General features: G+C 39.6%; 1 protein-coding gene across 1 annotated transcript; it reads right to left on the bottom strand.

The window, feature by feature from the left end:
* Positions 1 to 23288: 23288 nt before the first annotated feature.
* On the bottom strand, positions 23289 to 33794 carry LOC139838857 (uncharacterized). The gene is made up of 3 exons (XM_071828873.1): positions 33649 to 33794; positions 23740 to 23818; positions 23289 to 23644 (listed from the first exon to the last, which is right to left on the bottom strand). Exons 1-3 carry the CDS (start codon positions 33792 to 33794, stop codon positions 23309 to 23311), a joined length of 561 nt encoding a protein of 186 aa, XP_071684974.1. The 3' UTR covers positions 23289 to 23308.
* Positions 33795 to 72089: the final 38295 nt, after the last annotated feature.

Raw genomic sequence — 72089 nt, 5'->3', positions numbered from 1 at the left:
CCTAGTATCGTAGTACTACTACTGCATCTTCTCCAAAAAAAACCTCTTCTGTCTCTTTCTCCCGTTCACCCCTCTCTCCCTTGCATTGGATTACCGACTCCAATGAAGCAGAAGCGTAAGGTTGAGGAGATTCCTGATTGCTACCACCAGTCCATGGGGTGGGGCAACCTCCACTACCCACTGGTGGAGAACATAGCCGAGCGGGCGGATATCCTCAAGACGGTCGCCTCGCTCGAGGCATGATCGGCATGCGGCATGCCATCCGCGGAGCGCATAAGGTTCCGTTCGGTTTACCGAGCCTGCTCCACTGCGACCCCGAGACATGGCCAGACGACCGCGACAATACTGTAAGAGTATTTATTTATCTAGTCATCTCGTTTCAGCTTGTGTTTTTTCAATCAACTTTTCTTATTGCCAAACATCATGCATGAATTTAGACTCAACATCATCACCTGATTTGGGAGTACTGTAAGGTTTGCTGCCTTCACTATGCACATGTACTCTTCGGAATTGCTTTATTTATCCATTACATCTGTGCTTCGATTCTGCACAATCCGCTCTTCATTCTCGTCGAATACCTTGCATGCATAGACAATTTTGAAACAAATCCTATTTGCGGGGCATTCACGCGTTGTCGATGCCATTAGACAAGCCAACGGTTCCAAAGCATTTATCCATACCAAGGAGGAACTGGATGGACATGGACCCATGCACCGGGTGGGTTGTAACGGCGATCGGGTGGCATTTGTCCAGCAGGACGGGCACTTGACGATCCGCAACATATACATATCAGATACTATTATACCTCTTCCATCTCTGCAAGATGCAGGAATTTCTTTGGGCCCTACTAGTGAATGGTGGCATGGCAGCCCACCATTCCTGTTCAAATACAAAATAGATAAAAGTTTGGAACTGCTCAAAGTACGGATCGTCAAGAGGCCGTACAAAGATGATCTAGCAGGGCCATGGCATTACGAGGTAATCATTGTATTTGACGAATTGATCGCTATCCTACAAGCGCCCCTAGAAAAGGAGTGGAATATCCTGAGAAACCCTGAATTCTTTGATAGAAACAGCTATGTCGATGCCATGGGCATTCCTGGATATGGTACAAGTTCACACCTACATCGTGTATACGCAGTTACATATCCGTATGGAGATGTTCTGGTTTGGGAACCATATACCTGTGGTGAGTCTTTGTTTTATGTCTTTACTAGTAAATGGCATGCTGCACATGTTGGACCAATTACGATTCGCAATACTGATGTATAAAAGTTGCGTTCTAAATGTTGTTCAAACTTTCAATACAACTAATAATTTGGTTATACCATCAAAATAAGTGTGAGCATACAGTTTATAAATATGAACAAAAATTTGGAACCTTTCTTAATCACTATCAAGTGGGACGTGTGATATCGGTGTGAGACTGCTCTGATTTTTCTTCATAATGGAAACATGACGGTTCTAGAAACACGTGGACACTGGTGTGGTATTTTTTTCACGCGAATACCTCTAATCCCAACCGTTAGATTTTGGACACCAACAGTTGGAATTGCTGCTACATGTCTTGTTAAAAACTGGTGCCTTATAGTAGTAGAAAATAGAAGATAGAAGAGAAGAGATAATTTTCAGTGTAGTTCCTACTTGCTGCATTGTGGTTAATCTTTGTGCATTGCAGGGACACATGCAGCCCCGCGTCTCATTGAGGCCCCTGTCATTGAAGATGAAGAAGCAGAAGTGGCTGCAATTTTCGCTCAAATCGAGGGAGATGCTGTCATGGAAGATGATGAAGCAAATGTGGCTCAAGGCGACGGAGGTGCCGATGAAGATAATGATGCTGATGAAGAAGAATTAGAAGAAGAAGAATTAGAAGAAGACGAATTCGATGATGAAGAATTAGATGATGAAGAATTAGATGATGATGGTGATAATCATAATTATGAAGATGAAGATGTATTTCTTGGATTTTCTGACCAGCGCACTTGGTTCCTGGCACCAATGAGAGCAGAGTCCATTACTGGTGAATCTGATCTCGCGTGGATTCAGGTTAAAGGTTATCGGCCCATCCTCGGTCCTCCAATATTACATATGGGTAACAAGCTGAGGTCTTATCCTTTGGTACGGTGCTACGTTTTCTTGAGATCTGCCCATACCTTGGACCCTGTAGAAGAGGCAAGGTGGGAAAGATTGAACAATTTGAAGGGGCGTTCTTTATTTCTTGGACTCAATCACCCAATTTTCATGCTACCCCCGCCAATCGATGCAGAGGCTGCAGAACCAGATTTCCAATTGTTCAAACCTGACTGTGTCTTTGCTACCCACACTACAAGAAAAGTTGCCATGGCCGACGAGGTTGAAGTCGCGCCGTGGTTGCTGGTGTACCATGGCCGACGATTTTGGGTCCCTCCGTGGTGCATGTCAAAACTTTTTTTTTCTCGTTTTTGAGGCCACCTAGCCCGACGAAAGCGGCCAAAACGTCGCGTATGGTGGCCCGGGACGTGGTGCATCGCGAATTCTCGGGTTCGCCGGCCGAGTCAACGCAAATCCGCACCGCCGAGGGATGTAGGGCCCAGATGGCAGCCTCTCTGGCTTTGTTTTTTTTCTCGATCGCGCCATCTCGTTCAACGTTCTCCGATCGAGCCGTTTACGATGCAGGATCATGGGTCCCGCATGTCATCCTCTATGAACCAAAATTCTTTCTATTCTTGGATTTTTTTGACCCCCTGATTTCTGGCTACTTCCTTTTTCTTTTGATCCCTTGCCGCCTTGGAAACGTTGAGAGCGCTGCAGCTAAATGGGACCCGCATGTCATCCTCTATGAGCAATCAACTTTCTTTTCTTGAAGTTTTTTTTGGCACCTCATATTTGGTCACTTGCCTTTTTTTTGATCCCCTGCCGCCTCTCAAACGGTGATACCGCTGCTGCTAAATGGGACCCGCATGTCATCCTCTATGTACTATAAAACTTTCTTTTCTTGGATTTTTTTTGGCACCTCATATTTGGTCACTTGCCTTTTTCTTTCGATCCCCTGCCGCCTCTCAAACGGTGATACCGCTGATGCTAAATGGGACCCGCATGTCATCCTCTATGTACTATAAAAATTTCTTTTCTTGGATTTTTTTTGGCACCTCATATTTGGTCACTTGCCTTTTTCTTTCGATCCCCTGCCGCCTCTCAAACGGTGATACCGCTGCTGCTAAATGGGACCCGCATGTCATCCTCTATGGACTATAAAACTTTCTTTTCTTGAATTATTTTTGGCTCCTGATATTTGGTCACTTGCCTTTTTCTTTCGATCCCCTGCCGCCTCTCAAACGGTGAGACCGCTGCAGCTAAATGGGACCCGCATGTCATCCTCTATGGACTATAAAACTTTCTTTTCTTGAATTATTTTTGGCTCCTGATATTTGGTCACTTGCCTTTTTCTTTCGATCTCATGCCACGTTTGAAACGTTGAGGAACCTGCTGGCTCATGGGACCCGCATGTCATCCTCTATGTACAATCAACTTTCTTTTTCTTTTGATCTCAAGCCGCATTTGAAACGTTGAGACCGCTGCTGCTAAATGGGACCCGCATGTCATCCTCTACGTACAATAAAGTTTCTTTTCTTGGATTATCTTTGGCTCCTGATATTTTGTCACTTGCCTTTTTCTTTCGATCTCATGCCGCCTTTGAAACGTTGAGTAAGCTGCTGGCTCATGGGTCCCGCATGTCATCCTCTACGAACAATAAAAGTTTCCTTTCTTGGAGTTATTTTTTACCCCTAATTTCTGGCTATTTGCCTTTTTCTTTTGATCTCCTGCCCCCTCTGAAACGATGAGGACGCTGTTGGCAGGTCGGTCCCACATGTCATCCTCTATGAACAATAAAATTTTCCTTTGATGGATTTATTTTGAACCCCTAATTAATTTCTGGATATTTCCCCTGCCGCCTTGGAATCGTTGAGGATGCTGCTGCCTCATGGGTCTCGCATGTCATCCTCTCAGAACGGTAAATGTTTATTTTCTTGGATTTTGTTGACCAAACGATTTTTGGCTTATTTTTTCTTTCGATCACCTGCAGCCTTTAAAATGTTGAGGATGCTGCTGGCTAACTGGTCGCACATGTCACCCTATATGATCAATAAACGCTGATGATGCTGCTGCCTCATGGGTCCCGCATGTCATCCTCTCAGAACGAAAATGTTTCTTTTCTTGGATTTTTTACCAACAGATTTTTGGTATATTTTTTCTTTCCATCCCCTGCCGCCTTTAAAACGTTTACGACGCTGTTGGCTCATGGGTCCCCGATGTCAGCCTCCCCGTACAAGAAACATATGATATCTTGATTATTTTGCAGACAATAAACAATGTATTGCACTCTGAGCTATTTCAAACGGATAATTAAATCTTTATTTTTACATAAACAAACTTATATGTTGAATCTCCTTGTTTTTTTGTCTTTGCGAAGCATAGGACTTTCCTGTTTTTTTAGAAAATTCGGAACTTTCCTGTTTTGGAGTGGGCTGAAATTGTACGAGTCAAAAGGCCAAGCGGGGATAGTTCGACGGCCCCCATGTCCAGATCCAGCCCAATGGCAAGCTATCTACTTTGATTTTTTTCACCCCCTGATTTCTGCCTACTTCATTTTTCTTTTGGTTCTGTACGCCTTGGAAACGTTGAGACCGCTGCAAAATGGGACCCGCATGTCATCCTCTACGTACAATAAAATTTCTTTTCTTGGATTATTTTTGGCTCGATATTTGGTCACTTGCCTTTTTCTTTCGATCCCGTGCAGCCTCTCAAACGGTGATACCGCCATCGCTAATTGGGACCCGCATGTCATCCTCTATGTACAATCAAGTTTCTTTTCTTGAATTATTTTTGGCTCGATATTTGGTCACTTGCCTTTTTCTTTCGATCTCATGCCACGTTTGAAACGTTGAGGAACCTCTTTGGCTCATGGGACCCGCATGTCATCCTCTATGTACTATAAAAGTTCATTTTCTTTGTTTTTTTTCACCCTCTGATTTTTGGCTATTTCCTTTTTCTTTTGATCCCCTGCCGCCTTGGAAACGTTGAGTAAGCTGCTAGCTCATGGGACCCGCATGTCATCCTCTATGTCCATCAACTTTTTTTTCTTGGATTTTTTTGACCCCCTAATTTCTGGCTACTTTCTTTTTCTTTTGATCTCAAGCCGCATTTGAAACGTTGGGACCGCTGCTGCAAAATGGGACCCGCATGTCATCCTCTATGTAAATAAAGTTTCTTTTCTTGGATTATCTTGGGCTCCTGATATTTTGTCACTTGCCTTTTTCTTTCGATCTCATGCCGCCTTTGAAACGTTAAGTAAGCTGCTGGCTCATGGGTCCCGCATGTCATCCTCTACGAACTATAAAAGTTTCCTTTCTTGGAGTTATTTTTTACCCCTAATTTTTGGCTATTTGCCTTTTTCTTTTGATCTCCTGCGCCCTTTGAAACGATGAGGACGCTGTTGGCAGGTTGGTCCCACATGTCATCCTCTATGAACAATAAAACTTTCCTTTGATGGATTTATTTTGAACCCCTAATTAATTTCTGGCTATTTCCTTTTTTTTTCTTTGATCCCCTGCCGCCTTGGAAACGTTGAGGATGCTGCTGCCTCATCGGTCCCGCATGTCATCCTCTCAGAACGATAAATGTTTTCTTTTCTTGGATTTTTTTACCAACTGATATTTGGTATTTTTTTATTTTCGATCCCCTGCCACCTTTGAAACGTTGACGACGCTGCTGGCTCATGGGTCCCTGATGTCAGCCTCCCCGTACAAGAAACATGTGATATCTTGATTATTTTGCAAACAATAAACAGTATATTTCGCTCTGAGCTATTGCAAACGGATAAATTAAATCTTTATTTTTACAACTTATATCTTGAATCTCCTTGTTTTTTGTTTTGGCGAAGCATAGGACTTTCCTATTTTTTTTTTGAGAAAAATCCAAACTTTCATGTTCTGGAGCGGGCTGAAATTGTACGAGTCAAAAGGCCCAGAAGGATATTTCGAAGGCCCAGATGTCCAGATGCAGCCCAATTGAAATCTTTCTTTTCTTGGATTTTTTTCACCCCCTGATTTCTGGCTACTTCATTTTTCTTTTGGTCCTGTGCCGCCTTGGAAACGTTGAGACCGCTGCTGCAAAATGGGACCCGCATGTCATCCTCTATGTACAATAAAGTTTCTTTTCTTGGATTATTTTTGGCTCCTGATATTTGGTCACTTGCCTTTTTCTTTCGATCTCATGCCACGTTTGAAACGTTGAGGAATCTGCTGACTCATGGGACCCGCATGTCATCCTCTATGTACAATAAAAGTTTGATTTCTTGGATTTTTTTCACCCTCTGATTTTTGGCTATTTCCTTTTTCTTTTGATCCCCTGCCGCCTTTGAAACGTTTAGTAAGCTGCTGGCTCATAGGTCCCACATGTCAGCCTGTATGAACGATAAAGCTTTCCTTTCTTGGAGTTTTTTTTGACCCCCTAATTTCTGGCTACTTTCATTTTCTTTTGATCTCAAGCCGCATTTGAAACGTTGGGACCACTGCCGCACAATGGGACCCGCATGTCATCCTCTATGTACTACAAAAGTTTATTTTCTAGGGGTTTTTTTTTCACTCTCTGATTTTTGGCTATTTCCTTTTTCTTTTGATCCCCTGCCGCCTTGGAAACGTTGAGTAAGCTGCTAACTCGTGGGACACGCATGTCATCCTCTATGTACAATCAATTTTCTTATCTTGGAGTTTTTTTTACCCCCTAATTTCTGGCTACTTTCTTTTTCTTTTGATCTCAAGCCGCATTTGAAACGTTGGGACAGCATGTCATCCTCTATGTACAATAAAAGTTTCTTTTCTTGGATTATTTTTCACCCTCTGATTTTTGGTCACTTGCCTTTTTCTTTCGATATCATGCCGCCCTTGAAAATGTTGAGGAACCTGCTGGCCCATGGGACCCGCATGTCATCCTCTATGTACTACAAAAGTTTCTTTTCTTGGATTTTTTTCACCCTCTGATCTTTGGCTATTTCCTTTTTCTTTTCATCCCCTGCCGCCTTGGAAACGTTAGTAAGCTGCTGCTTTGGTGTGACCCTCATGTCATACTCTATTTAAAATAAAGTCTCTTTTCTTGGATTTTTTTTACCCCCTTATTTTTGGTCACTTGCCTTTTTCTTTCGATCTCATGCAGCCTCTGAAACGTTGAGGAAGCTGCTGGCTCATGGGACCCACATGTCATCCTCGATACTATAAAAGTTTCTTTTCTTGGATTTTTTTACCCTCTTATTTTTGGCTGTTTCCTTTTTCTTTTGATCCCCTGCCGCCTTGAAAACGTTGATTAAGCTGCTGACACAAGGGGCCCGCATGTCATCCTCTATGTACAATCAACTTGCAAGATCTTGGGGCGGAAGAGCTTGTATAAGTGGGACCCATATGTCATCCTCTATGTACAATAAAAGTTTCTTTTTCTTGGATTATTTTTTGCTCCTGGTATTTGGTCTCTTTCCTTTTTCTTTCGATCTCATGCCGCCTCTGAAACGTTGAGTAAGGTGCTGGGTCATGGGACCCGCATGCCATCCTCTATATACAATCAACTTTCTTTTCTGGGAGTTTTTTTTTACCCCTAATTTCTGGCTACTCTTTTTCTTTTGATCTCAAGCCGCATTTGAAACGTTGACACCGCCATGCAAAATGGGACCCGCATGTCATCTTTTATGTACAATAAAGTTTCTTTTCTTGGATTATTTTTGGCTCCTGATATTTGGTCACTTGTCTTTTTCTTTCGATCTCATGCCCCCTTTGAAACGTTGAGGAAGCTGCTAGCGCATGGGTCCCGCATGTCATACTCTATGAACAATAAAAGTTTCCTTCCTTGGAGTTATTTTGACCGTCCGCTAATTTCTGGCTACTTCCTTTTTCTTTTGATCCCCTGCCGCCTTGGAAACGTTGAGTAAGCTGCTGACACAAGGGGCCCGCATGTCATCCTCTATGTACAATCAACTTGCAAGATCTTTGAGCGAAAGAGCTTGTATAAGTGGGACCCATATGTCATCCTCTATGTACAATAAAAGTTTCTTTTCTTGGATTATTTTTTGCTCCTGATATTTGGTCACTTTCCTTTTTCTTTCTATCTCATGCCGCCACTGAAACGTTGAGTAAGGTGCTGGCTCATGGACTTGTACAATAAAGTTTCATTTCTTAGATTTTTTTTTACCCACCGATTTTTGCTAACTTGCCTTTTTCTTTTCGATCATATGCCGCCTTTGAAATTGAGGTCGCCGCTGGCTCATGGGTCCCACATGTCAGCCTCTATGAACAATAAACCTTTCCTTTGTTGGATTTATTTTTTACCCCTAATTTCTGGCTATTTGCCTTTTTCTTTTGATCTCCTGCGGCCTTTGAAACGATGAGGACGCTGCTGGCAGGTCGGTCCCACATGTCATCCTCTATTAAGAATAAAAGTTTCCTTTTTGGATTTATTTTTTACCCCTAATTTCTGGCTATTTGCCTTTTTCTTCGATCCTGCCGACTTCGAAATGATGAGGATGCGGTGACGAGATCGGTCCCACATGTCGGCCTCTATGAACTATATATGTTTCCTTTGTAGGATTTATTTTTTACCCCTATTTTCGGGCTACTTGCCTTTTTCTTTGAAACGTTGAGGACGCTCTTGTCTCATGGGTCCCACATGGCATCCTCTACGAACGATAAACCTTCATTTCTTGTTAACGACAGGTTTATCGGTATTATTTTCATGAGACTAATACAAGCTCTTTGGCTCCAAGATCTTGCAAGTTGATAGATTAAATCAAGGAATTATTAGGATATGTTTTAAATTTCAAATCCACTTTATGAATTTTTAAAAATACTGTTATCCATGTGGGTATGGAGCGATCAAGGATTTTCATATTGGGCATAAGCAGTTTCAAAAATTGGAACCCTATAATTCAAAATAAATAAAAACAACTTTTATGTAGAATCTCCGTGTATTTTTATTTGCCAATCATAGGATCTGTGTTTCATTAGAAAAGGGCCGAAATTGCATGAGCGAAAGGGCCATTTGTAGTTATTGGGCTTCGACAGTAGGATCAAGTAGACCGATAACAATTACCATGTAGATGTTCCTTGGCAACCCAAAAGTGAAATATTGGGCCCAACAGGGAAGGTTGAACAGTACTTTTTCTATTGGGAAGGTGGTACATGGGGTTATCCCGACAAAAAAAAATGGAACATGGGTTGCGAAGGTTGCCCATTTGTGCCTAATATGTTTGTCGGCAGGAGCTTTACCTTCCGCCGCCGCCGCTCGCTTCCGCCGCCGCCGCCATGCCTCGTCGCGGGTCGAGCTACCGGTACGGCGGCGTCTCGAGCTCGGGGTACCGCAGCGTCCGCGCGCGCCCCAAATTAAGGTACTTCCTCCTCGGGACGGCACCTACGATAGGCTCGGCTGGCCTTGGGGCATTTACCCCTAGCCTCTTCCATGCTCAAGTTTTTGAAATGTTTACGCTCTGTTCAACATTGGATCAAATTTGTCAACATGACCATTCTTATGGAGTAGCAACGAGTTGAATCTCTCAAAACTCTTTAAGTTCTGCAATATAACGACTAATTGGTACTACCTTATACAAAATGATTACATATCCTTATTTTGGAAGCAAGCAATCACACACTTATAGTTTGCTAGTCAGCTGCACGTAACGTTAAAAATCGGCAATTATAATGAATAAACCTGTAATTTTCACTTAAAATGCATTAAGGAGCATCAAATTTGACAAATCAAACCATGTCGTGCGAAAATTGACATGTCTTTCTCATGCGAAATGTAAAATTATCCTAACTTTGTGCGTTTATACGGGTTAAGTTTTGCACGTATTATTTTTTGTAACTTTTACGACTACCTTCAAAGCTCCAATCCTTCTTCATCATCTTTGTTGTACCGCACCGATGCAAGTGAATGCGAGCTGCTCGCCGAGACGCGACTTCGTGTCCGATATGTGTACTATGCCTTCTCCATCTAGTGCTAGTTACGCCTACGTGCTAATTAATTCAGCACAAACCTCTGTCATTGCAGCTGTGACTCGCCTCGACCATTGGAGCCCAATCACAAGAGCGAGCTCAGTCTCAACCAGAGAGGCATGTGTCTCATGGTTAGCTATCTACAACTTGCTGTCTTACTAAAACCATGCCTATCATAGAGATCACCTCATTGGTGTAGCAATGGCTGCAAGTAGCTGCTAGCATGAGCGAAGGGGATAAGGAAGAAAAGATTAAAAAATGGGTTGGGGCCAACAAGCGGAAAGCTATCTACTAGCTTTATGGATGTTTACGGAATTGGGTAGAAAATAGTAGATGACACTGTAGCAGCGAATCCCAGAGACCAAGGCCGTTGGATGATGTCTAATGAACGGCAGAACAAAATCGGCGAAATTAGCTTGAATTTTGATAATAAATCTTGGGCATTTTCCCTCGAACATGATTTATCAACTTTGGGTAGTCTCTGGACTAGTCTCCCTCGTCCACCAATTATTATCATACTACTGCGGAAAGTTGAGGGCAGTCCCTAGTCCCGAGCACTTCGCCCACTTCCCCTGGCCTCATCCCAGAGATCTCACACCAACCACCTCACCGTCGACTAGCCGCCAGTCTACAGCCCTCCGAAGAATCCCCAATGGCGGCGACGCCCCTACTAGAGCGCTCCTCACGCGAGCGCATCATCGAGTCCGGCCCACATGTCTTCCGTGCTCGCCGTGTGTCGGCAAGCACGACCGACTTCTCCGTCGGCGAGCCGCCGGCCGTGGGCGAGGGCGAGGCGTCCCCGTACACTATGATAAAGGCACATCTTCTTCTCGAGGACGTACGAGCTCGGGAGGATGGCCGGCCCCCTCCACCTGCCCCACCGGATGAGGACGATATCACCACTACACCTGCGAAGAGGTGGTGCTGGATCTTGGCTTGCCTCCGAGGGAGCTGCGTAGTGGGGGCAATGTCGTGCGAACTATGCGCGAGATTCTTGCCCGTGTATGGCTGCTCAAGAACCTGAACCTCACGGAGGAGGAGTGGGACATCATCATGCCTTACGATGTTATGCACACGATGTGGCAGCGGGCGTGTCGTCGGCTCGGTGGCCTCCACTTCGACCTCACCCTTAGGGTGGACCACCGGCTCATCGTCAACTTGCCGGCGGCTGCAGACGATTGGGTCCTAGTTGCGCCGGAGGATGGCCACCGCAGCATATGCATGCTTTGGGGCTGTCGCAGCGCACAACGGTGCGTCTCCGGGGATGCAAACACCCGTTCCATAGGAAGTGCATCTTCTCCTGGTTTGTAACGAACGCCGGCTGCCCTATCTGCCGCGATAAAGTGCTGACCCATCTTATTTTCGATTTGTAGCATAGTATGAATAAAACCCCTGTATGATAGGGATGCCATGCCAACTTGAATCCTATGTCAAGAGAAATTCTATTTGATTGTGGTTATAAGATATTCTGCATTAGTTTGATCAAGTATTATCATTCTATTTTCCTATGGGATATGACCCTATGAATCAAACAACATGGGATTACTTCCACACAATTAAGTTTGACCAACTTTTAGTAGGACAACAAACATAAATAATTAGTCATCATGGGATTACAATCCAACAGATAATTGTCTTCAGGACTCATACATTTTCCAAATAGAAAAATCAAAACAAATCATGGTTCTTCATCTCACAGCATGATACAGAGACAAGAGTCTAATCATCATCATCATCATCATCATCATCACCTCCGTCTTCATTCTGATATTCGTGCATGGTCTCATCCTGCTCGTCGTGTCCATTCTCCTCCTGAGATTCACCAGGTAGCTTCAGTTTATCCATCTCTTTGTCGACTATGCTAACCTCAACAGTGAAATCTACTTCTCCATCATGTGCAGGGATACCTGTATCCAACGAGGTTTCATCAATGTCAGCAACTTTAGTTTGCATACAACCAGCGAAATCATCTTGTTGGGCACCAATTATTGGATCCGCATTCTCATCCAAATCATATATGTTCCTTGCCACAAACTTTTGCACATCTTGCCATCCTTTTCTAGATCTGTCTTCCAAGAAAAGTACCTTGGCCGCTTGAGGTACCAAAATATAAGGATCATCCTTGTACCTCGAGCGATAGTATTAACTCGATATGAAATACCCATCATTTACGGCACCTTTGCCCTTGTTTGGATCTTGGTTGTACCAATAACACTTAAATAGAACCACAGATCGGACGGTAACCTTATCACTATAGAACAACTGAATAACCTCTTCTATGTGACCATAATGGTCAAATGACTCTGATCTCTTCTTTCTGGTTGTCAAGTGATCTCCACTGGTTGTGATGCCACTATTTCGTGTCTTCAAATGTTGTTCACGCTCATAGGAGCTGTAATGGACACCATTGGCATTGCAAGCTGCAGCTACCAACACCCTCTTATCTGGACCACGTGATAGGACAAGGAGATCCGCACTAACGGCGCTCGGATTCTCGCATAGAGTTTCGAGAACTACGATTACAAAATAGACAAGAGGTCATCTCATGTGAAAACACATAGACAAGTCAGAGTGCAATTGAACATCTTACATATTTCTCAAACCAGTCCTGAAACCCACTCCCACGTGCCGATAGCTTTCCATTCGTTTCCATGTACAACCTGCAAAACATAGCCAAGTCAGCTGAATATATTTCATTTTGATACAAGTTCATAGTATATGCGAGAACCGAGTATTTCGTGTGCATAGTACTCACTTAACATATTCATCAGCCTCTCGTAGCATTATTCAGCACATACCAAGATAGCTGTTCAAATTCACACTCCTCTAAAGTTTTTACGCTCCTCTTTCCTATTAGCTCAACAACATGATTAAAAACAGATCCTCCAACTTCCAAAATTCTGACCCCGGTTGAATCTGGTCTCAATATCAGGAATATATCTTGATGCAAATGTATATGCTTCAGCAGCAATATACGCCACTTTGCAATGCAAGCCTCGGTCTAGCTTTGTTCCTAATCTGTATTCTTGAAAGTGCACGATCGACGTTCTATAGGGTACATCCATCCATACTTTATCTGGGACCTCTTAAAAGTGCCTCATCGGGTAGATGAACAGCCAAATGCACCATCACATCAAAGAAGGCTGGAGGATATATCAGCTCCAGCTTGCACAGGATTACTTGCTATGTCCACCTTAAGACGTTCTACAACAGCTACGCTTAGAGTTTTACTACATATTTCCCTAAAGAACCTTCCCAACTCTGCAATCACGTTGTACATATTTGGCTTCACTAAATCTTTAATGCCAATAGCTAAAAGCCTTTGCAGCAGGATATGACAATCGTGAGTTTTCAACCCTTGGAGCTTGTTTCCTTCAGCATTGAGACAATTTGCAATGTTGGAAGCAAATCCGAACGGGAACATCACACCTCGGAGGTACTCACAAAATAATCTCCTTTTAGGCATCGGCAATGTGAATTCCGCGCCTCGAAATTTATAATGTTTTTCCTTGCCTTTGTTCACTTTGTCATTACGATCCAGTTGCAAGTGCCTGTTAACATTCAATGTTGCACAATCAATCCTAGCATTTGAGCTATCTTTTGTCTTGGATGGAATGTTGAGTAATGTGCCGACAATGCTGTCACATATATTCTTCTCCATGTGCATGATATCAATATTATGCCGAAGCTTCTTACCAGCCCAATACGGCAAGTCCCAAAGAGTGGTCCTGCGCTTATAAAATATTCTCGGTCTATCATTTTCCATTTCCTTCCTCTTGGTACATGCTGCTATTTCACCTCCCATCTTCCTTTTGGTAGCTGCTAGACTCAGTTCATCTCCTCTCTTCTTCCTTTTTCTATCTGCTACTACTGCTGCTGCATCTTCTGTATCCTTCTCTGCTGTACCTGCTGTGGCGGCTGGTGGTTTTCCTGGTTTAACATTTCTGACCGCTTCTAGGTGCGCCTCCAACTCGTGACTCTTAAATTGCTGTGGTTTAGTCTTTTTACAGACCTGATCACCAATAAATTGCAATTTTTTTCTATTTTTTCGGAAACTGTGATCTAATGGAAGGAAACGGCGATGGCCCATATAGCATATCTTGTTTATTATCCTCACTTTGCCCGGTGATCGGTATCACGGTGAACACATGCATTATAACCTGATGTTACTCTCGCGACATAGTGCCCAAAGCTGGATAATCATGGGTGCAATACGATGCAAAGACACGTAATAGAAAATTTTGTTCTTTAGGTTGACACACATCCCGTGTAGGGACACCCTCCCATAATGTTTGCAAGTCTCTAATAAGAGGCTGCATGAACACATCAAAATCCTTCCCGGGAGATTTGGGACTGGGATGAGTAAGGCCATCATACAAGTTCGACTGATCGGTGCATGTCCAGGGAGCCTGGTTGTAAGGTGTAACTAGTACGGCCACATGCTATACGAGTTGCTCATGTTGCCAAATGGGTTGAATCCATACGTAGCAAGGCCAAGTCTCGGGTTCCTTGGATCTGCGGCAAAATCTGGATGATCCAGGTCGAATTGCTTCCATTCATCGCCATCGCCAGGATGCCTCGGTAAATCAGGGTCGGGCGTGAGAATCTCTTTGTGCCATCTTGTTTCAGAGATGTTTGTTACGAAGCAAACAACCTCTGCAATCTTTGTACAAGTGGAAAGTATCTCGAGAACCTTCCAAGGAATCTTTTTCTTACCACCAGCTCCATCATGTTTCCATCTTGATTCCTTACATATTGGACATTCATCGAGGTCATTATACTCCATCCAAAACAGTGCACAGTTATTTTTGCAAAAATTAATCTTCTCATATCCAAGTCCCAGTACCTTGATGTCTTGCTTCACCTCATAAAAGGATTTTGGCGAGTCCAGCCCCGGGGAGTGCATCGTTGTATGTCTTCGCAATCGCATTGAACGCTTTATTGGTAATCCCCTGGTATGACTTGTCATGAAGTAATTTCACAATTAATTCGAATCTTGACACAACAGAACCAGGGGGCCACTAAGCACTTAGCATCTTCTATCGAGTCATGGAAAAGAGGCTTTTTGTGATAACCATGGGGCTGTTGGCTTGCATATGGATACGAGATCCGTAACAAATTAGCAGTAGCCTCATCCTGGACGAGATCTTGGGCTGATAACCATCAGAATAAAGAGGATCAATAATGTCGGGCTGATCATAGTGTTCACCATGGTTAATCCACGATATATGTCCGGTCCATCCCATAAACGAATAAATGATGCGAGACTACATGTTGAGGCTTGGACCCAATATTCAAACATACGCGGCATGGACAAATCACTTCCTTTGTCTTGTCGCCGTCAGTAAAATCACTAACGTGCTTCATGAAGTCTTCAATACCACTCAAATATGTTGGTGTGTTTAATGAGTGAAATAATATCCAAGTTAAATCCATCCGTTGAGGAGATAGATGGTCGAGAGAAGCGATAAGCTATTTCAACAAACAGGTCACCTACGAATGTAAGCAAACATACCTGAGCAAACAGGTCGAATATAAAACTATAAATGCTACATTATTTGAGCCGATTTCAGCAAACGAACGAGTGCAAAACTACGGCTACCTAGCGAACAGATTTTTTTAGGCTGACCCTTTGGGTTTCCCCACTTTGTATTTTTTTATTAATAAAAAGAGGGAAATATGTACAAAAGTTGCTGGAGAGCAGCAACTAAAAGGATCATAGATCCCAAACAGAAAAATATATATATAATGTTCTACCCATGATATGATTTCCTCTTTGCCTTATGAACAAGGAGAGCAATTTCATCCTTGAATCTCTTGTGCCATCTGTAAATGCTTGGGGGGGAGGGGCGAAACGGATCTATCGAAAGCAATACAATACCAACACATTCTTTCTTCTTTTTGCCGTAATTCCGCCGATCTATTAGCAGTGCAAAGAAGCCAAAAGTAATAAGATTACATACGGGTTCATAGACCACCAGGGCCGTACACGAGAATACGGAGGGCCCGAGCAAAACAAGAAATAGAGGCCCTCAACATGATCATTGGCAACTAAAATGATTTTATATATACTACTCACTCCATTTCAATAAACAATGCACCCTTGTTTTTCGTATTTTATCTTCGAAAAAATATTAATCTATATCTCTCTATTTAAAAATGATGTTTCAATTTTATGTAGATATACATGTATTTAGATGAGTTTAGTTTGCAGATACATGCAAGTTTTGATGAAGTTGAAACATATTTTTCAGGATGAAGTATATAAAAAAATTTGATATAAAACTGGTATCATTAGAAAGTATTTTCCAACACGATTCTAACAATGCTGCTTATGTATTATATGATCGTGATATTGTTGTCCTATTTATTTGGTCAAGGTTCACATTGAAATGTGGTAAAATAAATTAAAAGAAGTGCATCGTGTGAAAAAGCAATCTAAGAATTCAAAAGTGCTAATTGTTAGTCGAAACATGACATCATTGAGACAAAATATTAATATTCATTGGAAGACTAACTGAATTAGCTGCACTCGCGATGAAAGAGAAAGAGAAGATATGGGTAAGAGCAAGTACAATAAGGTACAATCTTTTTTTGTTTGTTTGGGTTGCTCATCAAGCTTATCGCTCGATACAATAAGAATCTGATCAGCGGGAGTGTTGTTTGGAACATGGGTGCATAGTGGGTGGTATCATAGAGTACTATCATAGATATGCTATATTTATTATAGTGGAGTATTGAAAATGGCATATATAGAAGGGGATATTGAGAATTGAGAGTGGCATAAACACAACTTCAGTTTTTGTAATGGCATAAACACAACTTGTGAATTGAGGAGTGGCATAGAACCAATTAACACTTGTTTCAATAACAGCCATCAAAAGCCAATCGAACGCACGAGAATGGATCCAAAATTTACCATTTTAAGTTTCACGAGAAAATTTTAAACTTAAAATTAAATCTTGCCTAGAAGTTTTTGAAACAAAAATCCAGTAAATCTTATATGTCGGGTTATGCATTCTGGGGGAGTTTCATCAGATTCAGCCATATTGTTTATCAATAAACCTCATTTTATGTTTTACAACCAACTTTAAACTTAAAATTCAAACTGTCCAGTAAAAAGAACAACATTCCAGTAAATCTAATATATTTCTTACGCATTCCGGGGAAAGATTGGTCGGATTCAAAAAAAATAGTTTGGGAATAAACATTGTTTTAGTCTGGAAACGACTTATTGTAGAGTGATTTTTGGTTGGATACATTCATGTGTGTTCGATTGGCTTTGGATGGCTGATATTGAACCAAAATCAACGCTGGGCTTTTGACACGAACGTCAACTGGAGCTGCGTCAAAAGTCCAGCCATGACTTTGTCTCAATAACAGCCATCAAAAGCCGATCGAACGCACAGGAATGGATCCAACCAAAAATCACTCAACCGCTGGAATTTTGACCTGAAAGTCACTGAAGCTGTGTCCATACTTGCCCAAAAGGTTGCGTATGAATGTAAACCAACATATCTGAGCAAACAGGTCGAATATAAAACTATATAACTAAATGCCACGTTATTTGAGCCGATTTCAACAAACCAAGCGAGGTCTATTTTTTAGGCTGGACAGTGGTTTCCTCGCTGTGTATTTTTCACTGTAATAAAAAAGAGGGAAAATGTTACTGGAGAGCAGCAACTAAAAGGATCATAGATCCCAAACAGCAAAATCTAGCTAAAAAGGTTATACCCATGATGATAAGCCATGATATGATTTCCTCTTTGCCTTACAAACAAACAGTGTACAGTACGAACGAATTCGAGCAAATAGGTAAAGCGGAAAACAATGTCAAACAAACACATCGAGAGGAAAACAATATCAACCGATCGATTCGAACGAACTAACGAACTTATAAGGGCTGGGCGACGGCGACTGACTTCGATTGAGCTATAATGAATCGTACTTGCCCAGGCCTGAAGATAGCATGCATACCATGAGGATCTACCAGCTGACCGCGCCTGCCGGTGCGGCTGGAGAAGAACGGCGCCACCCGCCGTCGCCGGCGGCCGCGGCTGATAGACAGCGTGGGGAAGTTTTGGTGCGCGGCCTGGTTCACCGAGGGTGTGTCTAGAGAAGAACAGGGCGCCGAAGGAGGTGTCTAGAGAAGAACAAGGTGGGCTGGGTGCTGAGTTAAAGGCGAGCGTTCGAAATATTGGGCGCGCGTTCGAAAGTTTAGGTGCGCGAGGGAGGTGTCTGCTGAGTTAAAGGCGAGCGTTCGAAATTTCCCCGTCCTCTTCTTTTTTGGGCTAATCTATCTATACCTCTATTCTATCTACATGTTTTTTTTTCTATTCTATACATGAGTTTTTGAATTTGAATTTTTTCACTCTGTCAGCCTTCCGGCCAATGCTCATTTGAAGTAATTGAAGCTGTTGATTTGCAGCTTAGAGGTGCTATCTACCGCTCATCATACAAGGACTCTTCAGATCTAACGGATGTGAATGCACGGATTCGTCACCCATCCTTCCCTTGACCGGCGTCTTGAAAGCCTGAAAGCTCGGAACCCTCTAGATACTTCGGGATACCTCACTGCCCCACATTATTAAACAGGCCTTTTCCGACACGGGAAGTCAAAAGTTGGGGGCTCCATGCAGTACATATGAATACTCGCTAGTTGCATGGTCTAGAAGCAGACTAGAGTAAATCATCAATTCGTCAAATCAATTGGTGTATAATTTTTTTTTAGGAGCTAAGACGCCGGCATGAACCATTTTATCAACTTGAATGCTTACTACATGACATAAGAAGACTATGTACTTTGGTTTTTCATTTTTCTGATTTTTTAAATTTTGTGCCCATTTGAATCTTGGTCAAATCCTAGGTTTGACCAAGATTAAACAAGTTTAAAACATGAAAATGAAAAGGTAATCATGGATCCTTCTTAGTCACTCTAAAATGAAGCTTTTGGGATGTTCTTGAAATTTCCATGTTTGAAACCCAAAACGACTTCTCTTCATGCTTGACTTCATAAGACATAGTTTAGGGGTTAGGGGGTAGATACATGATTTGTCTAGTTTGCATATGTCTAGACCTTGTTTATCAACTTTAATGCTTACTATATGACATAAGAAGACTATGTGTTTTGGTTTTTCATTTTTCTATTTTTTTTGAATTTTATGCCCATATATTTGAATCTTTGTCAAATCCTAGGTTTGACCAGGATTTAAACAAGTTTAAAACATGAAAATGAAAAGGTAAGCCTGGATCCTTCTTAGTCACTCTAAAATGAAGCTTTTGGGAGGTTCTTGAAATTTCCATGTTTGAAACCCAAAACCACTTCTCTTCATGATTGACTTCATAAGACAGAGTTTAGGGTTAGGGGTAGATATATACATGATTTTCTGGTTTGAATATGTCTAGACCTTGTTTATCAACTTGAATGCTTACTATATGACATAAGAAAACTATGTGCTTTGGTTTTCATTTTTCTGATTTTTTTATGCCCGTTTGAATCTTTTGGTCAAATCTTAGGTTTGACCAAGAATTAAACAAGTTTAAGACATGAAAATGAAAAGGGGAGCATGCATCCTTCTTAATTAGTCACTCTAAAATGAATTTTGTAAGAGGTTTTTGAAATTTCCACGTTTGAAACCCAAAACCACTTCTCTTCATGCTGGACTTCATAAGACAGAGTTTAGGGGTTAGGGGGTAGATACATGATTTGTCTAGGTTGAATATGTCTAGACCTTGTTTATCAACTTTAATGCTTGCTATATGACATAAGAAGACTATGTGCTTTGGTTTTTCATTTTTCTATTTTTTGAATTTTATACCCATATATTTGAATCTTTGTGAAATCCTAGTTTTGACCAGGATTTAAACAAGTTTAGAACATGAAAATGAAAAGGTAAGCCTGGATCATCCTTCTTAGTCATACTCTAAAATGAAGCTTTTGGGAGGTTCTTGGAATTCCAATGTTTGAAACCCAAAACCACTTCTCTTCATGATTAACTTCATAAGACAGAGTTTAGGGTTAGGGGTAGATATATACATGATTTTTCTGGTTTGAATATGTCTAGACCTTGTTTATCAACTTGAATGCTTACTATGTGACATAAGTAGACTATGTGCTTTGGTTTTCATTTTTCTATTTTTATATTTTATACACATATATTTGAATCTTTGTGAAATCCTCGGTTTGACCAGGATTTAAACAAGTTTAGTACATGAAAATGAAAAAGGTAAGCCTGGATCCTTCTTAGTCACACTCTAAAATGAAGCTTTTGGGAGGTTCTTGAAATATCCATGTTTGAAACCCAAAACCACTTCTCTTCATGATTGACTTCATAAGACAGAGTTTAGGGTTATGGGTAGATATATACATGATTTTCTGGTCTGAATATGTCTAGACCTTGTTTATCAACTTGAATGCTTACTATATGACACAAGAAGACTATATGCTTTTGTTTTTCATTTTTCTGATTTTTTTTTTGAATTTTATGCCCGTTTGAATCTTTTGGTTAAATCTTAGGTTTGTCCAAGATTTAAACAAGTTTAAGACATGAAAATGAAAAGGGAAGCTTGCATCCTTCTTAGTCACTCTAAAATGAATTTTTAAGAGGTTTTTGAAATTTCCATGTTTGAAACCCAAAACCACTTCTCTTCATAAGACAGAGTTTAGGGTTAGGGGTAGATATATACATGATTTTTCTGGTTTGAATATGTCTAGACCTTGTTTATCAACTTGAATGCTTACTATATGACATAAGAAGACTATATGCTTTTGTTTTTCATTTTTCTGATTTTTTTGAATTTTATGCCTGTTTGAATCTTTTGGTCAAATCTTAGGTTTGACCAAGATTTAAACAAGTTTAAGACAAGAAAATGAAAAGGGAAGCCTGCATCATATCCTTCTTAGTCACTCTAAAATGAATTTTTAAGAGGTTTTTGAAATTTCCATGTTTAAAACCCAAAACCACTTCTCTTCATGCTTGACTTCATAAGGCAGAGTTTAGGGTTAGGGGGTAGATACATGATTTGTATGGTTTAAATATGTCTAGACCTTGTTTATCAACTTGAATGCTTACTATGCGACATAAGAAGACTATGTACTTTGGTTTTTCATTTTTATGATTTTTTTAATTTTCTGCCCATTTGAATCTTGGTCAAATCCTAGGTTTGACCAAGATTTAAACAAGTTTAAAACATGAAAATGAAAAGGTAAGCCTGGATCCTTCTTACTCACTCTAAAATGAAGCTTTTTGGGATGTTCTTGAAATTTCCATGTTTGAAACCCAAAACGACTTCTCTGTACTACAGTTTGTACATACTCTCAGATAATCTGGACCGTACTTTGCACCTATGTTTAATGGATCATATGTGCCCAGAAATGGCTCATATTAGAATAGTAGACTCATATTAGTGTTCTTGACATTCTGTAAAATTATCAGATTTTTCGAAGTTTGTTTTTTTGGACAAAATTTTACCAATTTCTAGGCAAGGCAGAAAATGTCAGTCTTTTTATGGAAATCTGCACACAAATGGCTCAAATTAAAACAGTATACTCGTTTCAGTGTTTTTGATTTCCTATAAAAAATAGATTTTCCTGAGAAGTTCTAATTTTTGCCAGAATTTGAAAATTTTGGATTTCTTGTGTGCCCGAAACACCCAAAAGTCGCTCCAAATCTGAACACTCTAAAATGAAGCTTTTGGGAGGTTCTTGAAATTTCCATGTTTGAAACCCAAAACCACTTCTCTTCATAAGACAGAGTTTAGGGTTAGGGGTAGATATATACATGATTTTTCTGGTTTGAATATGTATAGACCTTGTTTATCAACTTGAATGCTTACTATATGACATAAGAAGACTATATGCTTTTGTTTTTCATTTTTCTGATTTTTTTGAATTTTATGCCTGTTTGAATCTTTTGGTCAAATCTTAGGTTTGACCAAGATTTAAACAAGTTTAAGACAAGAAAATGAAAAGGGAAGCCTGCATCATATCCTTCTTAGTCACTCTAAAATGAATTTTTAAGAGGTTTTTGAAATTTCCATGTTTGAAACCCAAAACCACTTCTCTTCATGCTTGACTTCATAAGACAGAGTTTAGGGTTAGGGGGTAGATACATGATTTGTATGGTTTGAATATGTCTAGACCTTGTTTATCAACTTGAATGCTTAGTATATGACATAAGAAGACTATGTACTTTGGTTTTTCATTTTTATGATTTTTTTAATTTTCTGCCCATTTGAATCTTGGTCAAATCCTAGGTTTGACCAAGATTTAAACAAGTTTAAAACATGAAAATGAAAAGGTAAGCCTGGATCCTTCTTACTCACTCTAAAATGAAGCTTTTTGGGATGTTCTTGAAATTTCCATGTTTGAAACCCAAAACGACTTCTCGTATTCACTACTTTGTACATACTCTCGAGATAATCTGGACCGTACTTTGCACCTATGTTTAATGGATCATATGTGCCCAGAAATGGCTCATATTAGAATAGTAGACTCATATTAGTGTTCTTGACATTCTGTAAAATTATCAGATTTTTCGAAGTTTGTTTTTTTGGACAAAATTTTACCAATTTCTAGACAGAACAGAAAATGTCAGTCTTTTTATGGAAATCTGCACACAAATGGCTCAAATTAAAACAGTATACTCGTTTCAGTGTTTTTGATTTCCTATAAAAAATAGATTTTCCTGAGAAGTTCTAATTTTTGCCAGAATTTGAAAATTTTGGATTTCTTGTGTGCCCGAAACACCCAAAAGTCGCTCCAAATCTGAACACATGATTATTTTGGTCAATACGAAAGTATAAACTGAAATATGACTATTTATTGAACCGTTTTCATGTTGTATTGTTGAAAATGGCATAGAAGGGGGTATTGAGAATTGAGAGTGGCATAAACACAACTTCAGTTTTTGGAATGGCATAAACACAACTTGTGAACTGAGGAGTGGCATAGAACCAATTAATCCTAGAACCAATTAACCCCACCAAAAATGGGTGATGCATGTCTCCTTCACCAAAACAGCAATACCGTCTCAAAACAAGTACATGAACACAAGTACACCACCATAATAATAATACTAGGTGACTCAACGACTCAACATTGACTCGACTCAGACACAACTACTACATTGACACAAGTACTAATATAATAAAGTAAGAGTACTAGTTTGTTTACATTTCCACAGGCCAATTTTACGAACAAAATTTCGAAAATTAACCTTCAGAAACTCGGAAGCCAGGTGACACAGCAGTCATCAAGGATTGCAGCTGGTGGTACACAGTGACCTGGTCAAGATCTACCTTGAGCCTGCTTGACGCTTCAGCTCGGAGTTGAGAGCCTTCTCCTGTGACAGCTCGGCCTCTAGTTTGTCCGTCCTAACCGTGAGGTTCAGGATCAGTCCGGCGAGTTTGTCCATGGTCTCCGCCTGGTCGAGGCTCCGCCGCTGGATCTCATTACTCGCAGTGAACGATTTCATGGCGATATCGTCGAGAATGCGAATCCGGATCTTCTCAGTGGCGAGCTCAGAATAAAGTTTCATGCACTCATCGGCGAGGGCGCTTCTGTCCGCCGTCTCGACGCAGAAATCGCCCATAACCATTTCTAAAATGGGCCCGATCTCGTAGCGGGGCTTCTATCAGATGGGGATGGAGCACAAAATCAGAAGTGTACCCAGAGAAGTACCAAGAAAGAGAAAATGGGAATCCCAATTTGCACGAATGTCTATACCTCGCTGCTTTGAGAACTTGGCTCCGTGGAAGATGTTTCCGCAGGCAGGAGGGCTGCGGGAAAACTAAGGCCGCCCGACCTGAATATACGATTGAGAGAAGGTAAGAAAAGGAGGGGATGATAAGTTGTGAAAGACATAGAAAGATGCGCAAGAATGGAGGATCGCCTGAAGGTGGCAGTCGCGGGCTGCGACGCCCTTGAAGACTCTTGCGCAGAAGGCACCTCGACAGCAGCACAGGGACGGCATTGCTGGGATTCCCTCAGCTTCGCCGCAGCCGCACGAGCCCTTCTGTGGCGAGACTTGCTCCCGGTCATGGTGGCGAAGTAGTATTCCAAGAGGTAAACAAAGTGGTGAACTGAGGAAGACGGCAAGAGCAAAGGTTAGTCCTTAAATTTGGCCTCCCCGTCTCCTCGGCACCTCGCGAGTAGTAATACTTATCTGGTCAAAGAGCAAACTTCGAGGCAGAGACTTGGTGGGCCATTCATCTCCAACTATACTTCCTCCGATCCGAATGATACCAAATTTTTGAATGACAAATCACCCAAAACAGTATTCCAAGAGTATATGTAAGCTTTCATTTTGGAGTGACTAAGGGCTCCTTTGATTTAAAGGATAGGAAAAGTATAGGAATAGGAAAGGTATAGGATTGGAATGACATGTCTACTTGAATCCTAAGGAAGATGAAGTTTGTTTGTTTGAAGTTAACTCATTTATCAATTGGTACATTTTGGAGTGACTAAGAAGGATGCAGGCTTACCTTTTCATTTTCATGTTATAAACTTGTTTAAATATTGGTTAAACCTATGATTTGACCAAGATCAAATGGGCATAAAAATTCAGAAAAAATCAAAAAAATGAAAATCAAAGCACATAGTATTATTATGTCATATAGTAAGCATTCAAGTTGATAAACAAGGTCTAAACAACAAACCAGACAAATCATGTATCTACCCCCAACCCTAAACTCTGTCTTATGAAGTCAAGCATGAAGAGAAGTGGTTTTGGGTTTCAAACATGGAAATTTCAAAAAACTCCCAAAAGCTTCTCATTTTAGAGTGACTAAGAAGGATTCATGCTCACCTTTTCATTTTCATGTTTTAAACTTGTTCAAATCTTGGTCAAACCTAGGATTTGACCAAGATTCAAATGGGCATAAAAATTGGGAGGAAGGGTATGAATTACAATTCAAAAAAAACAAGGTAACTTAAATACTTGGATGACTCATATTAGTGTTCTTGACATTCTGTAAAATTATCAGATTTTTCGAAGAAATTTGATTTTTTGGACAAAATTTTACCAATTTCTAGACAGAACAGAAAATGTCAGCCTTTTTATGCAAATCTGCACATAAATGGCTCAAATTAAAATAGTATACTCGTTTCAGCGTTTTTGATTTCCTATAAAAAAATTAGATTTTTCTGAGAAGTTCTAATTTTTGTCAGAATTTGAAAATTTTGGATTTCTTGTGTGCCCGAAACACCCAGAAGTCGCTCCAAATCTGAACACAGGTTTATTTTGGTCAATACGAAAGTATAAACTGAAATACGACTATTTATTGAACCGTTTTCATGTTGTATTGTTGAAAATGGCATAGAAGGGGGTATTGAGAATTGAGAGTGGCATAAACACAACTTCAGTTTTTCGAATGGCATAAACACAACTTGTGAATTGAGGAGTGGCATAGAACCAATTAACCCTAGAACCAATTAACCCCACCAAAAATGGATGATGCATGTCTCCTCCTTTACCAAAACAGCAATACCTGTCTGAAACAAGTACATGAACACAAGTACACCACCATAATAATAATACTAGCTAGGTGACTCAACGACTCAACATTGACTCGACTCAGACACAACTTGATATAGTAAGCACTCAAGTTGATAAACAAAGTCTAGACATATTCAAATCAGAAAAATCATGTATCTCTACCCCTAACCCTAAACTTTGTCTTAATTATGAAGTCAAGCACGAAGAGAAGTCGTTTTGGGTTTCAAACATGGACATTTCAAAAACCCTCCCAAAAGCTTCATTGTGGTGTGACGTACTAAGAAGGATACATGCTTACATTTTCAACAACCCCCCTAAAAGCTTCATTATAGAGTGACTAAGAAGGATCCAGTCTGGCGGGCTTACCTTTTATTTTATTGTTTTAAACTTGTTCAAATCTCGTTCAAACCTAGGATTTGACCAAGATTCAAAATGTGCATCAAATTTCAAAAAAAAATATAAAAATTAAAAATCAAATTAAAGCACATAGTGTTCTTATGTCATATAGTAAGCATTAAAGTTGATAAACAAGGTCTTGACACATATTCAAACAAGACAAATCATGTATCTATACCCCTAACCCCTAAACTCTATCTTATGAAGTCAACAACATGAAGAGAAGTGGTTTTGGGTTTCAAACATGGAAATTTCAAAAACCTCCCAAAAGCTTCATTTTAGAGTGACTAATATATATAAGAAGGATCCATGCCTGCTTACCACCTTTTCATTTTCATATTTTAAACTTGTTTAAATTAATCCGTGTCAAATTAAACCAAGGATTTGACCAAAAGATTCAAATGGGAATAAAATTTAAAAAAAAATCAGAAAAATGAAAAAAAAAGCATATAGTCTTCTTATGTCATATAGTAAGCATTCAAGTTGATAAACAAGGTTTGGACATGCATATTCAAACCTAGGCAAATCATGTATCTATCCCCTAGCCCCTAAACTCTATCTTATGAAGTCAAGCATGAAGAGAAGTGGTTTTGGGTTTCAAACATGAAAATTTCAAGAACATCCCAAAAACTTCATTTTAGAGTGACTAATTAAGAAGGATACAGGCTTCCCCTTTTCATTTTCATGTTTTATACTTGTTTAATCTTGGTCAAACCTAGGATTTGACAAAGATTCAAATGTGCATCAAAATAAAAAATTAAAAAAAATAAAAACCAAATTAAAGCACATAGTGTTCTTATGTCATATAGTAAGCATTAAAGTTGATAAACAAGGTCTTGACACATATTCAAACAAGACAAATCATGTATCTATACCCCTAACCCCTAAACTCCATCTTATGAAGTCAACAACATGAAGAGAAGTGGTTTTGGGTTTCAAACGTGGAAATTTCAAAAACCTCCCAAAAGCTTCATTTTAGAGTGACTAATATATATAAGAAGGATCCATGCCTGCTTACCACCTTTTCATTTTCATATTTTAAACTTGTTTAAATTAATCCGTGTCAAATTAAACCAAGGATTTGACCAAAAGATTCAAATGGGAATAAAATTTAAAAAAAATCAGAAAAATGAAAAAAAAAGCATATAGTCTTCTTATGTCATATAGTAAGCATTCAAGTTGATAAACAAGGTTTGGACATGCATATTCAAACCTAGGCAAATCATGTATCTATCCCCTAGCCCCTAAACTATATCTTATGAAGTCAAGCATGAAGAGAAGTGGTTCTGGGTTTCAAACATGAAAATTTCAAGAACATCCCAAAAACTTCATTTTAGAGTGACTAAGAAGGATACAGGCTTCCCCTTTTCATTTTCATGTTTTATACTTGTTTAAATCTTGGTCAAACCTAGGATTTGATCGACAAAGATTCAAATGTGCATCAAAATAAAAAATCAGAAAAATTAAAAACCAAAGCACATAGTTTTCTTATGTCATATAGTTAGCATTAAAGTTGATATAAACAAGGTCTAGATATATTCAAACAAGAAAAATCATGTATCTACCCCTAACCCTAAACTCTGTATGTCTTATGTAGTCAAGCATGAAGAGAAGTACGTGGTTTTGGGTTTCAAACTTGGAAATTTCAAGAACCCCCCCCCCCCCAAAAAGCTTCATTTTAGAGTGACTAAAGGATCCAGGTCGGGCTTACCTTTTATTTTCATGTTTTAAAATTGTTCAAATCTTGGTCAAACCGTACCTAGGATTTCATCAAGATTCAAATGGGCATAAAATTTCAAAAAAAATGAAAAACCAAAGCATATAGCCTTCTTATGTCATATAGTAAGCACTCAAGTTGATAAACAAGGTCTAGACATATTCAAACATGGAAATTTCAAAAAACTCCCAAAAGCTTCTCATTTTAGAGTGACTAAGAAGGATTCAGGCTTACCTTTTCATTTTCATGTTTTAAACTTGTTCAAATCTTGGTCAAACTTAGGATTTGACCAAGATTCAAATGGGCATAAAAATTGGGAGGAAGGGTATGAATTACAATTCAAAAAAACAAGGTAACTTAAATACTTGGATGCCCCAAAGATGTGTGGAAGCCCAAAACAATGGCAAAACATGTGCGCACGCTGCATCCAATTCAAGTAGAACACATAGTAGGCATCGATAGTTTGACCTAAATTTGAAATCAAAGAGAAGGTGGTTAGAAAAAATTGAAATTGGCAAAGCAAAGCATGAAATCATAAATTTGTGATGCACTATAGCTATGAAAAGTATCAAACAATGCATACCAAAATGATTTTTTAGAGGAATACTAGTTCAACTTATTTTAATTTTATATTAGTAGCCCAAAATCGAAGTAGTAGTTGGATATTTTTGAACTTGATCTGTAGTAGTGGGCAAAACCCTAGTTTAACCTATTTAATCATAGATTCGTAGGTCGATTTTTCTACTTTTTTATTATTACTATGCAGCACATGTGTGTTTGCCCGTCGAGTGAAACTCGGAGGAAGAGGGATCACTCGGAAGGAGAGAAGAAGGGAGAGAATTATGGTGTCTCCCCTTTTTCGTGTGATGATGTTGACTTTTGTGCAGGGTTTGTCAGTGAGCAGGAGCGAGCGAGCGAGCGAGCGAGTCGAGCGACGCCGAGAATGAGAGAGATTTGTTTTTTTTTGTGAGAGGGACAACCGAAGGATCCAGAAGGACCCACATACTTCCGATACGCATCCTGATGCGTCTTCTCTTGACAAAGAAAATGGCTGGGAGTTTGCGTACCTATTGCACGTGACTTGTGCTCACTGAAGTGTGGGACCTCACGCATGGGCACCACACGTAAGTGACAGACCTATTGATGTAAAAACTCGGTTGATTATTATACTACTATATTTATACAAAGTTTCCTATGGATTCAAGGGTACGAAAGCCAAGTTAAAACATTTACATGACATTTTTTTTTCCATGAAGCCAAGTTAACTCATTTATCAATTGGTACATTTTGGAGTGACTAAGAAGGATCCAGGCTTACTTTTTCATTTTCATGTTTTAAACATGTTTAAATCTTGGTCAAACCTATGACTTGACCAAGATTCAAATGGGCATAAAAATTCAAAAAAAAGCAAATAAAAGAAAATACAAAAGCACGCCGTCTTCCTCTGTCATAGAGTAGGCAGTCGAGGTGATACACAAGGTCTGGCATATTCAAACCACAAAAATCATGTATCTAACCCCTAACCCTAAACAAGGATCCAGGCTTACCCTTTTCATTTTCATGTTTTAAACTTGTTCAAATCTTGGTCAAACTTAGGATTTGACGAAGATTCAAATGGGTGTAAAAATACTTAGAAAAATCATGTACGTATCTACCCCAAACCCTAAACTCTATCTTACGAAGCCAAGCATGAAGAGAAGTGGTTTTGGGTTTCAAACATGGAAATTTCAAAAACCTCCCAAAAGCTTCATTTTAGAGTGACTAAGAAGGATCCATGCTTACCTTTTATTTTCATGTTTTAAACATGTTCAAATCTTGGTCAAACCGTACGTACCTAGGATTTGACCAAGATTCAAATGGGCATAAAAATTCAAAAAAAAAATGAAAAACCAAAGCACATAGCCTAGCTTCTTATATATGCCATATAGTAAGCACTCAAGTTGATAAACAAAGTCTAGACATATTCAAACCAGAAAAATCATGTATCTACCCCTAACCCTAAACTTTGTCTTAATTATGAAGTCAAGCACGAAGAGAAGTCGTTTTGGGTTTCAAACATGGACATTTAAAAAACCCTCCCAAAAGATTCATTGTGGTGTGACGTACTAAGAAGGATACATGCTTACATTTTCAACAACCCCCCTAAAAGCTTCATTATAGAGTGACTAAGAAGGATCCAATCTGGCGGGCTTACCTTTTATTTTCTTGTTTTAAACTTGTTCAAATCTCGGTCAAACCTAGGATTTGACCAAGATTCAAAATGTGCATCAAAATTCAAAAAAAATTATAAAAATTAAAAACCAAATTAAAGCACATAGTGTTCTTATGTCATATAGTAAGCATTAAAGTTGAGAAACAAGGTCTAGACACATATTCAAACAAGACAAATCATGTATCTATACCCCTAACCCCTAAACTCTATCTTATGAAGTCAACAACATGAAGAGAAGTGGTTTTGGGTTTCAAACAAGGAAATTTCAAAAACCTCCCAAAAGCTTCATTTTAGAGTGACTAATATATATAAGAAGGATCCATGCCTGCTTACCACCTTTTCATTTTCATATTTTAAACTTGTTTAAATCCGCGTCAAATTAAACCAAGGATTTGACCAAAAGATTCAAATGGGCATAAAATTTTAAAAAAAATCAGAAAAGTGAAAAACAAAAGCATATAGTCTTCTTATGTCATATACTAAGCATTCAAGTTGATAAACAAGGTTTGGACATGCATATTCAAACCTAGGCAAATCATGTATCTATCCCCTAGCCCCTAAACTATATCTTATGAAGTCAAGCATGAAGAGAAGTGGTTTTGGGTTTCAAACATGAAAATTTCAAGAACATCCCAAAAACTTCATTTTAGAGTGACTAAGAAGGATACAGGCTTCCCCTTTTCATTTTCATGTTTTATACTTGTTTAAATCTTGGTCAAACCTAGGATTTGATCGACAAAGATTCAAATGTGCATCAAAATAAAAAATCGTAAAAAATTAAAACCAAAGCACATAGTTTTCTTATGTCATATAGTTAGCATTAAAGTTGATATAAACAAGGTCTAGATATATTCAAACAAGAAAAATCATGTATCTACCCCTAACCCTAAACTCGGTATGTCTTATGTAGTCAAGCATGAAGAGAAGTACGTGGTTTTGGGTTTCAAACTTGGAAATTTCAAGAACCCCCCCAAAGCTTCATTTTAGAGTGACTAAAGGATCCAGGTCGGGCTTACCTTTTATTTTCATGTTTTAAAATTGTTCAAATCTTGGTCAAACCGTACCTAGGATTTGATCAAGATTCAAATGGGTATAAAATTTCAAAAAAAAAATGAAAAACCAAAGCATATAGCCTTCTTATGTCATATAGTAAGCACTCAAGTTGATAAACAAGGTCTAGACATATTCAAACCAGAAAAATCATGTTTCTACCCCTAGCCCTAAACTTTGTCTTATGAAGTCAAGCACGAAGAGAAGTCGTTTTGGATTTCAAACATGGAAATTTCAAAAACCTTCCCAAAAGCTTCATTTTGGAGTGACTAATTAAGAAGGATACAGGCTTACCTTTTCATTTTCATGTTTTAAACTTGTTTAAATATTGGTTAAGCCTAGGATTTGACCAAGATCAAATGGGCATAAAAATTCAGAAAAAATCAAAAAAAAATGAAAACCAAAGCACATAGTATTATTATGTCATATAGTAAGCATTCAAGTTGATAAACAAGGTCTAAACAACAAACTAGGCAAATCATGTATCTATCCCCTAGCCCCTAAACTATATCTTATGAAGTCAAGCATGAAGAGAAGTGGTTTTGGGTTTCAAACATGAATATTTCAAGAACATCCCAAAAACTTCATTTTAGAGTGACTAAGAAGGATACAGGCTTCCCCTTTTCATTTTCATGTTTTATACTTGTTTAAATCTTGGTCAAACCTAGGATTTGATCGACAAAGATTCAAATGTGCATCAAAATAAAAAATCAGAAAAATTAAAAACCAAAGCACATAGTTTTCTTATGTCATATAGTTAGCATTAAAGTTGATATAAACAAGGTCTAGATATATTCAAACAAGAAAAATCATGTATCTACCCCTAACCCTAAACTCTGTATGTCTTATGTAGTCAAGCATGAAGAGAAGTACGTGGTTTTGGGTTTCAAACTTGGAAATTTCAAGAACCCCCCCCCCCCCCCAAAGCTTCATTTTAGAGTGACTAAAGGATCCAGGTCGGGCTTACCTTTTATTTTCATGTTTTAAAATTGTTCAAATCTTGGTCAAACCGTACCTAGGATTTGATCAAGATTCAAATGGGTATAAAATTTCAAAAAAAATATGAAAAACCAAAGCATATAGCCTTCTTATGTCATATAGTAAGCACTCAAGTTGATAAACAAGGTCTAGACATATTCAAACCAAAAAAATCATGTTTCTACCCCTAGCCCTAAACTTTGTCTTATGAAGTCAAGCACGAAGAGAAGTCGTTTTGGATTTCAAACATGGAAATTTCGAAAACCTTCCCAAAAGCTTCATTTTGGAGTGACTAATTAAGAAGGATACAGGCTTACCTTTTCATTTTCATGTTTTAAACTTGTTTAAATATTGGTTAAGCCTAGGATTTGACCAAGATCAAATGGGCATAAAAATTCAGAAAAAATCAAAAAAAAAATGAAAACCAAAGCACATAGTATTATTATGTCATATAGTAAGCATTCAAGTTGATAAACAAGGTCTAAACAACAAACTAGGCAAATCATGTATCTATCCCCTAGCCCCTAAACTATATCTTATGAAGTCAAGCATGAAGAGAAGTGGTTTTGGGTTTCAAACATGAATATTTCAAGAACATCCCAAAAACTTCATTTTAGAGTGACTAAGAAGGATACAGGCTTCCCCTTTTCATTTTCATGTTTTATACTTGTTTAAATCTTGGTCAAACCTAGGATTTGATCGACAAAGATTCAAATGTGCATCAAAATAAAAAATCAGAAAAATTAAAAACCAAAGCACATAGTTTTCTTATGTCATATAGTTAGCATTAAAGTTGATATAAACAAGGTCTAGATATATTCAAACAAGAAAAATCATGTATCTACCCCTAACCCTAAACTCTGTATGTCTTATGTAGTCAAGCATGAAGAGTTCCAAGTTGATGATCTAGTATGGGAAGCTGTATTGCCGTTGGGGACGAGGGATAAAATGTATGGTAAATGGTCTCCGAATTGGCATGGCCCGTACAAAGTTATCCAAGTTTTGAAGGGGAATGCGTACATGCTCGAGCAGTTGGATGGCGTGAAATTCCCAGTAGCCGTCAATGGCCAGCATCTTAAGAAGTATTTCCCCAGCATGTGGGATGATGGACAGTAAGATATGGAGACCGATGCACGAATCGGCCAGTAAAGAATAAAATGGGGGCCGATGTATGAAATCGGCCGGTAAAAAAATAAAAACAAAAACAAAAAAAAGCCGATGCACGGTCATCGACTCTAGAGGTTGAAGGATAGTTTGAACATGGTCTGTATCTGTTTGACCGTGAGAAGGCAGCTGTTTCGCCTTGAATTGCGTTTGGAATGCAGGCCGATGCTTTGCCATCGGCTCTTTGAGCAGTGACTTCGTTGAACAATCGGCAAAATTGACAAGAAAGCAAAGGTGATTGAGAGAAGTTTTCTTCATTAATAAGAGAGGATTTTTACAATGAAGAGCCGATTGCTCAAGAAAGGAAGGACAAAAGAAGAGCCGATTGCTTAGGGACTACTAATCCTATAGTGCTAATCCTCGCTGGCCGCATCGTCAGCACCGGAGCTGCCGTCGGCGCTGCTTCTGGGGACTTCCTCGTCGCTGCTACTCAAGTCTTCGGCCGGAGCCTCTTCTTCGTCATCATCATCATCCTCACTGTCCGCCCAAGCGCGGAAACGCTTTATCGGCGGATACCCAGCGGAAGAGGAGGAATCATCCTCCTCCTCTTCTTCCCCTTCCTCGTCGTCATCATCGTCCTCGCTGTCCGCCCACATGCGGGAGCGCTTCGTCGGCGGGTACCTGGCGGAGGAGGAGGCCTCTTCCTTCTTTACTTTTTTCTCCTCCGTGGCGTTGGAGATGGGGTTCGCCTTGGGGTGAAGGTCGTCTTCGTTCTTTGGCAAAGATTGGAGGGAGAGGCCTGAGGAGGTAGAAGAAAAGGAAGACATTGCTACAGGGGAAGAGGGTTTTTTGGTACTGGTGGACAGAACAGAGCAAGGGGATGAAGTGGCGAACCGTCCGGCACAGATAAATGAAGGGGATGCAGTGAAGATTTAATGCCATATTCAAACCTAGGCAAATCATGTATCTATCCCCTAGCCCCTAAACTATATCTTATGAAGTCAAGCATGAAGAGAAGTGGTTCTGGGTTTCAAACATGAAAATTTCAAGAACATCCCAAAAACTTCATTTTAGAGTGACTAAGAAGGATACAAGCTTCCCCTTTTCATTTTCATGTTTTATACTTGTTTAAATCTTGGTCAAACCTAGGATTTGATCGACAAAGATTCAAATGTGCATCAAAATAAAAAATCAGAAAAATTAAAAACCAAAGCACATAGTTTTCTTATGTCATATAGTTAGCATTAAAGTTGATATAAACAAGGTCTAGATACATTCAAACAAGAAAAATCATGTATCTACCCCTAACCCTAAACTCTGTATGTCTTATGTAGTCAAGCATGAAGAGAAGTACGTGGTTTTGGGTTTCAAACTTGGAAATTTCAAGAACCCCCCCCCCCCCCAAAAGCTTCATTTTAGAGTGACTAAAGGATCCAGGTCGGGCTTACCTTTTATTTTCATGTTTTAAAATTGTTCAAATCTTGGTCAAACCGTACCTAGGATTTCATCAAGATTCAAATGGGCATAAAATTTCAAAAAAAATGAAAAACCAAAGCATATAGCCTTCTTATGTCATATAGTAAGCACTCAAGTTGATAAACAAGGTCTAGACATATTCAAACCAGAAAAATCATGTTTCTACCCCTAGCCCTAAACTTTGTCTTATGAATTCAAGCACGAAGAGAAGTCGTTTTGGATTTCAAACATGGAAATTTCAAAAACCTTCCCAAAAGCTTCATTTTGGAGTGACTAGTTAAGAAGGATACAGGCTTACCTTTTCATTTTCATGTTTAAACTTGTTTAAATATTGGTTAAGCCTAGGATTTGACCAAGATCAAATGGGCATAAAAATTCAGAAAAAATCAAAAAAAAATGAAAACCAAAGCACATAGTATTATTATGTCATATGGTAAGCATTCAAGTTGATAAACAAGGTCTAAACAACAAACTAGACAAATCATGTATCTACCCCCTAACCCTAAATTAACTCTGTCTTATGAAGTCAAGCATGAAGAGAAGTGGTTTTGGGTTTCAAACATGGAAATTTCAAAAAACTCCCAAAAGCTTCTCATTTTAGAGTGACTAAGAAGGATTCAGGCTTACCTTTTCATTTTCATGTTTTAAACTTGTTCAAATCTTGGTCAAACTTAGGATTTGACCAAGATTCAAATGGGCATAAAAATTGGGAGGAAGGGTATGAATTACAATTCAAAAAAACAAGGTAACTTAAATACTTGGATGCCCCAAAGATGTGTGGAAGCCCAAAACAATGGCAAAACATGTGCGCACGCTGCATCCAATTCAAGTAGAACACATAGTAGGCATCGATAGTTTGACCTAAATTTGAAATCAAAGAGAAGGTGGTTAGAAAAAATCGAAATTGGCAAAGCAAAGCATGAAATCATAAATTTGTGATGCACTATAGCTATGAAAAGTATCAAACAATGCATACCAAAATGATTTTTTAGGGGAATACTAGTTCAACTTATTTTAATTTTATATTAGTAGCCCAAAATCGAAGTAGTAGTTGGATATTTTTGAACTTGATCTGTAGTAGTGGGCAAAACCCTAGTTTAACCTATTTAATCATAGATTCGTAGGTCGATTTTTCTACTTTTTTATTATTACTATGCAGCACATGTGTGTTTGCCCGTCGAGTGAAACTCGGAGGAAGAGGGATCACTCGGAAGGAGAGAAGAAGGGAGAGATTTATGGTGTCTCCCCTTTTTCGTGTGATGATGTTGACTTTTGTGCAGGGTTTGTCAGTGAGCAGGAGCGAGCGAGCGAGCTGAGCGAGTCGGCGAGGCCGAGAATGAGAGAGATTTTTTTTTGTGAGAGGGACAACCGAAGGATCCAGAAGGACCCACATACTTCCGATACGCATCGATGCGTCTTCTCTTGACAAAGAAAATGGCTGGGAGTTTGCGTACCTATTGCACGTGACTTGTGCTCACACGAAGTGTGGGACCTCACGCATGGGCACCACACGTAAGTGACAGACCTGTTGATGTAAAAACTCGGTTGATTATTATACTACTACATTTATACAAAGTTTCCTATGGATTCAAGGGTACGAAAAGCCAAGTTAAATCATTTACATGACATTATTTTTTCCATGAAGCCAAGTTAACTCATTTATCAATTGGTACATTTTGGAGTGACTAAGAAGGATCCAGGCTTACTTTTTCATTTTCATGTTTTAAACATGTTTAAATCTTGGTCAAACCTATGACTTGACCAAGATTCAAATGGGCATAAAAATTCAAAAAAATCAAAAAAAAAGAAAAAACAAAAGCACGACGTCTTCCTATGTCATATAGTAAGCATTCAAGGTGATAAACAAGGTCTGGCATATTCAAACCACAAAAATCATGTATCTACCCCCTAACCCTAAACAAGGATCCAGGCTTACCCTTTTCATTTTCATGTTTTAAACTTGTTCAAATCTTGGTCAAACTTAGGATTTGACGAAGATTCAAATGGGCGTAAAAATACTTAGAAAAATCATGTACGTATCTACCCCAAACCCTAAACTCTATCTTACGAAGCCAAGCATGAAGAGAAGTGGTTTTGGGTTTCAAACATGGAAATTTCAAAAACCTCCCAAAAGCTTCATTTTAGAGTGACTAAGAAGGATCCATGCTTACCTTTTATTTTCATGTTTTAAACATGTTCAAATCTTGGTCAAACCGTACGTACCTAGGATTTGACCAAGATTCAAATGGGCATAAAAATTCAAAAAAAAATGAAAAACCAAAGCACATAGCCTAGCTTCTTATATATGCCATATAGTAAGCACTCAAGTTGATAAACAAAGTCTAGACATATTCAAACCAGAAAAATCATGTATCTACCCCTAACCCTAAACTTTGTCTTAATTATGAAGTCAAGCACGAAGAGAAGTCGTTTTGGGTTTCAAACATGGACATTTAAAAAACCCTCCCAAAAGCTTCATTGTGGTGTGACGTACTAAGAAGGATACATGCTTACATTTTCAACAACCCCCCTAAAAGCTTCATTATAGAGTGACTAAGAAGGATCCAAGTCAAGCGGGCTTACCTTTTATTTTCTTGTTTTAAACTTGTTCAAATCTCGGTCAAACCTAGGATTTGACCAAGATTCAAAATGTGCATCAAAATTCAAAAAAAAATTATAAAAATTAAAAACCAAATTAAAGCACATAGTGTTCTTATGTCATATAGTAAGCATTAAAGTTGAGAAACAAGGTCTGGACACATATTCAAACAAGACAAATCATGTATCTATACCCCTAACCCCTAAACTCTATCTTATGAAGTCAACAACATGAAGAGAAGTGGTTTTGGGTTTCAAACAAGGAAATTTCAAAAACCTCCCAAAAGCTTCATTTTAGAGTGACTAATATATATAAGAAGGATCCATGCCTGCTTACCACCTTTTCATTTTCATATTTTAAACTTGTTTAAATCCGCGTCAAATTAAACCAAGGATTTGACCAAAAGATTCAAATGGGCATAAAATTTTAAAAAAAATCAGAAAAGTGAAAAACAAAAGCATATAGTCTTCTTATGTCATATACTAAGCATTCAAGTTGATAAACAAGGTTTGGACATGCATATTCAAACCTAGGCAAATCATGTATCTATCCCCTAGCCCCTAAACTATATCTTATGAAGTCAAGCATGAAGAGAAGTGGTTTTTGGGTTTCAAACATGAAAATTTCAAGAACATCCCAAAAACTTCATTTTAGAGTGACTAAGAAGGATACAGGATTCCCCTTTTCATTTTCATGTTTTATACTTGTTTAAATCTTGGTCAAACCTAGGATTTGATCGACAAAGATTCAAATGTGCATCAAAATAAAAAATCAGAAAAATTAAAAACCAAAGCACATAATTTTCTTATGTCATATAGTTAGCATTAAAGTTGATATAAACAAGGTCTAGATATATTCAAACAAGAAAAATCATGTATCTACCCCTAACCCTAAACTCTGTATGTCTTATGTAGTCAAGCATGAAGAGAAGTACGTGGTTTTGGGTTTCAAACTTGGAAATTTCAAGAACCCCCCCCCCCCAAAGCTTCATTTTAGAGTGACTAAAGGATCCAGGTCGGGCTTACCTTTTATTTTCATGTTTTAAAATTGTTCAAATCTTGGTCAAAACGTACCTAGGATTTGATCAAGATTCAAATGGGTATAAAAGTTTAAAAAAAATGAAAAACCAAAGCATATAGCCTTCTTATGTCATATAGTAAGCACTCAAGTTGATAAACAAGGTCTAGACATATTCAAACCAGAAAAATCATGTTTCTACCCCTAGCCCTAAACTTTGTCTTATGAAGTCAAGCACGAAGAGAAGTCGTTTTGGATTTCAAACATGGAAATTTCAAAAACCTTCCCAAAAGCTTCATTTTGGAGTGACTAATTAAGAAGGATACAGGCTTACCTTTTCATTTTCATGTTTTAAACTTGTTTAAATATTGGTTAAGCCTAGGATTTGACCAAGATCAAATGGGCATAAAAATTCAGAAAAAATCAAAAAAAAAAGAAAACCAAAGCACATAGTATTATTATGTCATATAGTAAGCATTCAAGTTGATAAACAAGGTCTAAACAACAAACTAGGCACATCATGTATCTATCCCCTAGCCCCTAAACTATATCTTATGAAGTCGATCAAGCATGAAGAGAAGTGGTTTTGGGTTTCAAACATGAAAATTTCAAGAACATCCTAAAAACTTCATTTTAGAGTGACTAAGAAGGATACAGGCTTCCCCTTTTCATTTTCATGTTTTATACTTGTTAAAATCTTGGTCAAACCTAGGATTTGATCGACAAAGATTCAAATGTGCATCAAAATAAAAAATCAGAAAAATTAAAAACCAAAGCACATAGTTTTCTTATGTCATATATATAGTTAGCATTAAAGTTGATATAAACAAGGTCTAGATATATTCAAACAAGAAAAATCATGTATCTACCCCTAACCCTAAACTCTGTATGTCTTATGTAGTCAAGCATGAAGAGAAGTACGTGGTTTTGGGTTTCAAACTTGGAAATTTCAAGAACCCCCCCCCCCCAAAAGCTTCATTTTAGAGTGACTAAAGGATCCAGGTCGGGCTTACCTTTTATTTTCATGTTTTAAAATTGTTCAAATCTTGGTCAAACCGTACCTAGGATTTGATCAAGATTCAAATGGGCATAAAATTTCAAAAAAAAATGAAAAACCAAAGCATATACCTTCTTATGTCATATAGTAAGCACTCAAGTTGATAAACAAGGTCTAGACATATTCAAACCAGAAAAATCATGTTTCTACCCCTAGCCCTAAACTTTGTCTTATGAATTCAAGCACGAAGAGAAGTCGTTTTGGATTTCAAACATGGAAATTTCAAAAACCTTCCCAAAAGCTTCATTTTGGAGTGACTAATTAAGAAGGATACAGGCTTACCTTTTCATTTTCATGTTTTAAACTTGTTTAAATATTGGTTAAGCCTAGGATTTGACCAAGATCAAATGGGCATAAAAATTCAGAAAAAATCAAAAAAAAATGAAAACCAAAGCACATAGTATTATTATGTCATATAGTAAGCATTCAAGTTGATAAACAAGGTCTAAACAACAAACTAGACAAATCATGTATCTACCCCTAACCCTAAATTAACTCTCTCTTATGAAGTCAAGCATGAAGAGAAGTGGTTTTGGGTTTCAAACATGGAAATTTCAAAAAACTCCCAAAAGCTTCTCATTTTAGAGTGACTAAGAAGGATTCAGGCTTACCTTTTCATTTTCATGTTTTAAACTTCATTCAAATCTTGGTCAAACTTAGGATTTGACCAAGATTCAAATGGGCATAAAAATTGGGAGGAAGGGTATGAATTACAATTCAAAAAAACAAGGTAACTTAAATACTTGGATGCCCCAAAGATGTGTGGAAGCCCAAAACAATGGCAAAACATGTGCGCACGCTGCATCCAATTCAAGTAGAACACATAGTAGGCATCGATAGTTTGACCTAAATTTGAAATCAAAGAGAAGGTGGTTAGAAAAAATCGAAATTGGCAAAGCAAAGCATGAAATCATAAATTTGTGATGCACTATAGCTATGAAAAGTATCAAACAATGCATACCAAAATGATTTTTTAGAGGAATACTAGTTCAACTTATTTTAATTTTATATTAGTAGCCCAAAATCGAAGTAGTAGTTGGATATTTTTGAACTTGATCTGTAGTAGTGGGCAAAACCCTAGTTTAACCTATTTAATCATAGATTCGTAGGTCGATTTTTCTACTTTTTTTTATTACTATGCAGCTCTTGTGTGTTTGCCCGTCGAGTGAAACTTCGGAGGAAGAGGGGTCACTCGGAAGGAGAGAAGAAGGGAGAGAATTATGGTGTCTCCCTTTTTCGTGTGATGATGTTGACTTTTGTGCAGGGTTTGTCGTGGGAGCAGGAGCGAGCGAGCGAGCGAGCGAGCGAAGTCGAGCGAGGCCGAGAATGAGAGAGATTTTTTTTTTGTGAGAGGGACAACCGAAGGATCCGTAAGGACCCACATACTTCCGATACGCATCCTGATGCGTCTTCTCTTGACAAAGAAAATGGCTGGGAGTTTGCGTACCTATTGCACGTGACTTGTGCTCACTGAAGTGTGGGACCTCACGCATGGGCACCACACGTAAGTGACAGACCTGTTGATGTAAAAACTCGGTTGATTATTATACTACTACATTTATACAAAGTTTCCTATGGATTCAAGGGTACGAAAGCCAAGTTAAATCATTTACATGACATTATTTTTTCCATGAAGCCAAGTTAACTCATTTATCAATTGGTACATTTTGGAGTGACTAAGAAGGATCCAGGCTTACTTTTTCATTTTCATGTTTTAAACATGTTTAAATCTTGGTCAAACCTATGACTTGACCAAGATTCAAATGGGCATAAAAATTCAAAAAAATCAAAAAAAAAGAAAAAACAAAAGCACGACGTCTTCCTATGTCATATAGTAAGCATTCAAGGTGATAAACAAGGTCTGGCATATTCAAACCACAAAAATCATGTATCTACCCCCTAACCCTAAACAAGGATCCAGGCTTACCCTTTTCATTTTCTTGTTTTAAACTTGTTCAAATCTTGGTCAAACTTAGGATTTGACGAAGATTCAAATGGGCGTAAAAATACTTAGAAAAATCATGTACGTATCTACCCCAAACCCTAAACTCTATCTTACGAAGCCAAGCATGAAGAGAAGTGGTTTTGGGTTTCAAACATGGAAATTTCAAAAACCTCCCAAAAGCTTCATTTTAGAGTGACTAAGAAGGATCCATGCTTACCTTTTATTTTCATGTTTTAAACATGTTCAAATCTTGGTCAAACCGTACGTACCTAGGATTTGACCAAGATTCAAATGGGAATAAAAATTCAAAAAAAAAATGAAAAACCAAAGCACATAGCCTAGCTTCTTATATATGCCATATAGTAAGCACTCAAGTTGATAAACAAAGTCTAGACATATTCAAACCAGAAAATTCATGTATCTACCCCTAACCCTAAACTTTGTCTTAATTATGAAGTCAAGCACGAAGAGAAGTCGTTTTGGGTTTCAAACATGGACATTTAAAAAACCCTCCCAAAAGCTTCATTGTGGTGTGACGTACTAAGAAGGATACATGCTTACATTTTCAACAACCCCCCTAAAAGCTTCATTATAGAGTGACTAAGAAGGATCCAGTCTGGCGGGCTTACCTTTTATTTTCTTGTTTTAAACTTGTTCAAATCTCGGTCAAACCTAGGATTTGACCAAGATTCAAAATGTGCATCAAAATTGAAAAAAAAAATTATAAAAATTAAAAACCAAATTAAAGCACATAGTGTTCTTATGTCATATAGTAAGCATTAAAGTTGAGAAACAAGGTCTAGACACATATTCAAACAAGACAAATCATGTATCTATACCCCTAACCCCTAAACTCTATCTTATGAAGTCAACAACATGAAGAGAAGTGGTTTTGGGTTTCAAACAAGGAAATTTCAAAAACCTCCCAAAAGCTTCATTTTAGAGTGACTAATATATATAAGAAGGATCCATGCCTGCTTACCACCTTTTCATTTTCATATTTTAAACTTGTTTAAATCCGCGTCAAATTAAACCAAGGATTTGACCAAAAGATTCAAATGGGCATAAAATTTTAAAAAAAATCAGAAAAGTGAAAAACATAAGCATATAGTCTTCTTATGTCATATACTAAGCATTCAAGTTGATAAACAAGGTTTGGACATGCATATTCAAACCTAGGCAAATCATGTATCTATCCCCTAGCCCCTAAACTATATCTTATGAAGTCAAGCATGAAGAGAAGTGGTTTTTGGGTTTCAAACATGAAAATTTCAAGAACATCCCAAAAACTTCATTTTAGAGTGACTAAGAAGGATACAGGCTTCCCCTTTTCATTTTCATGTTTTATACTTGTTTAAATCTTGGTCAAACCTAGGATTTGATCGACAAAGATTCAAATGTGCATCAAAATAAAAAATCAGAAAAATTAAAAACCAAAGCACATAGTTTTCTTATGTCATATAGTTAGCATTAAAGTTGATATAAACAAGGTCTAGATATATTCAAACAAGAAAAATCATGTATCTACCCCTAACCCTAAACTCTGTATGTCTTATGTAGTCAAGCATGAAGAGAAGTACGTGGTTTTGGGTTTCAAACTTGGAAATTTCAAGAACCCCCCCCCCCCCAAAGCTTCATTTTAGAGTGACTAAAGGATCCAGGTCGGGCTTACCTTTTATTTTCATGTTTTAAAATTGTTCAAATCTTGGTCAAACCGTACCTAGGATTTGATCAAGATTCAAATGGGTATAAAATTTCAAAAAAAAAAATGAAAAACCAAAGCATATAGCCTTCTTATGTCATATAGTAAGCACTCAAGTTGATAAACAAGGTCTAGACATATTCAAACCAAAAAAAATCATGTTTCTACCCCTAGCCCTAAACTTTGTCTTATGAAGTCAAGCACGAAGAGAAGTCATTTTGGATTTCAAACATGGAAATTTCAAAAACCTTCCCAAAAGCTTCATTTTGGAGTGACTAATTAAGAAGGATACAGGCTTACCTATTCATTTTCATGTTTTAAACTTGTTTAAATATTGGTTAAGCCTAGGATTTGACCAAGATCAAATGGGCATAAAAATTCAGAAAAAATCAAAAAAAAAATGAAAACCAAAGCACATAGTATTATTATGTCATATAGTAAGCATTCAAGTTGATAAACAAGGTCTAAACAACAAACTAGGCAAATCATGTATCTATCCCCTAGCCCCTAAACTATATCTTATGAAGTCAAGCATGAAGAGAAGTGGTTTTGGGTTTCAAACATGAATATTTCAAGAACATCCCAAAAACTTCATTTTAGAGTGACTAAGAAGGATACAGGCTTCCCCTTTTCATTTTCATGTTTTATACTTGTTTAAATCTTGGTCAAACCTAGGATTTGATCGACAAAGATTCAAATGTGCATCAAAATAAAAAATCAGAAAAATTAAAAACCAAAGCACATAGTTTTCTTATGTCATATAGTTAGCATTAAAGTTGATATAAACAAGGTCTAGATATATTCAAACAAGAAAAATCATGTATCTACCCCTAACCCTAAACTCTGTATGTCTTATGTAGTCAAGCATGAAGAGAAGTACGTGGTTTTGGGTTTCAAACTTGGAAATTTCAAGAACCCCCCCCCCGCCCCCAAAAGCTTCATTTTAGAGTGACTAAAGGATCCAGGTCGGGCTTACCTTTTATTTTCATGTTTTAAAATTGTTCAAATCTTGGTCAAACCGTACCTAGGATTTGATCAAGTTTCAAATGGGCATAAAATTTCAAAAAAAATGAAAAACCAAAGCATATAGCCTTCTTATGTCATATAGTAAGCACTCAAGTTGATAAACAAGGTCTAGACATATTCAAACCAGAAAAATCATGTTTCTACCCCTAGCCCTAAACTTTGTCTTATGAATTCAAGCACGAAGAGAAGTCGTTTTGGATTTCAAACATGGAAATTTCAAAAACCTTCCCAAAAGCTTCATTTTGGAGTGACTAATTAAGAAGGATACAGGCTTACCTTTTCATTTTCATGTTTTAAACTTGTTTAAATATTGGTTAAGCCTAGGATTTGACCAAGATCAAATGGGCATAAAAATTCAGAAAAAATCAAAAAAAAAATGAAAACCAAAGCACATAGTATTATTATGTCATATAGTAAGCATTCAAGTTGATAAACAAGGTCTAAACAACAAACTAGACAAATCATGTATCTACCCCTAACCCTAAATTAACTCTGTCTTATGAAGTCAAGCATGAAGAGAAGTGGTTTTGGGTTTCAAACATGGAAATTTCAAAAAACTCCCAAAAGCTTCTCATTTTAGAGTGACTAAGAAGGATTCAGGCTTACCTTTTCATTTTCATGTTTTAAACTTGTTCAAATCTTGGTCAAACTTAGGATTTGACCAAGATTCAAATGGGCATAAAAATTGGGAGGAAGGGTATGAATTACAATTCAAAAAAACAAGGTAACTTAAATACTTGGATGCCCCAAAGATGTGTGGAAGCCCAAAACAATGGCAAAACATGTGCGCACGCTGCATCCAATTCAAGTAGAACACATAGTAGGCATCGATAGTTTGACCTAAATTTGAAATCAAAGAGAAGGTGGTTAGAAAAAATCAAAATTGGCAAAGCAAAGCATGAAATCATAAATTTGTGATGCACTATAGCTATGAAAAGTATCAAACAATGCATACCAAAATGATTTTTTAGAGGAATACTAGTTCAACTTATTTTAATTTTATATTAGTAGCCCAAAATCGAAGTAGTAGTTGGATATTTTTGAACTTGATCTCGTAGTAGTGGGCAAAACCCTAGTTTAACCTATTTAATCATAGATTCGTAGGTCGATTTTTCTACTTTTTTATTATTACTATGCAGCACATGTGTGTTTGCCCGTCGAGTGAAACTCGGAGGAAGAGGGATCACTCGGAAGGAGAGAAGAAGGGAGAGATTTATGGTGTCTCCTTTTTCGTGTGATGATGTTGACTTTTGTGCAGGGTTTGTCGGTGAGCAGAGCGAGCGAGCGAGCGAGCGAGTCGAGCGACGCCGAGAATGAGAGAGATTTGTTTTTTTTTGTGAGAGGGACAACCGAAGGATCCGGAAGGACCCACATACTTCCGATACGCATCTGATGCGTCTTCTCTTGACAAAGAAAATGGCTGGGAGTTTGCGTACCTATTGCACGTGACTTGTGCTCACTGAAGTGTGGGACCTCACGCATGGGCACCACACGTAAGTGACAGACCTATTGATGTAAAAACTCGGTTGATTATTATACTACTACATTTATACAAAGTTTCCTATGGATTCAAGGGTACGAAAGCCAAGTTAAATCATTTACATGACATTATTTTTTCCATGAAGCCAAGTTAACTCATTTATCAATTGGTACATTTTGGAGTGACTAAGAAGGATCCAGGCTTACTTTTTCATTTTCATGTTTTAAACATGTTTAAATCTTGGTCAAACCTATGACTTGACCAAGATTCAAATGGGCATAAAAATTCAAAAAAAAAGAAAAAACAAAAGCACGCCGTCTTCCTATGTCATATAGTAAGCATTCAAGGTGATAAACAAGGTCTGGCATATTCAAACCACAAAAATCATGTATCTACCCCCTAACCCTAAACAAGGATCCAGGCTTACCCTTTTCATTTTCATGTTTTAAACTTGTTCAAATCTTGGTCAAACTTATGATTTGACGAAGATTCAAATGGGCGTAAAAATACTTAGAAAAATCATGTACGTATCTACCCCAAACCCTAAACTCTATCTTACGAAGCCAAGCATGAAGAGAAGTGGTTTTGGGTTTCAAACATGGAAATTTCAAAAACCTCCCAAAAGCTTCATTTTAGAGTGACTAAGAAGGATCCATGCTTACCTTTTATTTTCATGTTTTAAACATGTTCAAATCTTGGTCAAACCGTACGTACCTAGGATTTGACCAAGATTCAAATGGGCATAAAAATTCAAAAAAAAATGAAAAACCAAAGCACATAGCCTAGCTTCTTATATATGCCATATAGTAAGCACTCAAGTTGATAAACAAAGTCTAGACATATTCAAACCAGAAAAATCATGTATCTACCCCTAACCCTAAACTTTGTCTTAATTATGAAGTCAAGCACGAAGAGAAGTCGTTTTGGGTTTCAAACATGGACATTTAAAAAACCCTCCCAAAAGCTTCATTGTGGTGTGACGTACTAAGAAGGATACATGCTTACATTTTCAACAACCCCCCTAAAAGCTTCATTATAGAGTGACTAAGAAGGATGCAGTCTGGCGGGCTTACCTTTTATTTTCTTGTTTTAAACTTGTTCAAATCTCGGTCAAACCTAGGATTTGACCAAGATTCAAAATGTGCATCAAAATTCAAAAAAAATTTATAAAAATTAAAAACCAAATTAAAGCACATAGTGTTCTTATGTCATATAGTAAGCATTAAAGTTGAGAAACAAGGTCTAGACACGTACATATTCAAACAAGACAAATCATGTATCTATACCCCTAACCCCTAAACTCTATCTTATGAAGTCAACAACATGAAGAGAAGTGGTTTTGGGTTTCAAACAAGGAAATTTCAAAAACCTCCCAAAAGCTTCATTTTAGAGTGACTAATATATATAAGAAGGATCCATGCCTGCTTACCACCTTTTCATTTTCATATTTTAAACTTGTTTAAATCCACGTCAAATTAAACCAAGGATTTGACCAAAAGATTCAAATGGGCATAAAATTTTAAAAAAAATCAGAAAAGTGAAAAACAAAAGCATATAGTCTTCTTATGTCATATACTAAGCATTCAAGTTGATAAACAAGGTTTGGACATGCATATTCAAACCTAGGCAAATCATGTATCTATCCCCTAGCCCCTAAACTATATCTTATGAAGTCAAGCATGAAGAGAAGTGGTTTTTGGGTTTCAAACATGAAAATTTCAAGAACATCCCAAAAACTTCATTTTAGAGTGACTAAGAAGGATACAGGATTCCCCTTTTCATTTTCATGTTTTATACTTGTTTAAATCTTGGTCAAACCTAGGATTTGATCGACAAAGATTCAAATGTGCATCAAAATAAAAAATCAGAAAAATTAAAAACCAAAGCACATAGTTTTCTTATGTCATATAGTTAGCATTAAAGTTGATATAAACAAGGTCTAGATATATTCAAACAAGAAAAATCATGTATCTACCCCTAACCCTAAACTCTGTATGTCTTATGTAGTCAAGCATGAAGAGAAGTACGTGGTTTTGGGTTTCAAACTTGGAAATTTCAAGAACCCCCCCCCCCCCCAAAAGCTTCATTTTAGAGTGACTAAAGGATCCAGGTCGGGCTTACCTTTTATTTTCATGTTTTAAAATTGTTCAAATCTTGGTCAAACCGTACCTAGGATTTGATCAAGATTGAAATGGGCATAAAATTTCAAAAAAAATGAAAAACCAAAGCATATAGCCTTCTTATGTCATATAGTAAGCACTCAAGTTGATAAACAAGGTCTAGACATATTCAAACCAGAAAAATCATGTTTCTACCCCTAGCCCTAAACTTTGTCTTATGAAGTCAAGCACGAAGAGAAGTCGTTTTGGATTTCAAACATGGAAATTTCAAAAACCTTCCCAAAAGCTTCATTTTGGAGTGACTAATTAAGAAGGATACAGGCTTACCTTTTCATTTTCATGTTTTAAACTTGTTTAAATATTGGTTAAGCCTAGGATTTGACCAAGATCAAATGGGCATAAAAATTCAGAAAAAATCAAGAAAAAATGAAAACCAAAGCACATAGTATTATTATGTCATATAGTAAGCATTCAAGTTGATAAACAAGGTCTAAACAACAAACTAGACAAATCATGTATCTACCCCCTAACCCTAGGATTTGACCAAGATACAAGTATGGGCACAAAACCCTCTTAGCCAAAATCAACTACGAGCAAGATTTTCTGTATTGTAGATGCCCCAATTGACTCTCATCCCCAATGTAGTCTTTTTTTTATGTCTGTATAGACTTCTTTACTGGATGTATACTATCGTACATGGCATGCATTTGCCTAATGAGCAGCATTGTTTAGCCGTTCTAGCCAACCCGATCAATCTGTCAAGCTTCATGCACGAGATGCCAATTTACTCCCTCGCTCCGATCCATATTTCTTGGTGCTAAAAAGAATGTGAATCGGAGGGAGTACTTTTCTTAGATAGTACTATATCAGTTCAAAAAAAAGTATAGTACTACTACATCACAAATTCATCAAAAGAGTACTCTGTACATCACAAGACCACGACAGTTGTATAGTAGAGTTTTGAATGCTGAACTTTAAACAGGACCAGGAGCATCAGGGCCAGCAGCAGGGGCGTTGACCGGCAACAAACCAGTCAAAAGACGTAAGGAAGAGGCCATATGCTGCGTGCTTGGCCTTGATTGCAGGGTGGTGATTCTTCGCCGCTCGCCATGTATTCACGCCGTACCAGTTCCGCGTCGCCCGCGAGCGGATCGAAGCGATCCCGTGCGCCGGCGAGCGGATCGAAGCGATCCCGCGCGCCGGACACGCTCGAGGAGGCGTGGCGGCTCCAGTGCAAGCAGTCCGCCGCCGGGAGTCGGCGCGCGGCGTGCAGGTACAGAGGCTCCCTGTACATGCCGTCGTCGCTCCGCGAGTTCACCCCGGGCGGGCTCTGGTACAAGGCGGATCCGCCGCTCAAACCGATGAGCGGCCCTGTCTTCAACAAATGGCGCGCCGACCGGGAGAGGAACCGCCGGTCGAAGGCGGCGTGGGAGGCGAGCACCAGCGGCGGATTCGCGCCGCCAGCCGGCGAGGAGGCGGAGGAGGCGGAGGAAGGGGAAGACCCCCTCTTCTTGAAGGCGCTGGCCGCGTCCCTCAAGGACGATGCCGACAAGAAGAGGGCGGAGGAAGAAGACAAGGCGGCGGCCATCGCCGCCGTGAAGGAGAAGGAGGCGCGGGATGCGGAGGAGAACGCGACCATCATCTTCCTCGACGACTAGATAGGTTAGAAGTCGCGATAAGGATCGCGCAATTCTGTATGTATGATGCGTATGTATGATCAACTATGAATTATGAACAATGAACTATCAAACCAAACCACATAGTTTTTTTTATGTCATATAGTAAGAATTCAAGTTGATAAAACAAGGTCTAGACATATTCAAACTAGACAAATCACGTATATCTACCCCTAACCCTAAACTCTGTCTTATGAAGTGAAGCATGAAGAGAAGTGGTTTTGGGTTTCAAACATGGAAATTTCAAAAACCTTCCCAAAAGCTTCATTTTGGAGTGACTAAGAAGGATGTAGGCTTACCTTTTCATTTTCATGTCTTAAACTTGTTTAAATCTTGGTTAAACCTAGGATTTGACCAAGATCAAATGGGCAAAAAAATCAGAAAAAATGGAAAAAATGAAAACTAAAGCACATAGTATTCTTATGTCATATAGTAAGCATTCAATTTGATAAACAAGGTCTAAACATATTCAAACCAGACAAATCATGTATCTACCCACTAACCCTAAATTCTGTCTTATGAAGTCGATCAAGCATGAAGAGAAGTGGTTTTTGGGTTTCAAACATGGAAATTTCAAAAACCTCCCAAAAGCTTCATTTTAGAGTTACTAAGAAGGATCCATGCTTACCTTTTATTTTCATGTTTTAAACATGTTCAAATCTTGGTCAAACCGTACCTAGGATTTGACCAAGATTCAAATGGGTATAAAAATTCAAAAAAACTGAAAAACCAAAGCACATAGCCTTCTTATGTCATATATAGTAAGCACTCAAGTTGGTAAACAAGGTCTAGAGATATTCAAACCAGAAAAATCTTGTATCTACACCTAACCCTAAACTTTGTCTTATGAAGTCAAGCACGAAGAGAAGTCGTTTTGGGTTTCAAACATGGAAATTACAAAAACCTTCCCAAAAGCCTCATTTTGGAGTGACTAAGAAGGATGCAGGCTTACCTTTTCATTTTCATGTTTTAAACTTGTTTAAACCTTGGTTAAACCTAGGATTTGACAAAAGATCAAATGGGCATAAAAATTCAGAAAAAGTCAAAAAATGAAAACCAAAGCACATAGTATTCTTATGTCATATATTAAGCATTCAAGTTGATAAACAAGGTCAAGACATATTCAAACCAGACAAATCATGTATCTACCCTAACCCTAAACTCTGTCTTATGAAGTCAAGCATGAAGAGACGTGGTTTTGGGTTTCAAACATGGAAATTTCAAGAACCCCCCAAAAGCTTCATTTTGGAGTGACTAAGAAGGATCCAGGTCGAGCTTACCTTTTATTTTTATGTTTTAAACTTGTTCAAATCTTGGTCAAACCTAGGATTTGACCAAGATTCAAATGGGTATAAAAAAATGAAAAACCAAAGCACATAGCCTTTTTATGTCATATAATAAGCACTCAAGTTGATAAACAAGGTCTAGACATATTCAAACCAGAAAAATCATGTATCTACCCCTAACCCTAAACTTTGTCTTATGAAGTCAAGCACGAAGAGAAGTCGTTTTTGGGTTTCAAACATGGAAATTTCAAAAACCTTCCCAAAAACTTCATTTTGGAGTGACTAAGAAGGATGCAGGCTTACCTTTTCATTTTCATATTTTAAACATGTTTAAATCTTGGTCAAACCTATGATTTGACCAAGATTCAAATGGGCATAAAAATAGTTAGAAAAATCATGTACGTATCTACCCCTAACCCTAAACTCTATCTTACGAAGTCAAGCATGAAGAGAAGTGGTTTTGGGTTTCAAACATGGAAATTTCAAAAACCTCCCAAAAGCTTCATTTCAGAGTGACTAAGAAGGATCCAGACCGGGCTTACATTTTATTTTCATATTTTAAACTTGTTCAAATCTTGGTCAAACCGTACCTAGGATTTGACCAAGATTCAAATGGGCATAAAATTTCAAAAAAAAATAAAAACCAAAGCACATAGCCTTCTTATGTCATATAGTAAGCACTCAAGTTGATAAACAAGGTCTAGTCATATTCAAACCAGAAAAATCATGTATCTACCCCTAAGCCTAAACTTTGTCTTATGAAGTCAATCACGAAGAGAAGTCGTTTTGGGTTTCAAACATGGAAATTTCAAATACCTTCCGAAAAGCTTCATTTTGGAGTGACTAAGAAGGATGCAGGCTTACCTTTTCATTTTCATGTTTTAAACATGTTTAAATAAGGATGCGTGGTTCTGAAACCTCATACACATTGTTGCAAAAGTAATTACATCACCTAAACAATACTACCAGTTCATAATTCTAAACTTATGTACAATCTTGGAAACATATAACGCCAGCCTAGTTCACCAATTATCATCATCCCTCTTGATGCGCTTGGGGTGCCGCTTGTACCTGCCTCCCATGGGTTGGCAGTCCAAGTTCTGCACTCGTTCGCACTTCGTGTGTCGGGAATCCTTGTTGGAGCTTCCCAACCAGATACAGGCCCTGCCCTTGCTAGCTGACCACATCCAGCCGTTGCCCTAGCTTGCTCACCATGTGAACCGCCATCCCACGGAGACCCCGAAGTAGGCTCGCACGGGTCCTTTATCCATGGTGGCATATTCTTCGGATCAAATGGTATGTTGTGCCTAAAGCAATAAGATACAAATTCCCAGTAGGTTGTCCCGACACATTGCTTCTTCTCGTCGCGCTGTAGGGGGAAGAGCGGCCAACCTAGCCGCTTCCTTGCAATCCGGGCAAACCACCGCCCTTGGAATTGGTTGTGCTTGACGCTGCCCATCATTGATTTTTTGAGTCGCTGTACAACTCAAAAGCCGACATACCCATCAATCGCAGCATACCTCAAGTTTACTTCAGGCAATGGCTTGCACTCTCATTGATCGTGGCTGCTAGTAGGGAACTTGGTCTTCATGTCTTTGTAAGATGGGTCAATGATGGCGGCTGCCAAATCACCCATGCCGAGTCCTATTGCCAGGACCATTGAAATTGATCATATCCCGAATGTCAATCCAATTATGTTTAGGAATTTTAATGCCATCTCTAGCAAACCTGCTAGAGTCACCTGATGTCAACGGTTGTGAAACAAATTCCTTTATGTTGAAGGAATTCTTGCGGTGCTGCATTATCACGACACCTGAATGTTAACACAAATCAATCTTGTAAGATCGTATATGCTGAAATAGTACACATATTTTTCTTCCAGTAAACTGTATACTTGTTGCAGTGAAACAATGATTTTGCATCAGTGATACACATCAAAATAACATGAATTATTGTTGCGACTATATGATCTAATTATTTAAGTGTCAAGTTAAGATTCAGTTACTATATGTTAATATCTTGACATCCATGCCGATTATCGGTGAGTATGAGTACATGAAATTTGTGCAAATTTTGAGTACCAAAATCATGAAACTAGATATCGTGGTCAATCCAAAAAAAATATACAAGTATGTTGGATATTACGTTCCTGGACCACATTTTTCATACAAGTTAGTTTGTTCGTGTTTTCATACAAGTTAGAACCTAGTCTATTTCGAATAAAAAGCAGATCCAAGATAAAGGAAGAGTTTCTATATTAAAAAACAAAAGGATAAAGGAAGGCATGTGAAGAACATACCTGCAGAAATGGTACACCAGGACGTGGTCGTCCATGGCCAACTGAACGACGGCGGTACTTACTTGGTCCGCAGTATATTCTAGGTCGAGGCCGACGAACCTGGGCCTGTCCTCTAGTAGCTTTTGTTCGTACATCTTGAGGGTGTGCTCGAGAACGGAAGGGTCATTCGTGTAGACCACGTTCACCTTGGTCGTCCCATGGGGAACGACGCTCCTCTTCAGCGTAAACAGGCCGCCGTCGGCCATGGCAGCGCTGAAGCACGTCGAACTGATCGGAGGGATTGAGGGGGAGGGAGGGAGAGCAACTGCAAACAATGAGGTTTTTTGGAACTTGCCGAAATGCAGGGGAGAACGAACCGCCAGGGGTTGTTTAGTGGGGACAGATGGGAATAATACTGCGATGAGGTTGAGGAATTAACTCCAACCGCCATTTAAATCTAGTACTCCCTATAGTCAGGTGATAGGAAATGGACGGGCAAGATTGGTTCTAGGGAGGCGAATCCCAGTATTTTCCCAATTTATTTGAGTTGTAATATAACCATCGTTAATACTTGAATTGAAAAATATTTACAAAATTAATTTATTATATACTACATGATGAGATAATCCAACAAACCATGGAAATGCATGGCCATCCAACCATGTCACCCGCTTGTGAAAATTGTATAGGTGGTAGTGTGCGCAATACACGCGGTAGCCACTTCACCAATACATCCTTTTAATTTTGCCCCCCTTAATTCGGCCAATAAAAATGAAAAGACTTTATGTGGAAAACCAAAAAAACTGTATTTGGCAAAGTATAGTCGAAAATAAGAAGTTTTTCATTGATCTCTTAAAAAAGGGGTCATGATTCGAAAGTTCGCCATGCATGGTTCTTGCGGTAACCAAGCTAGCTCACCCATGTGGCAAGAAGAGAATCAATGTCCAACATGCATGGTTCCAAAAAATATATTCTGAGAATGATTCTGCTTCTCAAGAATATTTGCATGCCATCATGTTTGTTATTTTTCCTAGATAAAAGTAGTAATTGGTGACTTCGTGATTGCCTTGCTTGCTGATTTCAATAAGTTTGAACCTCATTTTTGGCTTTTTTCAAATTTAGGCAAAAACTTCTTGGCAATCGACTTTGTGAGCTACTATACTTGGATGCAACCCACATTTTCGTTGGCTAATTAATGTTTTCTGATTCCACAACAATAGGGCACATCCCTATATCATCCCAAATTTTGAATTCTTATTAGTTTGGTTGATGACCACCATTCATATCCGAACTTAATTAATTGGAGTACAAATGATGGTTTCATGGTAAGCTAGTTTGACAAATTAGCCTTCGAAATGGCGATTCGCCTACCATGCATGCATGTTTGGCCTACCCGTGAAATTTTGATTTGTGGTATTGTGCACACACTGCACATGATAGCGAATAAACAAAACACATATTTGGACCCCTTTGGCCAGCAAGGGCATGTTTGGTTCCTAGCCACAATTTGTCAAGAAGCCAAAATTTGGCAGCCATCATATAGTTTATTTGGCATGTGTTTGGTTTTTGCCACCATTTGGCTTATCACACTTCATTGCATGTATATATGGTCCATTTGTCATAGACTCAACTTTTTTTTACAAAGTTTTGACAAAGTTTGGCTTTAATATTTTAAGCCACAATTTGGTGGCTAGCCATACTAGTTTTTTTTTGTTGCTAACCACACTTTGGCTTTGGAAAAATGTGGCTACCAAACATGGGTCCTAATAAAAAGAAAACAACACACTAATGTGTGGTAAACCAAAAATCCCTACTTTGCAAAGTTGCATATGTGCAAAAGGGGGGCAATGCATGCATTATTCAGAAGTTGACTGTGGTTTTCGTAGTGTAACCAATTAATTAAGCTTACATATGGGAAGAGGCTAGCGAGGCGAACTCAAGCAGCTATGGTTCCAGTGTTGTCAAGTTTGAAGTGGACACTGCATGAAGCTTGCTCAAATTAATGGGTAGAAAGCCAAAAGTAGTCCATATTTATTCTATATGTGTGTGAATAATAACTCTTCACCCCAAACCTCTATGTATGATAGGGTTTTATATTTTTTACTTGTTAGTAGTAAGTACATGTCATGTGATGGCTCCATGCACATGTTTCACAACATTTTTTTTGATTTGTTTCTACCTCATTTGGTTGGTTTCAAATTTGCTCAAACTTCCTATATATGCGCGCAATGTTGTACTATTGGGACCCATGTTTGGGCTTTGTTTGTGGTACCACACTTGCAGGGTACCTCCAAGTATTTTATTCCCAAAAATTATGAATTCTAATTAAATGGTGAACTATAAACTGATCATCTAAAGTTGGAAAATAAAATCCATATATAGCTACACATCGAGATATGTGTATAAGGTAGACAAACTGCATTGCCACACATGCCTTATATAAGTTTGTTTTTTCTAGCGGAGTGGATTCCCTAATCACCCCACGATTGTGACATTGTCAATGTTGTCATGATAAATAACATTGCGAGACTTTCCATCTTATTCTTTTTTGTAGAAATGATTGTCCCATTATGGCAAACGTCCCCATTCGTTTTTCAAATTAAGTAAACGTTATAGGATAAAAATTCATTGAAGTGACAAATTTTCTAGATTTCTAACTATTTTAGCTCATTCAAACAAGTTTGCAATAGGCCGACCTATTGTCCAGTGACAATTTTAGAGTACAATTTGATCAACATCACAAAAAGTGCTTTTAAGGCTCGTAAGTAGTATCATACATGCCATGTTGGCAAAAATCTAATGTGTCACATCAATTATGAGGTGAGAGATGAGAGTAGTATTATAACACATAAACCTAGAAAACTTAGAAAACTTCATGACAAATACATCATGTACACACATTTGCATTGAGATTCTACAAAATTTTAAATATGACATAAGTATGAACCATATTATGATACTATGCATTGTGGAGGTAGTATCACAAACTAGTAGTGTATGATACTACGTACTACGTACTTCCCATTGTGACTAGTCTTTATCACTCTGACCTCGCCGTCTCGCCGTCTTACTATAGTACATACTACACCCCCACTCCGTCTCTCATACATCGCCCCACTCGTTTCCCACTCCGTCTCTCATACAGCGGCTGCGCCTGTAGATATCTTTGAGGATCTGGGCGATTTTGACCAGCTTTTCGGCGCTCGCCGTTTCAAGGTGAAGACCCCAATCTTAGCATGCATGTTGGACCAATTAGGAGTACAAAATTATGTTCTAAATGTTGCTCAAACTTTCCATACAACTAATATATAACTTATACTACGTAGGTTACACCATCGAAAAAGGTATGACCAGTTGAGAAATGGGAACAATAACTTGGAACCTTTCTTACTATCGAGTGGGACGTTTGATATTGGTGTGACCCTGCTTTTTTCTTCTTCTACATAATGGCTACATGATGGTTCTAGAAAGAAGTGTATGCTGTTGTGGCATCTCTTGACGCGAATCTCTCTAATCACAAGCGTTAGATTTTGGAAACCAACGGTTAGTACTGCTGTTACATGTCTAGTTCAAAACTGGTGCATTTTGTACGTTGTTGTAGTAGTCTAGTAGATAGATTTAGATGCATGGTCAGGAGTGCAAACATTTCGCAACTAGTTGATCCCTCATCTTATTGTCGGATGTCACATTTCGAGTTTGTAAAAAAATGTAAATTCAAATCATAGTCACGGGTTATGTTGTATCTTGCGCACATCTAAACATTTGTTTCAAAAAGTGACCATATGTGAGCTGTGGAAAAAAGAAAAGACCAAAGTGAATAATATTCCTTAACTATTCACATATCATTTGTCTTTTTTGTGCAAGCTAGAAATTTTTTTTTACATACTCATCTCGTGACTGTGGAGCAATACACAACATAATATGTGTCCCAGTTTTGTTTTTCTTCATATTTTTTAAAAGTGCAGAAGTGTGATATCCGATAATAGGATGCGAGTGCAACTAGTTGCAAATGAGATGCTAATGCATGCTGATATGATACTACCTCTGTCCATAAATAGATGTATGTCTTTTGTCGTGGCCCCATCCTACTTCTGCATTTTCTTTACGGCCATTTTTGAGTAGTTGGGACCTGGACGTGATCGGACTAGTCGATACTCGATAGTAGTCGTAGTACTGTACAACTTCTGCATGTGGCGTCAGCCTCTAGAGTAGTAGTACTAGCTAACGGATAGATTATATCTGGAGAAACTGACATGGCCATTGATATGACAAGACTATACCCGGATTCGGACGCATTGTAGTGACTCCATCAATGTTCCCCTATGATGGTGTATTTCTTGCTACACCAGATTGTCGACGCAGAGGATTCCTTGGCTTCCGCGCAAGACCCTTCCCAAAGAAGGCATCTGCTCCGGCCCGTTGATTCTATGTGGACGGTTCCATTGCTTTATGTGTTTTTGTACAAGATCAGATACTAGGTTTTCCTTCCCTCCATATTAGGGGTTGTTTGGTTTAGGAGATAGGTTTATGGGGTGAGAGTATCCCCAACCACCTGGCTAGGGATAGCCAATTTTTGTTGTTTGGTTGTGTAGGAATTGAGTGTAGGACGAGAGGTGGGTAGTGGTATAGATTTTTTTTTGTTTGCTCGAAATGTTAGGGGTGGCTATAAGATGGTGAGATTATCTCTACACACATCAAATATACCACACCTCCTATTTTTATAGCCCAAAAATACATAACCGGTGGTATGTGAATTGATACGGGTAAAAATATTACACAACCGTACAAATATTCAAATCCTATAGTCAAATCCTACATAACTCCTATAGTCAAATCCTACATAACTCCTATACAAGTTGTACGAATCAAAGGATATGATTTTCCCCCTATATAGCTTGTTTGATTTGAAGAATTGAATCCTCCAAAATTTCTATGTATTGTTTTCTTATACTAGTACAACCCTATGGGATTTCTAATAAGAGGTTAGACCTCTTGGAAAAATTCATATGCATACGTGACAACTATGCTATGCACTCTCAATCTATATAGAAATTTCCTTTGTCTTTCCTATGATACCATCACACACCTAGCTCTACCAATTCCGTAGATTTCTTTCCCGTAGGATTCAAGGAGGCATATGTCATAGCGATTCTCCATTATTCTATCATATGAATCTAACATGCACTCTCAGTTTGAGTGATGCAAAGTGGCCACTATAAGATTTATTTAGTCAGATTAATTGGTCATGCATACACTAGTTGTTTTCTATCTTTCCTACACATGTCAATTAGCGAAATTTATAAGTAAAATCCTAAAATTCAAATAAATTGCTAAAAATTGGAAATAATATTACAGTTGTAGCAAATTACAAAATCGATCCAGAAAATATGTACATGGCTTCAAGAATCTTTTTGCCGAACTGAGTAGTCCGTAAATGATGTCCTTGGAGTAGTTTGTGAGTTAAAGAACGTCCATTTCGTCAAACTGACATGGCCTTTGATTTGACAAGAGAACACTAATATTTTGGACCTGAATCGAGTGGTAAAGGCGTACAGCTCGATCAATGCAATGGTATGATGGCTATGCATCTATACCTCTATAGGAGTAGACTAGTAGTAGACTTTGGGACACAGAGATTTGGCTTCCTTGGCCGACCCCGAACAAGATACTTTAACATTGCCCATCTTTTCACTGACATTTAATCGCTTAAACTTGGCGTCCGCTGTGGCAAGACCAGCTTTGTCAATGGCCCAAAGTCTTATGTGCTCCCGCCCTTTGATTTTGGATGGACGGACAAGATTGCCCAGTCCCATCCCTGTCTGTTCGTTCAGCTTTTCATCCTCCTCCCCGGGGAACCCTCCCCGGAGAGCTCTACACCGACCCCTTCTATCCCCACCTGCTTGTCCCTTCCTTCTTCCTCCAGCGATTCATCCATCGTTCAACAAGTTGTCTAAGAAGAACATGAAGAAGTGTAAGAAGAGGAAGGAGGCGTTGTTGTCTGAGACTAAATCCGCGGTGAAATCCATCCCGCTGAAAGTCCTGCAAACTCCGACTTTGAAAGTGTACCAGCGGCGCCGGCGGACAGGCATGTCTGCGCTTCCATCGCAAGCTCAGTCTGCGCTTCCATCGCAAGCTCAGTCTGCGCTTCCATCGCAAGCTCAGTCTGCGCTTCCATCGCAAGCTCGATGCCTGCCGGGCTTGTTGGGTCGGGGCGAGTAATCCAGCAAGAGTCCTGGTAGGTTTTTATCGCCATGTGCTTTCTTTGCCCCCATGAACGCAGATTACAGCAAGGCAAACAGATCCAACTATTTTTTTTACCCGGGAGAACCAGCTATTTGACCGTCTTTCTTCCAGGGCCGCCCGTTCAAGTGTCGCCCTTCCTACCGATGCCGAGAAATCGACCGTGTTTCGCCAAGATGGTGGGTACGTAGCTCCCCGGTATGTTTCCATCGCCATGCCGAAGTTTCTCTGCCTTCTGGCTGGCTAGCGGATCAAACAATTTAACCGTCTTTCTTCCATGGCGGCTGGTTTCAGCGCCATTCCTACCCAAGTTGAGAAATCGCTCGTTTCTCGCCAACCTGGTGGGTACGAAGCTCCTGGGTATGTTTCCATCGCCATGCCGGATTTTCGTTGAGTCCTTGTCGGCGGCGGTGCCAACTAAACCGGCTATCATCTTCCAGGGCCGACGGTTCCAGGCTCGTGCTTTCTACCGCAGGATCCACTTCGTACTTAGCTATCGAGGACCCGTTGTTTGATGAGCACTTGTTAGCTCTCAAGAGCATTAATAATGTATGCACTATAATATACGAAGTATATCCATTGCTTTTTTTTTCTTCCTCTTCATCTCCGAACTGCATGAGGGCTTCTTTAATTCGTAGGACTTCTATAAGAATTGTGTAGCATTTAGATCCTATGGGTTCTTCCCTACATTAGTTGTTTGATTTATAGAAATATATCCCTATGTTTGTTCCTTTTTTCGAAATGGGGGACATATCACAGCCTCTGCATCAAAATGATGTATATGGCTGCTTTATTGCTTTCTTCAGTTCATACACAAATTATGACAACTTCTCACGGATCAGCTAGAGTCGACACAAAGATCCACCAACGAAACATAGAAAACAGCGGGTGCCAAAAAGGCAAAAACACATCAGTAAGTAATTCTATGAGGAAACCGCGCCACCCCAGGTTGTAAAAATCCCGTGCGGCTGTCTCTAGTCAGTTGCACCCAGACTCCATGATATCCTGCTGATCCTCGGGCTGGAGATAAGAAACATACGGATCTAGTGAATAATCATAGGGATAACCTGCAAGAAGGGATGAGATTTGGGTTTACTAAACACGACTTCATTTTGTACATTCCAAAATAGCCCATAAAATAGCGCATACACCCTCTCTAATGTATACAAAATCCTATGCTTTTCCTAATCTTATGATTTTCATATCCTGCGAATGAAAAAGGATCCCTGATTCGTTACTGGTGAATTTTTCCATGCAGGAAGGGATTATGAGATTAAAGGGCCACAATATCACCCTTCAGAACAGAAACCTCAAACTCTTGCATAGGTTTGGTATCCTGAATGCAGAATCAGAGACGAATGCTCAGTCTCCGGGAGAGGAGCAGCCAGTGCGCGTGTGTGCATCTTCGGCCGTGTATGTTTCCATTGCCGTGCCGCAGTTTCATCGCCTCCTTGCTGGCTGCCAGATCCAACTACTTAACTGTCTTTCTTCCAGGGATGGCGGTTCCATAGTTGAAGAGGTTCCTATGGATAAGGACTTTGCAGCTCTCAGGCATATTGAAGAGGTTGGCACTCCATTTGTTTATTTCTCCCCCCTCATCTGCACTCTGCATACTTCATTGCTGTTGAATTTGCAATGCAGGATGTGATAACACGATTCTCCGCGAAACTGGACCAGATCAAGGGCCACAACACCATCCTTCATAAGAAAATCCGCCACCTCCTGGGCAGGTGCATTTTAAATCGTGCCATATCGGAGGAGAATGCCCGTTCCGAGCAATCTTCTTTTGATAAACGGTACTCAGACGTTCTCGCGGAGTGTAAGAAGTTGAAGAAGGAAGTCGAAGAACTACGCGCCCAGCCACCGATGAGTGTGGTCATTGACAAGGCTGGTCAGTGTGATTGCAACTGTGACTGTGAAAGTTTTCAACAGGAAGTGGAGTTGCATGCTGAACATGCGCAATATTTCGAGACGAAGTACTTGAAAGTTCGCACAGAGTGCGATAAGTTGAAGAAGGAAGTCGAGTGTCTCCGCTCCCAGCAGCCAACTATTGCGACATCAGGAGACCAGGGTGTGCTAATTGCAGCCAGAATTTTGGAATCGATGAAAAGTTGAATTTGGCTTTGTTGTGCAATATAGCAAGACCTGTTCCTCCTCTGCCTTCGTCTTTTGGCATAATTGCTTTGTCTTCAGTATTGACTCCTGAATGATTCGTATATTTCTGACGGTTTCTGAATTATGTACAACTTTTGTAATATTGGTCAAACTAGTTTTGACCAGGGTTTGTGTAGGGTGGTTGAATTTTTTTGGTTGGTCCAAATTGTGTTGTGTGGTCCAAATGTGATGTATCATCACACCACCATGTGCCCCGCCACCCCCAGGTTTTGGTAATGCCATTCTGATACATGCTTCATAGAAGGACCATACATTTTTTCCGTTAGGGCATGACAATTTTGAAAAATTCAAACAAAAATGGGAAGAGAGAATGGTAACATCATTTTCCATGTGATGCCCCTGTGCCAAATTTTGGTTCATTTTAAGAATGTAAGGTGACAAATTACTCGAGGAAGCTAGTTGGAGTAGACGGGCATGACCGGATTGGCATAGGGGATTTATTTTTTGAAGGATGTTATTTTTCATGGACAATATCTGACACAAACAATAAAATGTTAAGGTCTCATATTATTCTGAATGATTGTGAATTACTTATGACGTTTGGAAGTATTGGTATACGTGAGAATCGAGTACATGCACGACTTCACGCGTCCACAACTAATCGGCCTCATCGTCTGTCGCGTCCACAACTAATGCCATTCTGATACAGAGAGTCAGAGGCTATAAAATAATCGGCCTCATCGTCTCTCGCGAGCTCGTCCTCTCCCCTCCCATCAACTCACCGCACCTTCGAGGCATCGACTTCCTCGTTTCCAACCGCAGCAGCATGAAGACAGGTCTTGCGTATGAGGCGGAGCAATCGGCGGCCGCTCGCGCAGAGGATGCCTCTGCGGTAGTGGCCGTCGCGGCGGGTGAGGCTTCATCGGGCACCCAGGCCGCTCGTCTCCTCTGCTTGTCTGATTCTTCGACCTCGGTCGAAACGGGCGTCCTGGCCGTCGAGGAGAAGGTGGATAGCAACGCCGTTGCTCCCGCCGAAGATCCGCAAGGCGTTGCAGGCCACCACGGCAAGGTCTTCCTAGACCCGGTGCTGGACGCGGACCTCGACCCCTTCGATGATTTCGGCCCAAACGTTCAGTTCCAGGAGGATGTCGAGGGTGACGACGAGGAGGTACTGCTCTTTTACCGAAACTGTCCCGATCCTTTTTGTGTCATATTACCGTTCGCGTGGTTTGCACGAACCTGGTTCTTGATTGATTTGATCCCCTACCTTGTTCTTGTAGACGTACTTGATTCTACGGTTCGTACGGTCAGATTCGAGTTTAATTTCGACTAATCTGCCATGTAGTTGGCTTGATTTGTCATATAATTAATTTATGTGTTCATACTTAGTGGACTTGCAATTGTTGTGGCTTATGTTCATTGCTGTTCATAGGGTTTTCTCGTGATTTAGTATGATTTCTTCTGCCATTTACTTGTTCTACACATTTAATTTTAGGGTTTCTAAGGTTTGCTTATGATAGTGCAGTATTTATTCGATCTTTCATTAAGCACCTGATTATTATGTACTTTATAATTCACAGGAATATTCTGATGACATGGACGACAACAAGGAGCGCAGGGACCAGAAGAGCCGCTACGTTCTGAAGCGGCTGAAGGGTGGTGAAATTCGTTTCCGCATGCGCGGGGAGCTATTTTGCCCATTATGTGGCAAAATCCTCCAGAAGGACATCCGCAGCCTGATCCAAAGATGCGACGGGTGTAGGCCTAAGTACATCGGGGAAGCACCGCCCGCAACCAAGGCCAAGCACGCAGCATATGGCCTCTTCCTCCAGAATTACGTCTTGCCTGGCTTGTTCCCGATCCAACGCCCGCTGCTGGCCCTCATGCTCCTGGTCTGTTTAAAGTTCATATGTGTAATCTTATTCCCTTTGGAAGTTCAGTATTAAACTCTACTAGTACAACCGTGGTGGTCTTGTGATGGTAGTACTCTTTTGATGCATTTGTGATGTAGTAGTACGAAGTACTAGTATTTTTCTTTGAAATGGTATAGTACTATCTAAGAAAAGTACTCCCTTCGATTCACATTCATTTTACACCAAGAAATATGGATCGGAGTGAGGGAGTAAATTAAACATGGCATCTCGTGCATGAAGCTTGACATATCGATCAGGTTGGCTAGAATGGCAATACAATGCTGCTCATTAGGCAAATGCATGCCATGTAAAGAAGTCTATACTGACATAAAAAAAAGACTACATTGGGGATTAGAGTCAATTGGGGCATCTACAATACAGAAAATCTTGCTTGTAGCTGATTTTGGCTAAGAGGGTTTTACTCACATTACACGTGCCACTTTCCTTGTCTGCAAAACAAGTTCCAATAAAGGAAGAGGAAAGAAAAGGACATTGTGGGCGAGATTGAACACCTTTTTTATGTGTTAAGCTGAGGCCTCGTTTAGCTGAGGATTTCGACTTAGGCCTAACAGCTCAGCACACCCACAAATAAATCTCCTTGCGCGCACCAGCATCGTCAAAGAAAAATAATAAAATTAGCACGCAAGATTAAGAACGAAGTGAATTTAATTAACTTGGTTAGCTTTTCAAGCAATATATTCAGAGAAAGAGCACACATGTTCGCTCGAAATAATCGTAAGAGAAGAACAATAAATCTAAGGCACCCCACTTCATCGGAAGAAGGGGCGCGACAACGCATGGATTCATACCTTGAGTCGACGCTGGCTCGTAGAAGGGCGGCCGCGCCTCGAGGATGCCGGCGATGTCTCCACCTCGGTATCACATGTGACTGCTTCTCGACGGGCGGTGCGCCGCGCCATGTAGAAGATCTATCAAAAGAGGAGAGCCCGATGACGCTACTGACGCCTCAACCTTGATAGCACTGGCCTGTTGCTCCGCACTGAGATGCGCCACATGCAAGATTTAGCGGATGCGCCAATTTCAGAGATATGTCATGATCATTGTAACAAATTTCACCGTGATGATGATTTGATCCTGCACTCAGCCTTGAACACAAGTACTAGTACAGTCTCACAATTTTTTTATCATTATACTTTGCGAGATTTAGCGGATGCGCCAATTTTAGAGATATGTCATGATCGTTGTAACGAATTTCAACGTGATGATGATTTGATCCTGCACTCGGCCTTGAACATAAGTACTAGTACATTCTCACAATTTTTTTATCATTATACTTTGCGAGAATGATAAAAAAATTGTGAGACCGTACTAGGACTTATGTTCAAGGTCGAGTGCAACATCAAATCATCATTACATTGAAAAGTGTGTTACCATGATCATGATCTATCTCTGAATTTGGCGCATCCGCTAAATCTCGGATGCGCCCATTTTCAGAGGTAGATCATGATCATGGTAACAAATTTTAAACGTGATGATGATTTGATGTTGCACTCGATCTTGAACAGAAGTACTACTACTGTCTCACAATTTCTTTATCATTATACTTTGCCAGATTTAGCGGATGCGCCAAATTTAGAGATAGATCATGATCATGGTAACAAATTTTCAACGTGATGATGATTTGATGTTGCACTCGGGCTTGAACATAAGTACTAGTACGGTCACTCAAAATTTTAGCATTATACTTTGCAACGGATGCACCAATTTCAGGTGCATGTCACCAGATCTATGTCCGATGATTATACTTGGACCTTAGCGAAATTCAAAATATCATAGCGGCAAAACTTCCCGCCCGCAAAATAGAAAAATTTCACACGCTTCCAAATTCCAATTCTACCCCTGTGGAGATGACAGCAAAGTCGGTTGGTGGGGGGGTCTGGCCGTCATTTTTTGGATCACCACCTCCCTAGCCCCGGATACCCTCCCAAAAAAATTCATTTCCCTCAGTCTCTCATCTGAGACCACCCACCGGAACTTCTCAAGTCCCTCTCTCTACCACCTCCACGACCACCACACCGGAACATCCCCGCCGGACTTCCCTGGCCTACCCGAGCCCTCGCGATCCTCGTCATCCGGCTGCCTGCCGGAGCCGCTTCATCGACGCCGTCATCAACCGGACCGGATCATCCCCGCCGAACCTCGAAACCATATGCTCATGCAGCAGTCTACCGCAGTCGCTTCAGCTGCGGTATCGTCCACCCCACCGGAGCCGCTTCGCCGGATCCGTCGTCCACCGCATCGGATCTTGCTCACCGACACCGCTGTGCATGAACCGGATCTGCTTCACCCGCGCCGTGCATGATCTAAACTCTTCTACTGTCGCTTTTCTATTGCTTGCCTGCAAGTTTTTGTTTAATCTTGGGGGAACCTGTTTGTGCTAACGACGCGCCGTTACGTTTTTGCAGATGAGATGAGTAATCATGAAGTGTAATGGCTGTCTCTCCAACCCCAAGTAGCACATGTAGCGTACTTCATCACCGGATCTATCAACCCCAGGAAGATCTGATGTGACTCCCACAGAGTGCTTCTCCTAATGTAAGTCCCTTGTTTTAGCGCCATGTTCTGGGTTCAGATGCTTGTTTGTCTGAAGCTCTTTTAGTTCATTCCTAGCTATGACCGTAACACGTTGCTATTTTCTACTTCATTGCTAACTTTAAGCGATTGAACATTTTGGTTTGCATTCCCTGCTCTGTAGATGTAGCCATCATAACTTCTATCTTGCTCAGTCGTTGTTACAAAAATTATAGGAATTATAGTAACATCCTGCTATTATTTAGTTCACGGCCAATTTTAAGTAATTGCACATGTTGGTTCGCATTCCCTGCTCTATAGCTTTTGGCATCGTAACTTCTATATTTGGTTTACATTCCCTGCTCTGTAGATCTAGCCATCATAACTTTATCTTACTCAGTCGTTGTTACAAAAATTATGGCCTGCTACTATGTTGTTTGTGCCAATTTTTTACTCCATGAACATGTTGGCTTGCATTCCCTGTACTACAGGTGATGCCATTGTTTTGTATCTAGTTCATTGTAAGCTAACAAAGTAAGGACTTAGTTTGGCATGCTATCTAGCCTGTAGTACAAATAAACTTGTCATACTACTAGATAATAATTTTGCGTGCCATCTTGTTCTTCAAAAGCTGCATTATTGACTTGTTTCTCTGACTTGGCATGACGCTCACATATGGAAAGTTGAACATATTGGTTTGCATTCCCTCTTATACAAGTTCACAGGTGATCCCACTATATTCTGTATCTGGTCCATCCTAAGCTCCAGCATTAACTATCCTCTATGTGTTGCTCATTACAAGTTTATATCCCGAAACATCTTGATTTGCATCCCCTTCACTATAAGTTCAGGAGTATTATTTTGTTCACGGCCAAAATGAAGTAATTGCACTTGGCACATGTTGGTTCACATTCCCTCCTCTTTAGCTTTTGCCATCGTAACTTCTATTTTTGGTTTACATTCCCTCGCTACGTAGATGTAGCCATCATAACTTCATCTTGCTCGATCGTTGTTACAAAATTTATAGCTGCTACTATGTTGTTCATGCCAATTTTGTACTCCCCGAACATGTTGGTTTGCATGGGACTCGACAGTAGTAAGTCTCGTTTCATTCTAACATGCTCTGTTATATTGGTACATTTGTTGGTATGCGGCATGCACTCTTTGTTTGCTTATTGTGCGCATTACAATGATCTTGTTATAACGACGAAATGATGAGTTCCAAATTCTTTGGCAAACAATATTGCAGTGTCTTTGCGTTTCCACTGTTGCTGTCTTAACTTGTAATGTCTTTGTTTCAGATATAGGTGCTGCATGGACAACTTAAAAGATTGCCGGATCGCTTCATTGTATTGCTAGGTTTAATTACCATTCAATTTCTCTGGGTTCTGTAATATTTTTTCAAAGCCTTTCAGCTGATGTAATATTTAGTTAGTTTTTATAGTTCTTTCGCGCATTTTTTCTTTGGTGCTTGTGGTAAGAGAGGCTATCCGACAGAAATCAATGCTGCGTATCTAAATCACGAATTCCCATCCCTTAAACGGCCCAATTAAGCGAAATCACATATGTGCCGGCTCGCAAAATCCTAAAGCGCCTATTACGCCGGCATATAAACAGCAACTAAACGGGCTGGCCCACCTGATTTACTGTGGACCCCGCACTCTAAGTGGGCCGGCCCACTTGCTTTAAGGTGGACCCCACCCTCTACTGGGCCGGCCCACTAACTAGTTGGGCCAGCCCAATTGCTTTTGTGGTGGACCCCACATACTAAATGGGCCGGCCCTTTAAGACGAAAGTGGGACCCACCAGTGTTTTTGGCCCGGCCCACTCTCTTGTTGGGCCGGCCCACTTGCTATATGGTGGACCCCACGTACTAAACGGGCCGGCCTTTTAAGACGAAAGTGGGACCCACCAGTGTTTTTTGGGCCGGCCCACTAGCTTGTTGGGCCGGCCCACTTGCTATATGGTGGACCCCACGAACTAAATGGGCCGGCCCTTTAACAGGAAAGTGGGACCCACCTGTGTTTTTGGCCCGGCCCACTAGCGTGGTGGGCCGGCCCACTTGCTATATGGTGGACCCCACGTACTAAATGGGCCGGCCCTTTAACAGGAAAGTGGGACCCACCTGTGTTTTTGGCCCGGCCCACTATCTTGTTGGGCCGGCCCACTTGCTATATGGTGGTCCCCACATACTAAATGGGCCCGCCCTTTAAATGGAAAGTGGGACCCACCTGTGTTTTTGGCCCGGCCCACTATCTTGTTGGGCCGGCCCACTTGCTATATGGTGGACCCCACATACTAAATGGGCTGGCCCTTTAACAGGAAAGTGGGACCCACCGGTGCTTTTGGCCCTGCCCACTGGCTTGTTGGGCCAGCCCATTTGATCAAATGTGGACCCCACGTACTAAATGGGCCGGCCCGATAGCAGGAAAGTGGGACCCACATGCTTATTGGGCCGGCCCAATAACTTCTTGGGCCGGCCCAGTTGCTTTAATGTGGACCCCACTTTGTAAATGGGCCGGCCCGATACCAGGAAAGTGGGTCCCACATGTCTTGTGGGCCGGCCCTTTTGCCTGTTGACCGGTCAAACGAGTGCATTCGGCCCGGCCCACATGCTTAGTGGGCTGGCCCTTTAAAGTTTTGACCAGTCAACCTTAGAGGTTAGGCCCGGCCCACGTAACTAATGGACCAGCCCAGCTATATAGTTGACCGGTCAAACTAAGTCAGCTGGCCCGGCCCGCAAACTTAATGGGCCGGCCCGCTTAAGATGTGGCAGGCCTCGTGTGGGCCTACCATCTACCACGGGGTTTCGGCGGTTAACGCCGTTAATCGCGATTAACGGCGTACGCCACGTGTCGGTTGCATGACGTCAGCAGTCAACGGGCTCCCGGAAACACTTGGGCAACGGTCCGATTTTCCGTGGCGGAAGGGCGCCCAAGCGCGACGGACCGAAAAAATCGTCGTAGGACTTTGCCTGACGCAGTTTCCACAACAGAACCCATATCGTCGGGTTAGGCCCATAGGCGACGAAAAATACCCCTTAGCGGACGATTTTGAGACGTTGTCTATCAGAACTTTTCTTGTAGTGCCACAATCGCGCCCGTGATACATGGATACGTCCAAGGCCAAATTGGTGCAGAATGCACGTCAATGGAGGTCCTGCCATAGGCTCAAGATTGCAGTACAAAAAAGAGAAGATTGAACATAGAGCCGAAGCACCCATGTGGTTCGTCCCAACACTTCCACCTGTTTTTCCTTGAGAAATAAGAGACAGATGGTGACCTTATTTTATAGAGAAAACATAGTGTTCGTGAACTTAACCTCATGAACATTCGCTGTTCGGTTTTTGCTGAAATCAAAATTTTGCAGAGATGAAGATCTTTGTTTGAATCCCGTGCTGAACATATTTTTCACAAATTAGCTACCCGTATTATGATGAATACATGCTGGTTTGTTGTTTGGTGCAGTAGCAGACATGAAGATCTTTGTCCTGAATACCACAATGGACATCTTTTTTTTCTTCAAAAATTAGCTAAGCTCACGCTATTAGGCGCAAATGCCTATTAAGAGATTTGGTGCTCTTGGGCACCAGTGCTCCTGCTATTTTAGAAAAAAATAAAAAATATATTTATTTGTTCAAAAAATTAGAAAAAAAATCATGGAGTAGCTAATGAATTGTCCCATAAACGTGCAAAATTTCAGTTTCAAATACAAAAAATTCTGGGCTACACAAAAGTAACAAACGTGTGGATCTGGGTATGCATATTTCAAATCTCCAAATTTCAACAGATTTTGTCTTTTTTGTGTAGTCTACAATATAAAGAATGTCATATTAAAATTTTACACGCTTGTAGGTTACTTTATTTATTATGTCTACATTCATTTTCAGATTTTTTTGAAACAAATATGTATGATATTTGATTTTTTTTTAAACAGCAGAGCACTGGTGCCCATTAGCCAAAGACACTTTTCGCAAATGCCTACAATAAAGGAACGGATGGTGACCTTATTTTATAGAGAAACCATAGTGTTTGTGAACTTAAAGTCATGAACACACGCTGTTCAGTTTTTGGTGAAATCAAAATTTAGCAGAGATGAAGATCTTTGTTTGAATCCCGTGATGAACACATTTTTCCTAAATTAGCTACCAGTATTGTGATGAATACATGCCGGTCTGTTTTTCGGTGGAGTAGCAGACATGCAGGGGATCGAAAGAAACGGCAAAGTAGCCGTAAATCAGGGGTCAAATATAAATTCGAGAAAGGAAACGTTTATTCAACAGTCAGGCTAACATGTGGGACGTATCTTGCAGTCGCGGCCCCAACATTTATCATTCAGAGAGGATGACATGTGGGACCCACGAACCAGCATCGTTCTCGATGTTTCTCAAAGGGGGCAGGAGATCGAAAGAAAAAGGCAAGTAGCTCGAAATCAGGTGTCCAAAAAATCCAAGAAAGGAAAGGTTTATCGCACAAAGAGGCTGACATATTGTACCCAGTTTGCAGCAGCGTCATCAACGTTTCAAAGGCGGTGGAGTTCGAAAGAAAAAGGCAAATAGCCGTAAATTAGGGGTCAAAAATAAATCCAGCAAAGGAAACTTTTATCGTACAAAGAGGCCGACATGTGGGACCCAAACGGCGTCCTCAACGTTTCTAAGGTGGCAGGCAATGGAAAAAAGGCAAATAGCCGTAAATTAGGGGTCAAAAATAAATGCAACAATAGAAACTCTTATTGTTCATAGAGGTGACATGTTGGACCCATGAGCCACGGGGCCCTCAACGTTTCAAAGGCGTCACGGGATCAAAAGAAAAGAACCAAGTAGTCATTAATTAGGTGTCAAAAATAAATCCAAGAAAGTAAATGTTTTACTTTTCATAGAGGCTGTCATATGGGACCCATGAGCCAGACGGCGTCCTCAACGTTTCTAAGGCGGTGGGGATCGAAAAAAAGCGAAGTAGCCATTAATTAGGGGTCAACAATAAATCCAAGAAAAGAAATGTTTATTGTTCTTAGAGGTGACATGTGGGAGCTATGCGCGACGGCGTCCTCATCGTTTCAAAGGCGGTCGGGGATCCAAAGAAAAAGGCAAATAGCCAGAAATCAGGGGTAAAAAAAAATCCACGAAAAGAAATATTATTGTTCATAGAGGCTGGCATGTGGGACCCATGAGCCAGCAGCGTCCACAATTTCAAAGGCGGCACAGGATCGAAAGAAAAAGGCAAGTGACCAAAAATCAGGGGGTAAAAAATCCAAGAAAAAACTTTATTGTACATAGAGGATGACATGCGGGTCCCATGAGCCAACAACTTACTCGTCCTTTCGAGGGCCGAGGCGGCATGAGATCGAAAGAAAAAGGAAAGTGACCAAATATCGGAGCAAAAAATAATCCATGAAAAGAAACTTTCATTGTACATAGAGGATGACATAGGGTCCCATGTTGTAGCAGTGATCGAACGTTTCAAAGCCGGCAAGCGATCGAAAGAAAAAGGCAAGTGACCAAATATCAGGAGCCAAAAATAATCCAAGAAAATAAACTTTTATTGTACCTTTGAGAGTCGGCATGAGATTGAAAGAAAAAGGCAAGTGACCAAATATCAGGAGCCAAAAACCTAGAAAAGAAACTTTTATTGTACATAGAGTATGACATGCGGGTCCCATGACGCTGCAGCATCCTCAACGTTTCCAAGGCGGCAGGGGATCAAATGAAAAGGAAATAGCCAAAAAGCATAGGGTGAAAAAAATCGAAGAAAAGAAACTTTTATTGTTCATAGTGGATGACATGTGGGACCCATGAGGCAGCAGCATCCTCAACGTTTCCAAGCAGCAGGGGATCGAAAGAAAAAGGAAATAGCCAAAAATCAGAGCGTGAAAACTAATCCAAGAAAAGAAACTTTTATTTTACATAGAGGATGACATGTGGGTCCCATTTTGCAGCAGCGGTCTCAACGTTTCAAATGCGGCTTGAGATCAAAAGAAAACGAAAGTAGCCCAAAATTAGGGGGAATAAAACTCCAAGAAAAGAAAGTTTTTTGTACATAGAGGATGACATACGGGTCCCAAGGCGGCAGGGGAACAAAAGAAAAAGGAAATAGCCAAAAATCGAGGGGTGAAAAAAAAAAATCCAAGAAAAAAGAAACTTTTAGAGTTCATAGTTCATAGAGGATGACATGCGGGTCCCATGAGGCAGCGGCGTCACAACGTTTCCAAGGCGGCACACAGGACCAAAAGAAAAAGGATGTACCCTGGGCCTTTTGATCAAAAAATAATCCAAGATAAGGAAGATATAAATTGGGGCTGCCCGGCCATCCGGGCCTTCTAACTCATTGGACGTCTTTTGACTCGTACAATTTCAGCCCACTCCAAAACAAGAAAGTCCTATGCTTCGCAAAAACAAAACAAAAACAAGGAGATTCATATTAGTTCGTTTATGTAAAAATAAAGATTTAATTTATCCGTTTGCAATAGCTCAGAGCGAAATACACTTTTTATTGTCTGTAAAATAATCAAGATATCACATGTTTCTTGTACGGGGAGGCTGACATCGGGACCCATGAGCCAATGGCGTCGTCAATGTTTTAAAGGCGGCAGGGGATCGAAAGAAAAAATAAATCAAAAATCAGTTGGTAAAAAAATCGAAGAAAAGAAACATTTATCGTTCTG

Source organism: Lolium perenne, chromosome 4 (genome assembly GCF_019359855.2).
Source record: "Lolium perenne isolate Kyuss_39 chromosome 4, Kyuss_2.0, whole genome shotgun sequence".
Taxonomy (NCBI): Eukaryota; Viridiplantae; Streptophyta; class Magnoliopsida; order Poales; family Poaceae; genus Lolium; species Lolium perenne.
The sequence above is the reverse complement of the archived record's forward strand: the minus strand, read 5'-3'. Positions and strand labels throughout refer to the sequence as shown.

Excerpts from the sequence above, each read along its gene's own strand:
- LOC139838857 (XM_071828873.1), bottom strand. The coding sequence starts at position 33,794 with ATGTCTTCCTTTTCTTCTACCTCCTCAGGCCTCTCCCTCCAATCTTTG. Across the intron at positions 23,819-33,648 it reads GAGGCCTCCTCCTCCGCCAG|GTCGGGCGGCCTTAGTTTTC; the intron begins GTACCCGCCGAC and ends TCGTATATTCAG. Across the intron at positions 23,645-23,739 it reads CAAGTTCTCAAAGCAGCGAG|AAGCCCCGCTACGAGATCGG; the intron begins GTATAGACATTC and ends CCCATCTGATAG.